At 45.0% G+C, this 72,089-nt stretch overlaps 3 pseudogenes; 2 read left to right on the top strand and 1 right to left on the bottom strand.

Annotated features, from left to right (window-relative positions):
* Positions 1–1,883: 1,883 nt before the first annotated feature.
* Positions 1,884–2,592, bottom strand: LOC117030893 (40S ribosomal protein S3a-like; annotated as a pseudogene).
* A 13,624-nt stretch (positions 2,593–16,216) lies between these two features.
* On the top strand, positions 16,217–40,167 carry LOC117029787 (glyceraldehyde-3-phosphate dehydrogenase-like; annotated as a pseudogene).
* Positions 40,168–51,567: 11,400 nt separating this feature from the next.
* On the top strand, positions 51,568–51,917 carry LOC117031226 (V-type proton ATPase subunit G 1-like; annotated as a pseudogene).
* Positions 51,918–72,089: the final 20,172 nt, after the last annotated feature.

Here is a 72,089-nt window from a genome sequence, read left to right as displayed (position 1 = left end):
CACCTTTCCCCGCCTTTTAAAATTTTTCAACTACAGTTAACAGTCAATATTATTTTACAGTAATTTCAGGAGTGCAGCAGCAGTTGGACATTTGTATAATTTAAGAAATGGTCTCCCTGTCTAGTTTAGTACTCACGCGGCACTACACATAGTTATTACCATATTATTGACTATATTCCCTATGCTTTACTTTATGTCCCCATAAGTATTTTGTAATTATCAATTTGTACTTCATCTGCCCCCAACCCCTTCCATCTATCACCGCAACAAATCTGGTACTGATATGGCACCATACATACTTATTACAATATTATTGACTATATTCCTTATGCTATACCCTCCACCCCCATCATTACTGTTCACAACCAATTTGTACTTATTAATCCCTTTCCCTTTTTTACTCATCCCCAACCCACTTCCCATCTGGTAACCATCAAAATGTTCTCTGTATCTATGAGTTTGTTTCTGTTTTGTTTGTTTATTTGTTTTTAAGATTCCACATATAAGTGAAATCTCATTGCATCTGTCTTTCTCTGTCTGACACTTCACTCAACACAATTAATTCCAGGTCTACCCATTGTCACAGCAGATGGCAAGAACCCATTCCCTTTCCTGGCTGAGCAATATTCCTTGTATATATGTACCACCTCCTCTTAATCCATTCATCCATTGATGGGTACCCAGACTGTCTCTACATCTTGGCCATTGTAAACAATGCTGCAATGAACATATGAATGCACCAGTCTCCTTGACATAGCATTTCGGGTTTCCTCGGACGAATAACCAGAAATGGGATTACTGGTTGTCTCTTGTTATAGCCTTTGTTTTAAAGCCTATTTTGTCTGGTATAAGTATTGTTACCCCAGCTGTTTTTTTGTTTCTTTTCATTTCCATTTTCATGAAATATATTTTCCCATCCCTTTGCTTTACATATGTGTGTCTTTCAATCTGAAGTGAGTCTCTTGTAGGCAGCATATGTAAGGGTCTTGTTTTCTTATCCATTGAGCTCTCCTATATCTTGTGAATGGAGCATTTAATCCATTTATATTGAAAATAATTGTTGATAGATATGTAGCTATTGCTATTTTATTCATAATTTTGATTCCCCCCCCCCCCATCTTAAAGAAGTCCCTCTAACATTCCTTGTAATACTGGTTTGGTAATGATGAATTCCTTTAACCTTTTCTTCTCTGGGAAGCTCTTTATCTGTCCTTTGATTCTAAACGATCACTTTGCTGGGTAGAGTAATCTTGGTTGTAAGTCCTTGCTTTTCATCATGTTGAATATATTGTGCCAATCCCTTCTGGCCTCCAAAGTTTCTGTTGACAAACAGAAGACAATCTTATGGGAGATCCCTTTAAGTAACTAGTTGCCTTTCTCTTGCTGCTTTTCGGAGTTCCCTCTTTGTCTTTAACCTTTGCCATTTTAATTATAATGTGTCTTGGTGTGAGCCTGTTTGGGTTCATCTTGTTTGGGACTCTGCGCTTCTTGGACTTGTATGTCTATTTTCCTTTGTCAGGTTAGGAAAGTTTTCAGTCATTATTTCTTCAAATAAGTTCTCAATCCCTTGCTTTCTCTCTTCTCCGTCTGGTACCCCTATGATTCTAATGTAGTTACTCTTGATGTTGTCCCAGGGGTTCCTTAAACTATCCTCATTTTGTAATTTCTTTTTAATTTGTGCTGTTATGATTGTGTGTTTTCTGCTATCCTGTCTTCCAAATAGCTGATTTGATCCTCTTCAGCATCTAGTCTGCTGGTGATTCCTTCTGGCATATTCTTCATTTCAGTTATTATATTCTTTATTTCTGACTGGTGGCTTTTTTTTTTTTTTTTTTTTTAGCATCACCAATGGGTTTTATTTGTCACCAAGAAAAGTCTGTATTTTAAACAGATTCTTGGACTGGGAGCTCATATCCATCAGCTTGTTCAACTTTAGCACCTGTCTTACCCCAGTAGCTTTTCCAGAACTGCTACTTTCATCATGAAATTCTATGAGGTTCTCCAGTTTAAACTTGGGCTTCTTCAGCATTTTGACTTTTCTAACAAAGACATCGTGGAGCAGATAAACAGATTGGCAAGCCTTTTCTATGTCTTCTCCAATGCTATCTGAAATCAATTTATTGACCACTTCTTTCAAGTCATTTGTCTGCACCTCTTGGGTCATGATTTCTATCATCTTCTTCCAGATTTTGCGGACCTGTTGATGCTGATCTTAAGTGGTCTACTGAATCTGATTGTTGCATTTTTTAGTGAAACCAACACAGATAGATGAAGCAAATAACCATGGGTAGTCTTGACATCAAGTTGAGCTTCAATCATGGTCTGCCATTTTTTTACTATGGGGCACATTTTGTCATGCGTAAGATCCATGCCATGGAAATTAGTAAGATAGTTTTTGCCCTAAATATCCCCAGTAATTAACTTGAATTTTCTAAATGCAACTTCATCATTCTGTAGATCAGCTAGGCTCACTTCAAAAACATGACCCTCGAGACCATTAATTGCGATTCTGGTTCCTTGAGTTCTCGTGACTATTGTTTTCCCAATATTTCTTATATTGAACATAGCTGGTGCTTTCATATCATACCAATTTTACTTGGCTCCCTTCTTGCCACGTTTTGTAAGGGGCTTAGTATTTTTGCCAACCCTTATGGTGCTGCTCAGAGAGACAAAAGGCTGACTCATTCTTTTTTCATGGTTTCTATGTCCCCCCCCTTTTTAAACGTTTTTTATTAGTTTCAGGTGTAGAAAGCAACAATAATAGTTAGACATTTACACCCTTCACAAAGTGATAATCCCCCTCCCCTAAGCTACTACCCCTCTGACATCTTATATACCTGTTACAATACCATTAGCTGTCTTTCTTATGCTATACTCTACCTCACTTCCCATGACTACACACACACACACACACACACACACACACACACACACACATATTTGACACACAATATTATTCTACTTCAGCTTCAGTTGTACAGCACATTAGTCATACATCTACACAGTCTATGAAGTGATCCCCTGGATAAGTCCAGTTTCTATATCCTTTTTTGTGCTTGCTATCTCTTTGTTGAAGTTCTCACTAAGTTCTTTGAGCATCCTTATAACCATTGTTTTGAACTCTATCTGGTAGGTTGCTTTCTGGAGTTTCTCCTGTTCTTTCATTTTGAATGTATTTCTTTGTTTTCTCATTTTGGCTGCCTTTCTGTTGTTTTTTCCCCCATATATGAGGTAGATCTGCTATGTCAACCAGTCTTGGCCAGGTGGCCTTATGTAGTAAGAGCTCGGTGTGGCCCAGTAGCACAGTCTCCCTGGTCACTTGCACCGAGTGCTCCAGGAGTGTCCTTTGTGTGGGCTGTGTGTGCCCTCTTATCATAGTTGAGCCTTAGTTGCTATTGCCATGTCAGTTGGTGGGATTGACCCTCAGGCTGATTGTTTCTGGGGTTTGGCCACATTCACAGCTTATAGGCTGCGGCCTGGAGGGCTCAACCCACTGAGTGGTATTCACCCCAGCGAGCTCTGGTGTCTGTTGAGACTGCCCTTTGGGTGTGCTGCTTGTGGGGCTAATTGGGTGATGCTCTGCTGTGGTGTGAAACCAACCTCCAAGTATGTTGTTTGAGAGCCCCTGAGTTACTGTCTCTCTGCTGGAGCCCAAGGTGAGTGGCTGGGAGTGAGAGAGTCTGTACACAAGCCCTTTAAGAGGACACCAGGGTTTCCCACTGCATTCCATCCCACTTGGATCGTTGGACTCCTCACTGTTTTTCAGAGCCAAATGTTGTGGAGGCTACTCTTCCCAGCACCAGTACTCTGGGCTGGGGAGGCCAGTGTGGGTTGGGGTCCCTGGCTTCTCTGGGGGGAACCTCTGTGGCTGAGATATACTTCCTGGTTCTCAACTGCCACATGGAGGTTTGAGGTTAGCCAGTTTCGTGACTTCACCCCTCTTACCAATTTCAACGTGGCTTCTTCTTTATGTCCTTAGTTATAAAACTTCTATTCAGCCAGACTTCAGATGGTTCTCCAGGTTGACTGTTCTATAATTTTTTTTTTTTAATTTATCGGGGTGACAATTGTTAGTAAAATTACATAGATTTCAGGTGTACAATTCTGTATTACATCATCTATGTATCCCATTGTGTGTTCACCACCCAGAGACAGTTCTTCCATCACCATATATTTGATCTCCCTTACCCTCATCTCCCAACTTCAAACCCCCTTACCCTCTGGTAACCACTAAACTATTGTCTGTGTCTATGAGTTCTTGTTTCTCATTTATTTGTCTTGTTCTTTTGTTGTTTTTGGTTAATATGCCACATATCAGTGAAATCATATGGTTCTCTGCTTTTTCTGTCTGACTTATTTCGCTTAGCATCATACTTTCAAGATACATCCATGTTGTCACAAATGTTCCTATATCATCTTTTCTTATTGCCGAATAGTATTCCATTGTGTATATATACCACAACTTCTTTATCCATTCATCTATTGAAGGACATTTTGGTTGTTTCCATGTCTTGGCCACCGTAAACAAAGCTGCAATGAACATTGGAGCACATGTGTCTTTATGTATAAACTTTTTCAGATTTTTTGGGTAGATACCCAGGAGAGGGATTGCTGGGTCATCTGGTAATTCTATTCGTAATTTTTTTGAGGAACGTCCACACTGTCTTCCATAACGACTGCACCAGACTGCTTTCTCACCAATAGTGTATGAGGATTCCTTTTTCTCCACAGCCTCTGCAACACTTGTTACTATTTGTCTTGTTGATGATAGCCATTCTGACTGGGGTGAGGTGATATCTCATTGTGGTTTTTATTTGCATTTCTCTGATGATTAGTGATGTTGAGCATTGTTTCATATGTCTATTTGCCATTTGTATGTCCTCTTTGGAGAAATGTCTCTTCAGGTCCTCTGCCCATTTTTCAATTGGGTTGTTTGTTTTTTTGTTGTTGAGTTTCATGAGTTCCTTGTATATTTTGGATATTAGCCCCTTATCGGAGGCACTGTTTGCAAAAATCTTCTCCCATTCAGTTGGTTGCCTCTTTATTTTGTCAATGGTTTCTTTTGCTGTGAAGAAGCTTTTAAGTTTCACATAGTCCCATTCGTTTATTTTAGCTTTTACTTCCATTGCCTTTGGAGTCAAATTCATAAAATGCTCTTTGAACCCAAGCTCCATAAGTTTAGTACCTATGTTTTCTTCTATGCAGTTTATTGTGTCAGGTCTTATGCTTAAGTCTTTGATCCATTTTGAATTAATTTTGGTACATGGTGACAGATAGCAGTCCAGTTTCATTCTTTTGCATGTGGCTACCCAATTCTCCCAGCACCATTTATTGAAGAGGCTGTCTTTTCTCCATTGTATGTTTTTTGCTTCTTTGTCAAAAATTATCTGTCCAAATTTATGTGGTTTTATTTCTGGGTTCTCAGTTCTATTCCATTGGTCTATGTGTCTGTTTTTCTGCCAATACCATGCTGTTTTGATTATTGTAGCCCTGTAGAACAAGCTAAAGTCAGGGAGTGTGATACCTCCAGTATTGTTCTTTTTTCTTGAGATTGCTTTGGGTATTCGGGGTCTTTTGTGGTTCCAAACAAATCTGATGATTTTTTGTTCTATTTCTTTAAAAAATGCCATTGGGATTTCGATGGGGATAGCATTAAATCTGTATATTGCTTTGGGTAATACGACCATTTTAACTATGTTGATTCTTCCAATCCATGAGCACGGAATGTCTTTCCATTTCTTTGTGTCTTCTTCAATTTCTTTCAAAAATATCTTATAGTTTTCAGCTTATAGGTCCTACACATCCTTGGTTAAGTTTATTCCTAGGTATTTTATTCTTTTTGCTGCAATTGCAAAAGGAATTATTTTTGTATTTCTTTTTCTGAGATTTCATTGTTAGTATATAGGAATGCAATGGGCTTTTGTACATTGATTTTGTAGCCGGCAACTTTACTGTATTCGTTGATTGTTTCTAATAGCTTTTTGTTGGAGTCTTTAGGGTTTTCTATATATAGCATCATGTCATCTGCAAAGAGTGATAATTTAACTTCTTCATTCCCAATTTGGATGCCTTTTATTTCTTTCTCTTGCCTCATTGCTCTGGTAAGGACTTCTAACACTATGTTGAAAAGCAGAGGTAATAGGGGACAGCCCTGTCGTGTTCCTGAAGGTAGAGCAAAAGGCTTCAGTTTTTCACCATTAATTATGAGATTAGCTGAGGGCTTGTCATATATGGCCTTTATTATGTTAAGGTATTTTCCTTTTATACCTATTTTATTAAGTGTTTTAATCATAAATGGATGTTGTATCTTGTCAAATGCTTTTTCTGCATCAATTGATATAATCATATGATTTTTGTCCTTTATTTTGTTTATGTGATATAACACATTGATGGATTTGTGGATGTTGAACCATCCTTGTGCCCCGGGGATGAATAATCTTTTTAATGCATTGTTGTAAGTATTTTTATCTACTATTTATTTTTCCCTCTCTTTCTCTCATTTTAAAATTGTAGTATCTTCATTGTATAGATTCTATGATAGTTTCTTTTTGATTGTTACATAATTCATATTTGAATGAAGTGAATTCTTCATGTACTAGTTATTTGTATGAGCTTCTGGAATGGAGGAGGTAGAGCATGGCCATGTTATAGGCTAACAAGGACATGAGTGTGAGTGAGATCTTTTATGATTTACTTCTCTCTAGCCAACTGGCAATGACAGAAGATGTGCTCATAATATACAGCCTCTGTCTTCTAGCCCATCTCACTGACAGACCACTTCCTGCAAATATAACTTCTCCATACGATTCATCATTGGCTTCATCTTTGCTGTTTCTATTTCATGTTAAAATAAGTTCAGGAAAGCTCCTATTGCCAACCCACATACCTGTCCTTATTATTTCTAACAAGACAGTGTTATTTATTGACACTGGGGTATGGTACTTCCCTTGGAGAGCTGGGTTTGGCCAACTTTTCCTGAGGTCTGTGCCACAGCTGCTCTCTTAGCATCTTTCTGCACCCCAGTTATGTGTCATGTCTGAGTTTATAGATCTTTGTTAGCTTTGTCAAGAAGAAGTTTGTTTCTTATTCTCCCTGTTGCTTTTAGGTGATTTTCAAGAGAAGTATTTTTCTTTTAGAGGGAGAAATACCAACCCGAATTTTTGTAGATTATTTTTTTTATTTTATGTGGTCTACTTAGCTTATAGTTTCTATTTACTTCTAATATCTTACTCAAAGAACACTAATAACCCTACTACTTCGACACCTATTTTATGTGTCCTTTTAGTTTTTACTTTTGCTATCAATGACTGATGCTCTCTCCATATTTTCCTATTCAAACTTCTGAGACTATTTGATTGGTCAAGCTAACAACCATCATCCTTACTCGGATAGAATTTTTTGCCTTCCAAGATCCCAGGAAAACCTTTGGATTGAGCTCTCTCCACTGACCAAGTAGATTTGGATGAGGGGTCTTTACTGATATAGCAGAGAATATGCAGTCTCGGGCTGTCTCCTTAGCAAGAAAATATGGGCAGAAGGGTTTGTGTGGGCAAGCATAATCCAGGAGATAACTTGTAGGACTGAGTGTGGAATGGAGCTCCTAAACCAAGTCTGGATGAAATGGAATATGCTGAGGAATAGTGGGGATTAAACAGGTAGAGAGGGTGGCCAGCTATAGAAGACTTAGAATTCAATGCTGAGGAGTTTGGCCTTAAACTCATAGGCTGTTGGGGGTCACTGGTAACTGGAGAGAAGTGATGTGACAAAAGGAGGAAGAGAAATAACTAAGATAGAAGAGGTTATCTCCTGCAGGGTTCAGGCAGCAGTCTAGATCACTAAGTCCAGGTGGTCACAAGAAACTTATGCCTGCTCTGGGCAATGTTGATATTCAGGAGGTTCAATGTGAGCAGTGGGGCTACAGTAAAGGCTCCAGGGAGCTGTGCTTCCTCATGTCTGCTGAGCCTCATTACAGGTCTGGGGTGACACATACAAATTGAGGCAAATGACTGCAGAAGGTTATCTAACGATGGGGAAAGGTGCTGAGAGTAATTAAGTAGGTCCAGGACAGCTAGCTGACTGTACCAGCGTTCAAATCTAAGTCTTTGCCCAGCTGAGACTTGGAGGAGAATCTAGAGATCTAGGCTGAAGGCCTGGCTCTGCATTCCTCATGTGGATTAGATGGGAAGGCTGATTCCCGAATTCATGCAATTGTATGTGGGCCTCAGTGTTTCTCCATCTCTTCTCCTCCTTATTCTGGGAAATACCCCAGACAGCAACAACTCTCTTTGGCTCAGGATTTGGGTGACACTCAGTTGAGTTGGCAGCTGGGCAGAGCCTAAGAGGGATGGGGCTTGGGAGTGCGAATATGCAAGGAAGCACCACAGGAAGTGAAGTTGGAGGAAGAATCCAGTTAAGAAGCTGTTGCCTTTCCATATGAGGGTGCAAGTCTTTGGAACTGAGAAGAACAAACTGCAACAGTCAAGAGGCTGGAAAATTCCAAGACTGAAGTAGTATTGGAAGGGAAGACAGAGGAGGGACGGAGGCAAGATCCTCTGTTAAACTAGAGCCACAGAACTCAGGTGCTAATTGGTAATGTGGGCAAGACAGAGGGAAGTCAAAGATGGTACCACTGACTGAACCAGGAAGTGGGAGGGATGAACTGGAGCAGGAGGGAGATATGGAGCTGGGAACAGGGGGGAGAACTTTAGGATTGTCAGCATTGAAGAAGTTGAGGTTATAAGAAAATTTGTTTGTTGTACCAGTATTTCCTTATTGCAATAAATACTTGTTCTTAAGTGACTGGTAGGAACACTCATGATAGGCTAGGGGTCACAGATCCGGGTTGGCCTTAGGATCTAAGCATATTAAGACTATCTCAGGAGTGTGGTTAGTACGAGGAATGGGAGACTTGCTCCTTCTCTCCCACTTCACCCAAGTCTCCTCTGGCCTCCCTATACTCCCACTACTCTTGTTCCCACTCTACTCTTTATGCAGTAGTAGGATTACAGGATATCAAAGATGAAAGATACCTTTAAGACAGTCTAGTTCAACCCTCTCCTATTACCTAGAGGAGAAAACTGAGGCCTGAAGAAGAGGTGACTTTCTTAAATTCACAGAGAACATGCCCCAGAACTCAGACTATGTGACCTTTGTTCTGGTGTCCTTTCCACTATGTTAGACCACTTCTCTAATCAGTATGTAAGATTTTCTCAGGATTAGTGGTTTGCACTGCAATATATTTGACTTGTAAATTTGCATCCCATAAGGTCCTAAGGAGTCCTGAAAAGCAACCTTTTTGAGAGGCTTCTCTAGATTGGGTGGCCCATAAATATATGCAACTTTGAGGAAGTCCTTCCATCTGGCCACTCTCATGTCCTGTTTATTCTTTCTCTACACCACAGTGCTCCAAGCAGCCCCTTCCTTTGAGGGGGAGACTAAAATCACTGTACTGATTCAGACCTCATCCTGTTTTGTCCAGATTGCAGCAACAGCCTCCTGTTGATCTCTTTTTCTCCAGTCCTGTTACCTGCTGTCCCTCTGTTGTGAGCCAAATCGTGCTCCCCCAAATTCATATGTTGAAGTCCTAACCCCCAGTACCCCAGAATGTCACTGTATTTGGAGAGAGCGCCTTTAAGAGACAATTAAGTTAAAATGAAGTCATACAGGTAGGCCCTAGTCCAATATGACTGGTGTTCTTGTAAGAAAAGGAAATCAGAACACAGATAGGCACAGAAGGAAGACCATGGGAAGACACGGAGAAGGCAGCCAGCTACAAGCCAACAGGAGAGACATCAGAAGAAACCAACCCTGTTAATGCTTTGATTGCCAACTTCTCACCTCCAGAAGTGTACGAAAATAAATTTTTGTTGTTTAAGCCCCACCCCCCTTACCCCCCGGTGTGTGGCACTTAGTATAGGAGACCTAGAAGAAGGATACACTCTCTTCTCCTCCAGTCAGAATGAGCTTCCTGCAATGCAGAGCTGATCCCTTGCTCTTCAGTACCTACAAGACTAAGTCTAGTGTGGCCTGCAACCAACCCTTTCATCATCTGGCTCCTGCTCACCTCTTAGCCTCATTTCAACCAGATACCCCAAGCCCAGCCACAGGCATTAAGCTCCAGAGATATCAAACAGATTCTAGTTCTCTGAATAGACCATGCCCTTTCACACCACTATATTTTTTCCTGGAGGACCTTTTGGCTCTCTCCTATGCCTGACTAACTGCTGGCCAGCTGCAAAGCCTGCTCAGTAATCACCTTCTCTGGGTAGCCTTTTCTGACTGCTCCCTCTCCTGTGCCCTCAGCACTTTATTCACCTCTTCTGCACGGCTCATAACCATATGATCCCGTGTTACATCCATTAGAGAGTGCATGTTTGGAAGGTCTTACTCTTCTCTCTATGTCTGTGCTTAGGCTGGGCAAGAAGGTCCTCAATCAACTTTTGTTGAATTGAGTTGAATTTTGGATCTACCGGGGCCACGGGCCTCTATTCTAAGGAGAAAATCAAAGAGAGGGGCCTAGTTACAGTCTGGCTCTAGCTGAGCCCAACAGTAGCAAGTCTGATTTGCTGCCCAGGACACGCAGCGAGGTGTCTGTTGACTGTGTGCACGGCACAGCTAGTTGGAAGAGTGTCTGTCTCCATTTCTACAGATTGTGTGACTTGGGACAAGGACATTTCTAGTTCCCAGTCATATCTGTCCTGGGGCCCAGCACTGCCTAATGAAAGGCACCAAATAGGCTTAAACAGATACTTCAGGTGCAGAGAGTAGAGATTAAGACTATTGTCTCTTACTTCAAAGAGGTATGAGTTTGAATCCCAGCTCCATTGCTTAGTAGATGTGTGACTTTGGGGTAAGTTACTTAATCTTGCCAAGTCCTGTTTTTCCCATCCATTGAATGGGCATAATAATCCCTACCTCTTAGTGCTGTTGAGAGGATGAAATGTGATAATTTCCCCCCTCCCTCGCTCATCTATATCTATCTATCATCTATCTATCTATCTATCTATCTATCTATCTATCTATCTATCTATCTATCTATCTATCATCTGTCTATCTATCTATCTATCATCATCATCTATCCATTTATTTATCTGGTGCTTTGCCTAGTTCCTGGCACACAGCAATGCACAGTAGATGTTAGTTTTATAAGCTGAAAAGGGAATGTTTTCTTTGTTTCCCTCAGCTTAAATGACAGTGCTCAGAGACAGGGGGGCCTTTTCCAAAGTTGTTCATATTTCTCAGCTGTGCCCCTACATAACCACAGACTAATAATAATAATAATAATAATAATAGCAAATAATAGCAATTGCACGCTCTGTGGAGTACCTGGTAGCTCATAAAATGCTCCTCAGCTACCTTTCTGTGATATGCACCCAGATATCCACTCAACCCCACAGCAGGAAGACCCTGGCATCCAAATGAGAAACAGTGAGAGCAGCTCTCACATTCCGGTGCTCAGCTCCTGCTTCTCTTGTTCATCACATTAAACTCTTTTCCTTGCCAGGAGATGTGAATAGAGAAAGTTCTTTCAGGGGCTAACTGATCTTTTAAAGGGGTTTGACCTTGAGGGTCCTTTTCCTAGGGCTTGGAGAGAAAGTGGAGGTGTGTAAGACTCCAAGGTCCTCTGCCCACGTGCCTGCGACAGTACCTGCCTGCTTTGCAGAGGTTGGCTTTCCCTGGGAGCCATGGCAGGCAGCCAGCCCCTCCTGCCTGCCCTCGCAGAGGGCCACGTCCTCGTTCACGGCCCACTAGGTGCAGGCTGCTGCTCTCTGTGCTGTTGACATCCTCCCTCTGCCTTTGTGCTTCAGGCCCACTCACCGCTCCCGGCTCCCCCCTCAATGCCTTCTACTTGATGAACAAGATGTAAGTATACCAGTTATTAATCTTCCTACCGAGGCAATTACAGCCCCACAAAGTTCCTCCTTGGCCACTTTGGCTCTTCTATGACAACCTTATCAGGTTTGCAATTTCAGATCTGCATTAAGTGTTCAGAAATCAATTTTCAGCTTATTTTGTGTTACAAAGTTTGCCATGCCTGAAACCGCACTGCTAATTGAACAAGAGCAATTGATGTTTTAGCAGTAATTAAAGACGGTAATTATGACCAAATCTCCCCCATGGCCCTGCCGTGTTTGCTTTTGGACCTGTCAGAATGGCGGGCAGGCCAAATCAATCTTAATAAAGTTGGTGCTTCAGAAGTCTCGCCAGAAATGGTGTTAGCCTCAGGGTGGGGATGATAGAACCATGGGGAGCAAGGGGACGGCGTATTTGGGACTGTGGGGTGACGAGTTAGCGGGACAGTCAGGCAGACATCATGTATGGCCCCTTTGGCCCTCTGAGTGCCAGCCCCAAGCTAGGGGTAGGGGTTTGGTGGGGGAAGCATTCCAGAGACATGGACGAGCATCCTATACTCTTGCCTTTGAGATGCTCACAACATATTTGGGAAGATCTGATGTACGTGCAAGCACAAAGCTTTAGAACACTTACTTTCATTCATAAACATTACAGAGTACCTACTATGTGCTAAGTGCTAGGTGAATGAAAATAAAAGATAGCATCCCAAATGAATCTACATAAGCAGAAATGACTATGATTTTCTATTGTTTATTCAGGACTTGGGGTTAATGTACGCTGTTAGATGGTGCTGGTCTGGTGGCTGGGGAGTGGCTCCATCCCCCTTTCCTTCCCTCATCTCTCCTGAGGTTCCTCATCCTCAGGGAGGCAGCTGGAAATATAGACAGAGTTACAGACTGAGGTCAGAAGGCTTGAGCCCTGGTATGGCTGCTCCACACTGTGGCTCTCCCAGAACTGGCGTCCAGGACCCAGTTAGCATTGTACAGAGCATCCCACAGTGAGAGGAGGAAGCTGTGGTCAGCGGTAGGGGATCTCTTCCATCCCATCCAGAATATCAGCATCGGATTTATGCTGACCACTCACACTGCTGCTCCACGAGGATGCTCCTGGGCTGCCATTCGCTGTAACTTCCAGGCACTGCGCTTTGTGCCTGGGGACACAAAGGTGACTTTTGGGTGAAAGGTTTGGGCAAATCCCAGCAACTGTTATACTTATGGGCAGAGCATTAGTGTATAAAGAACCCATGTGATTCCCTGTCCCTCAGTATCCTGTGGAGAAGTGAGCTTTGTCTTAAAATGTAGGTTTTATTATTATTTAGGTATGATGAGACCAACAGATCAGGAGATGATTGCCATTGAAAAGACAGTTTGTTACAGCTCCCAAGAAGAGAGGGGCATGCCATGTCACACAGAGCCACAGGGGGAAGCACCAGGGGGAAGCAGGTTGCAGAGGGAGTGAGGAGAAACACGTTTACTGTGGTTTCTGTGGGAAGGAACAGGTGAGGCAGGCTAAGCAGGTTTAGGATTGGCTAGTTGGGACAATTTCAGTGGGCTCTGGAGCACAGGGGCTCTTTCTGTGTGGTAGCTGGCCTTGGGATGATTAGGGCCGGGGAACTGTGACCTGGAGTGTAAGAGCATAACAGAGCCTAATGAAGGAGGTGGTTGTGCGATGGGCTCTTGATTGGTTGGTTTACATGTGAAAGCCCCACTCTAACTATCTCTAGGAATTAGTTAGCCCTGGGAGGGGCGGTCCCTCCAGTGTTAGCAAGGTGATTATAAATAATCAGATGACCAAGCGTCAAAATAAAAAGACATGCTTAATATAAGCTTGGGAAGGGCATGCTGGATGCTTCAGGGGTGGAACCCCAGAAGAGGAATGACATGCACTGCTATTGTTCTACTGTTTTATAGGAAGAACCTGAAAGCAAGTTTGCAAAACAATCTAAGTGTGGGTGCCAGCTGCTTGAGGGACTGCATACCAGAGCTGGGCATGCCAGCTGCCCAGCATTATAGCTCCTGGAAACTGTGGAGAGCCACTAACCTCATGCAGCTCAAGCAAGCCAGTCTAGAGAGAGCCCTCAGGTCGTCCAGGGGGCATTCCTGTCTGCATCTCCACACTGACCAGGACGTGGTGCTGAATAGCAGGATGGGAGAAAGACCGGGAAGTACATAGAGAGAAAGTATAGCGTAACATGCTGCCAGAGCTATGCCAGGTGCATAGGAGCATGGAAAAAGGACCTGGATGGCTGGGGAGGGATTCCTGGAAGCTGGTCTTTGGGGCTGAGTAGAAGTTGAGTCAGTGGAGGCTGAGGGGTCCCTCTCTGGCAGGGGGGCACAGCGTGAGCAAGGGTGTGGAGGTGTGAAGCATGGTGGCATATTTTGGGGGCCAAACTAGAGTGTAGAGGATGAGGCAGGAGGTGGGAGAGAAGAGTTGGGAGAGAGAGACAGGACACATGTCACATCAAAGCATTTGGGTCATGCAAGCCTTCGGAGATGGGGAGTGGGAAGCCACCGAAGGGGTAACACACAAGGTATCAGTTTCGCTTTTGAGGGAGTTCATCCTAACAGCTGTGTGTGGGTGGCAGGGGAGGGACAGATTTAGCAATGAGGGACACAATCCCTGGCAGCTGTCTTAGGATGAGTCTTAGATCTTTCTAGAAAGGCTACAGGGATTCTTTGGACAAATTCTCCCCCCTCCCACTCTTGCGCCTGGTCCCATGTAGAGGATCGGTGCAATTGAGCAGAGAGCCTGGTTCATGGCTGAATGATCCCCACAGCCAATACTCAGAACTGCCTTATTTAAGTCTGTGTTTCAGTGCACTTAGAAAGAGGCAGCCACAGGTTGACAGCAGCCTTCAAGACAGCGGTGTTGGGCAAGGCTGCAAAAAGGGCTCTCCCAGAGAAGAGAACAACATCTCTGGCCACAGAAATGTCCACCGGCCCCTGCCTGGCATGCAGCCTGTGTTGGCCACAGATGTGTTTCAAAGTGTGGCTATTTAGGCACCATTCATACACCCAGACCTGCTGAAACATACATGCATACATGTATGTAACAAACATGCATACCTGCCTGAATTTGAACAGGTTGAACTGAACAACAGAGGCTCACACATTCTGAGGCACAACAATACACACAGATGTGCCTAAAGTCATGCATTTCTGTGTGCTCACTGAAATCCTACCCATGTGTATGCCATTTGCGTCCACTCCCCGGCACCCAACATGGACCTGTGTGCATGCTCTCAGCCCTAATGGGAATGTTTGTCCTCTGGTCCAGGTGGCATCAGTTTTAAAAGCGAGGTAATTTGGGAGCTAGACAGGTCTTCAATCAGAGGGCTTAAGTCTTCCAGGGAGGCAGTGGGGTTGGGTGGAGAGTGAGTGCAAAGGAAGGGATGGGGAGAAGTCCTTTGGTTTTTTCTGTGCCTATACATCACTTTCCCATATCCTGGTCTCCTGTGCGGGGTTCCCCCAAGTCTTCTGACTTCAAATGGCCAGTCCCTTCCCTGTCAGGGTTAGACCAACCCTTGGTGCTGTAATGGGAAGATACTGGTTTCCTGTCCACAATGTGGGTGTGGGGACAGAGCTAGGAGTGCAGTTTCCAGGCGCTGGGCCTCACGTGGAAAGGTGCTGGCTCGGGTAGTAGATGGCCATCAGCTGTGACTAGTTGGCCATCAGCTGTTACCAGTTAGCCATTAGCCACTGATATAACTGCTGTGGCTACGCTAGGGGGTTGTTGGTTGGTTGGTTGGCAGAGAAGCAGATAGCAGATTGCGGATCGTGTGGCTCCTGCTTCCTGTGAGAAATAGTGGTATGAACTCCCCTATCCATGGCTCCTTTGGTGTTCCTTTTTGGCCTCACCACATCCTGAGTTCTTGTGTGGGGAACGGGACCAGAGACCCTGCATGACATGTGGCGCAGCAAGTAGGGTATGGTGCCGGCCAGAATTTTCAAAAGGGTAATGGAGCAGTTTATGCGTGTGAAAGCTCAGCTTCTGGAGGCCCATGAGGAGTGGCGCTGGGAACAGAAAACACAATCTTCCTGGGAAAAATGTGACCACTTGGTGAATTGGTGGGCCTCTCTAGCCTTTGGATGGCATGCCACCCTGCTGGCTCTGATGGGCATTGCCTACCTTTAGGTGATCTGCTGCTGCCGTAGGACCCAAGGGTTGCAAACATCTTACACCGAGGCCTCCACCCAGTCGGACACCTGGCACAGCGAGCAGGATTCCAGCCAGGTAGGAATGGTGTCTGACTCTCAGCAGGAGGACATGTGGCCCCCACACAGTGTGGTACCCGGTAGCCACTGTTCTCAGGAGTTGGACCCCCGAGGAGGGGAGGGAGAACATGGATGGCTCTCCAGCCAGCATGGAGAGGGCCCTGCGGGTTCTGGCTGAGCAGTTGCTGGAAGATGCGAAGCGTATAGCTGGCCCTGTGGGCTGGATGTTCCTCGCCACGTTGTGTTGTAGCACAGAAGATGCGCTTAATGAAATAGTCCAGGTGCCGGACCAGCGGCCCCGGGGGGAGGCGCTGGAAGCTCGGGACCGCCAGTTAGAGGAGGTTCTCACCGCGGTGCATCATAACTCAGAGGAAGCACTTGCTGGAATTGCCCAGATGCGGGACCAGAAGTCCCGGTGGGAGGCGCTGGTAGCTTGGTCTGCCTGTTAGAGGATGAGCCCTACAGTGGAAACTCTGAGGCAGAAGTGGACGAGTGGAGACAATGTAGCTCCCAACCCCCACGCCCACGCCCTTCTTGATGCAAAAGGTAAAACATGAGCAACCTTTGGGCCCCGGGGGCATTGCTGCCGGCAACCCAGCTGTGACTGAGTTCACAGCCTACACCCCTTACACTCCCACTGAGTTGCCGACAGTGCCCTGGAGAGACAATCTCGATTTGGCTACTACGTTTATGGGATGAGAGGGCAGACAGCATTCTCTGCTCCCCAGGTGAAATGGAAAAGCTAGCCTTTGTGACGGGGCATCCTTCCCTGTGACAAAGGTTACAGAATTGCCATAGGTTGGCCCAAAACCAGGGCTACCACATTCTAATGGAGTGGCTCACTGCTGCGGTACGCACAGTATGGGGACAGGCTGGCGAGCTGCCAGACACTGAGTAAATGGCAGTCAGATACGGAACTTACTCAAATCATCCATGAAATGGGTATGAGACATGCTATTTTCAACCCTAATATGCGGGGGCTGGATGACGAGAGTTTTACAACCAGCATGAGAGATCTGGTTTTGCATACTGCCCCTGAAAATGCTTTTGGATCCTTGGTTGCCATTCTTACGCCCTATGTGGGACAGCGGATCCATGAAGTTATAACTGCCATGGCCACCCTGGGGGATGTTGAAAGCCGGCATTGAGGGATGTTAAGACAGGAGGTCCGAGAAGTCGAGGCCTGGAAGTCCAAGTCAAACGTAAGGGGGCAAGGTCGTGGGCCTCAGAGAGGAAAAAAATAGACCGACAACCCAATGCACTCTTGTTGGAAATTTGGAAATGGTTGCGTCCAGAACAGCAATTCTAGCGAAGCCCAAAGGGGAAGTCTGGGAAAGTGCAACCCAAGTCCCTCCAGGACTTCATGCGGCCACTTGAGGCTGACTTCTTTCAGCTTGATTGCGGGGAGAGGGGAGCAAGGTACCTGGTCAGAAGGGACGAGCGGGGACCAGAGGCCCCACGTGGAACTGTCCATCCATAGGTCCCCTTCTAATGTGCAGAGGGTTTTGGCCCTAGTTGACATTGGTGCAGACTGCAGTCTTGTTTATGGGAACCCAGAACTATTCCCCAGACCAGCAATCTGCACTGATGGCTACGGGGGAAAGACTGTGACTGTGAAAGCCGTTTCCTTACCACTGGATATAGGAAGGCTTCCCCCTCGTACCTACAAGGTTTATGTCTCCCCCGTTCCGGAGTATATTCATTCTAGGGGTGGACATGTTACATGGCCTCAGCTTACAGACATCAGTAGGAGAGTTCTGTCTCTGGATCCAGGTGGTAAAAGTGGTGACATGCGGGCATGCTCACCACCCTCCTCAAGTGTTGCCACAGCCCTGGCGCGTGGTTACAGTGTGGCAGTACCACCTGCCAGGAGGGCAGGAGGAGATTGGTCGTACAATATTGGAATTGGAGAAGGCACATATTGTGAGGCCAACGCACAGTCCCTTTAACTCCCCAGTATGGCCTGTCAAGAAGCCAGATGGGACCTGGCAAATGACTGTGGACTATAGGGAGTTAAGTAAGGTGACACCACCTTTGCACGCTGTGGTACCTTCAATTCACGATTTGATGGATCCTCTCACTGTCCGCCTGGGAACATATCACTATGTAGTGGACTTGGCCAATGCTTTTTTCTCCATTGACATTGCACCCGAGTGTCAAGAGCAGTTTGCTTTTACTTGGGATGGTCGGCAATGGACTTTTCAAGTCCTGCCACAAGGATACTTCCACAGCCCCACTATCTGCCACGGGCTCGTGGCCCAGGATTTGGCACAGTAGGATCACCCATCCTCTGTGATCTTGTTTCACTATGTTGATGGTAATTTTTTTTAAAGATTTTATTGGGGAAGGGGAACAGGACTTTTATTGGGGAACAGTGTGTACTTCCAGGACTTTTTTCCAAGTCAAGTTGTTGTCCTTTCAATCTTAGTTGTGGAGGGTGCCGTTCAGCTTTAAGTTGTTGTCCTTTCAGTCTTAGTTGTGGAGGGCACAGCTCAGGTCCAGTTGCCGTTGCTAGTTGCAGGGGGCGCAGCCCACCAACCCTTGTGGGAATCGAACTGGCAACCTTGTGGTTGAGAGCTCCCGCTCCAACCAACTGAGCCATCTGGGAGGCAGCTCAGCTCAAGGTGCCGTGTTTAATCTTAGTTGAAGGGGGCAGAGCCCACCATCCCTTATGGGACTCGAGGAGTTGAACTGGCAACCTTGTGGTTGAGAGCCCACTGGCCCATTTGGGAATCGAACTGGCAGACTTCGGAGTTAGGAGCACGGAGCTCCAACCACCTGACCCACTGGGCAGGACCCTGTTGATGGTATTTTACTAACATCTGATTCTTTCAGATTTAGAGCAAGCAGCTCCCTCTCTTCTCTGCCACCTGAAGTCACGTGGCTGGGCGGTGAACGAGGAAAAGGTCTAAGGCCCTGGCTTATCCGTCAAGTTTTTGGGTGTTGTGTGGTTGGGTAAGACAAAGGTCATACTTGAGGCAATTATTGATAAAATACAAGCATTTTCCTGTATTGGTAGGCATTTGTACCCCATTTAGCACAAATGGCAAGGTCCTTGTATAACATGATAAAAAGGGGGCCTCATGGGATTGGACAGAGGCTATAGAGCAAGACTTTGTTGCCACAAAATGGGCAGTGCAGCAGGCACAGGCTCTACAAGTAGTAGACCATGGTCGCCCGTTTGAACTTGATGTTCACGTAACCCAAGAGGGGTACGGTTGGGGCCTCTGGCAACAGCAGGAGAGTCTCTGGTCACCAGTGGGAATTTGGTCCCAATTGTGGAAAGGAGCGGAAGTCTCCTACTCTCTAATAGAGAAACAGCTGGCTGCTGTGTATGCAGCCCTAGTGGCCATGGAAGCCATTGTAGGAATGGCAGGGGTGTTGGTTTGAACAACCCATCCCGTCCAGGGGTGGTTCTGTACATGGAGACAGGGACCAAAAATGGGGGTGGCAGAGACCACCACCCTTGCCAAGTGGGGTGCCCACTTGGAGCAATGTAGCACTCTTAGTTCAAGCCCTTTGAGCACAGAGCTACAACAGGTCCTGGGTGGGGCCTGTGGAGCTTATAGCCCAGGCTGAGCCAAGCGCTCTGCCTAGTAGGAGGACTTGGAGCCCTCGCCCTATAGAGAAGGACAGCCCCCAGTACCTGAGGATGCCTGGTTTACCGATGGTTCTAGCCGAGGAGCTGCAGCCGTTTGGACGGCTATTGGTGTGTAGCCCAGAACAGACACCATTTGGTTTGATACTGGGACGGGCCAGAGTAGCCAGTGGGCTGAGCTACAGGCTGTGTGGATGATAATCAGCCACGAGCCCGGGCCCCTAGTTATTTGTACTGACAGCTGGGCGGTGTTCCGGGGCCTAACGCTGTGGCTCCCTACGTGGAAACACCAAAACTGGTTGGTAGGACATCGTCCACTGTGGGGTCAAGCCATGTGGCAGGACCTCTGGGACCTAGGGCAGAGAAAGGAGGTGACCCTAATGCATGTCACAGTTCACTCCCCCTTAGTGTCCCCAGGTAACGATGAAGCAGATGCCCTAGCACAGGTCCAATGGTTAGAACGGGTCCCTGCCACTGATGTGCCCCATTGGCTGCATAGGAAATTGCAGCACGCCGGAAGCCGAACCATGTGGCAGGTGAGCAGACGCTGGGGTCTGCCTTTGAAATGGCAGGAGATAGCAGATGCCTGCTATGACTGTGCCGTCTGTGCCCAGGACAGCCCCCAAAGGCGGAGGCTCCCCTGGGAGACACAGCAGATTACATGAGGGAGGGTGCCCCTCACTTGCTGGCAAGTGGATTACGTTGGACCCCTGCCTAAGGCCCGCAATGTGATATACGCATTTACAGCAGTGGACATTGCTTCAGGGTTGATGTTTGCTTGGCCGTGTCCGGCTGTGGATCAGCGGCATACAGTGGTCGCTCTTACACGGCTGTGCGCCCTCTATGGGAGCCCCCAAGTCATTGAAAGTGACAGGGGTACCCATTTTATGAGGCAAGAAGTACAGCGCTGGGTTGCCAGGCTGGACGTACAATGGTTGTTTCATACCCCATACAATCCACAAGCAGCTGGCATGATTGAATGCTATAACGGCCTTTTGAAGCAAGGTCTCCGGGTGTCAAAACACCCTCCCACAATGCGTGACTGGGCCTCGCGTCTATAGGATGTCTTGAGAATCCTGAATGAGAGACCACTGAAGGGAGGGCCTGCACCAGTCGAAGCTCTGCTACATCGAACGGCCGCTCCCATTCAGTTACAAGTTACCACCAGTGAGACTCTGTTAAAGCCAGGCTATGGCAAAAATGGAAACATTTTGCTGCCAGCACCCACATGCTTGAAAGCAGAGGAACGACAGCAATGGACTTGGCCCTGGCAGGTCAAAAGCCCCCCTGTCGGTGGTTGGGCCTGATAGCCCCATGGGGTGCTGGTTTGACCCATGATTTGAAAGTGACACCATGTTTGGGGGCTGAGTGGCCACCACAAGTGACTGTAGTATACGGAGCTCCGATACCGTGATGATTTTGCGGGGAACCTATGTGCTCTCGCTATGGGCTATTATGGGGTCCCCTGTTCTGTTACATGTTGAAACCACGCAAGGGACTCCAAGCACTGCCATAAAGGTCTGGTACCACAAACTAGGAAAGGTGCCACTGGCAGCGACCCTCCTTTCCCAGGACAAAAAGTTAGCATGTATCCTTCCAGATGGAAGGGATTTGCCATTGTTGGTTCCTAAGACTACTATTTCTTTTTGCCCGTAGGTGCCTATAGGCTAATATGGCACAGGGCCCCTGTCGGAAGACGCTTGTCATGTAGATTGTGAGGCGAGACCCTGTACGGGTGGAGTGTGGGGACAGAGCCAGGAGAGCAGTTTCCAGGCTCTCGGCCTCACGTGGAAAGGTGCTGGCTCAGATAGTAGATGGCCATAAGCTGTGATTATTGGCAATCAGCTGTTACCAGTTAGCCATTAGCCACTGACACAACAACGCTAGGGGGTTGTTGATTGGTTGCTTGGCAGAGAAACGGATGGCGGATTGCAGATCGTGTGGCTCCTGCTTCCTGTGTCTCCAACCCAGCCACCAGTGAGAAATAGTGGTATGACTCCCCTATCCATGGCTCCGTGGGTGTTCCTTTTTGGCCTCACCATATACTGCGTTCTTGTGTGGGGAGCGGGACAAGAAACCCCGCATTACAGTGGGGAAAGTGAGTCAGAGAGTTTTCAAGTTTAATGTTCATCTTGCTCAAATCCTGCATTTTCTAGATGAGTACACAGAGGCCCAGAGGGGACAAGTGACTCGCCCAAGGTCACACTGAAGCTGTGTGAGGATACACCTTACTATAGCTCTGAGGAACACTTTTCAGCAAACTATACACCAGGAACTGAAAGGGGCTCTGTTTTTAGGGTCTGTCCAACCAAGGCTTGGAGATGTGTGCCAGCTCAAGCTCAGGTTTTATTGGCCAGAATGATGCCACTTATAACACACCTTGGTACAAACTGAGGTTCTGTGACTGGGTGGCCAGAACTTTGCCACCAGACATCCCTACCTTGCTCATCAGCTACAGTGTGTATTTGGTCTCTTGTTTTAAAAGCCCTTCACCGGTTGAATTGTTCTCTCTCCCCTCAGTGCTGTCCCTGAGTTGTATTTACTTTCCCTGTTCAGAACCCCCTCTTAGAGGACAGCAACCCTCTCTCTCTGACTACTCAAGTTGCCTGACAGCTTAAGCTCCTTTCTTTTGGTGATCTCTCAGGAAAGAGGAAACTGCTAGTCACTTCTTCTGATGTTACTGATGCTGATTCTCCAGGCTGGTCCAACTTATAGACATACATCTTGAAAGCACTTCCTAAGATCTATCTTCTCTAGGAAACAGCATCAATGGAGAAGTGGTGGGGTTTTTCACTCTCAGCCCTGGAGCTGATTTTGTCTTTGATTTGTACCTTGCTGGGGGTCTCCCCTATCCTGGCTGGGACTGCTGTGGCAAGACCTATTGGGGGCCCATTTAGGCAGCACTGGGAGAATGGGAGGCCAGGCCAGGGCCCCAGGACCAGATGTGCCCATAACCCCCATTTTGATGCCCACTGAGCTTCCTCCATCACCTTGGACCACACGCTCTCCAACTCCTCTCACAGCCAGCCTGAGTTCCCAAAGCTCCTTCCTTGGAAGGGTGATTGATTAATTGATTTACATATTTATTAAAATGTATTTTAGTAGCGTCTTTGCCTTTGATGCCAAATCTCATTTCCTATTGTGGGGCTGCTGACAGCCAGCATTGTAAATGCAAAGACACTTTACAAAACAATTTAAATAGCAATTGCCACCAGCTTAAAAATGAGCAAAACAGACAAATAAAATACTGATGAGGAAATTGGCAGCTTCAGGACATGGAGGGCCAGGGGTTTCTCAGCAGCCATCAGTTCCTGGTGCTGGACGGTAAAGGCTGTGTAATTGTGTCTTTAGAATGACCCAGATTTTAGGTGTGGATGAAGGGAGATTAACAGTGGTTGTTTAGGGAGCAAAAGTACCTTGCCCGTAAAAGCAACCCATCTTCAGGGAACTATTCTGAGCAGAGGGGGATACAGATGAAGATAGTACTCAGGGTTTGAGCCCTAGATTTTTGCCCTGCAGTCTCAAGTTGCGAGGTTGTGTCTGCTTGCTTTGGGGAGCACCATGGACACTGAGGATGGCCCGAAGATCTGGGAGATCAGCAGGCAGCTTGTTCTTGTCCAGGCAGCCAGGTGGTAAAAACGTGGACAGGAAATTCGGTCTCTGGATTCTGGTCCCAGCCTGGCCAAGCTGTGAATCTTGGGCAGTCTATGTTCTCCCTCTGGGTCTCTGCTTCTTGTGTAGGACACACTGTGGGAGCAATCTAAGCACTAGCATGGGACACCAGAGATTTGGCATCTAGTCCTGCTCTTCACTCCCTAGCTGTGTGATTTCCAGCAGGTCGCATTCCCTCTCTGGGCCTCATCTGTAGCATAAGAAAGAGCAACAGATGTGGTGCATTGTAAATCCTCCCCCCCCCTTTTTAAAATATATGATATGTTAAAAACCCATGATGCTACGTGGTTCCACTGATGGCCTTAATGGAGGGAGGGAGGGAGAGAAAGAGGGAGGGGAAGGTGAGTGGATGTGTGTTGGATAGAGCAACCTGCATAACAGGAGGCTAGACGTGCTTGCACTCTTCCTGAGAAAAATCAGAGATAAAAAGTCTCCAAAAGTGAGTAAGATTTTGCTCATCCTCCTCATCCTTTTATCCATTCTGTCTTCTGGTTGCTTCCTACCTGCCTGGTTGTGCCTTCTCTGTCTCTACCCTTTCACTTCCTGTGCCCCAGGGCCCCTCCTCATGCTGCCTTTTCCTGCTGCTAGATTTACTTCCTGCATGAGCTCATTTTGCAGCTATTCTCTTTTTTCCAATATGCTCAAACGTTCATTTCCAGTCTTGACCTCTTACCAGAACTCTAGTCTCATAAATCCAGCAGGCTGTAGGACATCTCTCCTTAAATGTCTTGCTGTCACCATAAAATGTCTAAAACCACATTCAGCATCGTCTCTCACAAACCATTGCTTTCCCCTGTGACCCCCATCATTCTTTTTTTTAAAAAATGCATTCTTCTCTTTTTAGTTTCCTATATCCAAGCAGTTATCAAAAGAAACTTTTATATGGTATTTTCAAGGTACTTTTCTGTACATGATCATATTTCTTTCCACAAGTGTGTATTGAGCAGCTATTATCTGCTGGTTTCAGTTAATGAAAAGATAAAGAGGGTAGTCCCTGCCCTTGAGGAGACAATACTCTGGTGAGGAGAAAGATACATGAGCAGGGACCAGTGCAGTTAGAGCGGGGCAATGGAGGCAGGAAACATGGGGTGCTATGGGGACAGTGATGAGTGGCTAGGCAGATGGAAGGCTTCCTGGAGAAGAAAATGGCCTGGCTGGCCCTGAGGATGAGCAGGTATTAGTCAGCAAGCAGAAGCTGGGTTGTTGGTCGAGGAGGGAGGACACTTCAGAGGGAACAGCACTCATACAATGCACGGGGAGTGAGTGAGCTTGCCTCATTGGTGACTGAGCAGTTCTGCAAGGCTGATACCTGGAAGGGTTTAACTGTCCAGTGAGTAGTAGTGACTAAGGTCAAAGGAATTCAGCAGTGGAGGGAATATTTCTGGAGAGATCAGCAAAGGTTTCCTGAAGGAAGTGGGCTTTTAACTGCACACTGAAGGGCAAGGAGGATTTAGATTAATGGGGATGCAGGAAAAAGGCAATTAGCTCTCAGGCCTTTCCTTGCACCATTGTAGCCAAGCCCTCTGCTCTGGCCCTAACCACCTTCGGCTTTCTTTCCTCTTGACTTCCCTTCCAATAGTCTGCCCCAGGAAACCAGAGGGTGGCAGCTCCTGTGCTTTGAGTATCCATACATCACTCGGGCAGCCCCTTTGCTCGGAAGGGCCTTCTCTATGTTTTTAAAAGTCAATACCTGTATCATAACCATTCTTCAAGATCAAGAGTGCACGGGCTTCTTCCTCCATGAAGCCTTTCCCTGGCTCCCACCAGGCAGTCTCTCTTCCCCAGCTGAATGTCCACAGAACTTTTCTCTAATGCTTCTCTGCAGCTTCCATGTGCTGTATATGTGATAGGTATCCAGAGCATCTCTCACCTCTTCTGCTGGATTGCAGAGCAGGGCCTTGGCTGTCATCCTAATGGCTCCCGGGGCCTGGCATGAGGTCAGTGTACAACCACTGAGCTCCAGAGTGAGTCAAGGTGTGGAGATGGGAGCTGAGCCTGGCGTGAGGGGAATTGGTGGGGCTGGAGCTCTTGGCTCAGATCCAGAGAGGGAAGTAACCACAGATAAATTGTTACAAACATGTGTGAGCTCCTTATATGCATGGTATGGTTGATGCATGGGTAAGATATTATACTGGGCAACTCTAATGAGGAAAGCTACCTCTGAGTGTGGGGAACTAAGGTCTCATATGATAGGTGAGGGCTCTTCTTGTATGCACATCAATACCTGTCAGTCTATCTGTCCAAGTGGGCCAGGTGGCCTCTTAGACCGAAATCCAGCACTGAACGGGGAGAGCCTCATCTGTGTAGGAAACTTCACTTATGCCTCTTCTGATTTTGTCTAGTAAGCAAACTCTTCATTCATTCATTCATTCATTCATTCATCCATTCATCCAACAATAAATTAATGATGATGCATTCACAGAGGCTGAGCTACAGAGGGAAATCTGTTGATACCTGCCATTTATATTAGCTGTCATAATTTTCTTTTTGTTTTCTCTGAATATTTAGAAAAGACTTTTCTCAAATGCCAGTCTGACTCTGCTATGCCATAGGGAGGACTGGCATTTTCAAGGTGTGGAGGCATGGACACCCTAGTGAATCAGGCAACTGTGGGGGGAGGGGAGGTGGCCTTAGAAGGGTGGAGGTGAACTAATTTATCAGCCCATCCTCTAGTCCAAGACTCTGCTTCCTGAGCTCTTCTCTGCCAAACCTCTGGGCACTCTGGGTTTGTTTTTAACCAGGGTCCTCTCTTCTCATGAGGCAGTGTGTAGAGTGCTTCACACACAGGCTGTGGGGTGGCACACCTGGGGTTGCCTCTTCCCCTAGGCCCATTACTGAGATGGCATCTCCCTCAGGACGTGGGTGTAACAATGACAAAGATCGTATGTGCTGTGCTCTGACCCAGTACAACCACAGCGAGTCTTTAATGAGGGGTAGCTGTCATGGTCATACAGACATGGCGTTTTTTATTGTAAAGGAGGGGAAATAAGTAAACATGGAAGAGGAAAAGTACTGCTTTTATTCATGTAGGGCAGGGGGGTTTGCATGCCCTTCTCTGTACTCTTCTTGGCCCATCCTCCAGGGACCTTAGTCATACGCAGCTTTGCGAAGGTGACAGGTTCACACCAGGGCCCCGAACACAATGAAGGAGCTAAGTGGCCAATGGGAAGATTGAACCTATAGCCTCGGCTTTGTTAGCCCTGGATACCATCCAGTCACATCGGCCTCCCTGAGTATAAGGCCCCTCATAAGGGGTACTTGGGAGGTGGCTGGAGTTTCACAGATGACCTCTCCCTGCCAACAAGGCCTCCCCAGGCTCCTCTCTTCAGTGTCTCAGGGTGGGAGTTCCCTCTTGCTCCCTTCCCAGGGAGCACCATCCATGGCAATCCCCATGGCAACTGTGATTGGGACCCCGTGCGGGGGTGGGGCATAAGAGAGAGATGAGGAGGGAGAAGAGTTAAGAATAAGTTATTTGGGGAAAGAGAAAAGGAGTGGAGAGGGAAAGTGGGAAGAGGCAAAGAGGAAAGCAAGGAGAGACTGAGGCAGGTCGGGGGAATTGTGTGCGCGAGAGGGAGGGAGAGAGAGAGAGAGAGAGAGAGAGAGAGAGAGAGAGAGAGAGAGAGAGAGAGAGAGAGACTGAGACTTCTCTTTGGGGAAAAATGGAAATTTAATCAGATCAGTTTTTATAGTGCAAATAGAAAATCAGTTTTAATAAAGCCAAAAGGAAATGCAGAACAGCCGCTTGAGATGGAGATTGTGTTAAACAGACAGCTCTTTAGGAGTAGCCGAAACTGGGATGTTTATTGTGCACAGACAAAGCAAGAAGGGGGAGTTCTAGCTGAATTTCAAATAGGCCTTTGATTTGGCTTTGGCGGTGGGTGATGATTCCCTCCTCGGCCATCGTCCCACACCCAGGCCCATCTGTCCAAGGAAGGAACTCTCCCAAAATGAGAAGGAAAGAGAAGAGGAGAGTGAGGACAACAGGGACACCTCCCTGATGGGAGCAAGCGCAGTCACCCTCCCCTTCCGATGGGGTGTTGTCCCTCAGGATCTCAGCAGTCCGTTTCACTCCTTCTGTCCAAAGACTGGGCTCTTCCCTCTGTTGACACACCCACTGTTTTAACCTCCTGATTCTTAATTATAGTTCTGGCCCAGCTCTTGGTTTTATTGCTTTCATTTATTATAAAGAGACCAGTGTCTGTTTTTTGAAACGGCTATCTGGTCAAATCACGGTTGATAAGCTACACTGAGCTGTCTTTTTAAGACAGGCCAAATTTATCACACTTAAAAAAAAAAAGAAAGCAAGCCTTCAATAGCCTATTAGAAAATTTCCCCCCTTTGCCCAGAGTGACATTTTAGTAAAAGGCTTTATTTTTCCCCCTCAGCTTTCACAAAGCCATTGCCTTGAAAAAAGAGAGAGGGCAGACGCAGAGCACTTTTGAGGCCGTTCCATAAAATGTATGGAGAGGGCATAGAAGATAACAGGATCTTTCCTAATGGGGCTGTTAGCTCAGGAAGGAAAAAGGGGGCCTCTGGCACATGTTTGTCAGCTGTTATTTTTGTAATTAGAAGAGAAACTGCACTCTACATTTTAGAAACGCCACTATCTGAGGCTTCAACAAAGACATGAGGTCTGGGTCAGAAAAATAGGTTAAGAGGAGTGGGGATGGGCAAGAAGGGGTGGGGCTGGCCTCGTGGTTCCTGGGGTTAATGAGCTCATCTGTCACCTTTGAAGCTGGCTCACAACTAGAGAGGAGCCCTGCAGGGCCCCGTCAGTGGGCTCCTCTGTCCTTGCTGAGCAGCTGCCACCATACTGTATTCACTGAAACTTCGCAGAAGCCAAGCGGTGGACCCGCCAGGCTGCTGGGATGGGGGCAGGGTAGAGGCAGCAATCTTCCATTGGCTGTGGAAGCCTCTGACCATCTGCCAGAACCAGGACCAGAGCTGGGGTGGGGCCATTCAATGGGCTCAGAAGCAAATGTTCATCCTTTGCTGTTTGAAGGGCTGGCTTTAGAAAAAAATAGAGGTCTGAGAGATGGGGGCAGGTTCCTGATCCTCCTGAGTGGGTGGAGCATCCTCCAGAGCAGACCTGTGTCCTGCAGGCATACAGCACAAGGGTAGCTGCTGAAGGGGTGTTGGATGGAAGAAATCAGTACGCAGTAGGAGGTTCACCTCCTAGACACTTGTGAACTTATGCCCTTCCACCACTGCATGCAACCCTCCATGAAGACTGCTCCATTTCTTCTTTGCCTCTTTCTTCTGTGCTTTCCTCCGCCAGCAATATTTCTCTATATGCCATTCTGAACAAGACAGCTTTAATTGTTAAACAGTTATCTCCTTTTGTTCTGGCCCTGAGATCCCGGTTTCAGAGATGCTGCTGACAGCGACCTCCTCCCCACTTTGCTTACGCCTGTTTCTTTCCTCAGACTGCACAACTCAGGAACTCCTTCCTCTCCCTGATACTGAGCACCTGACTCAGCAACAAGGGTGCACCTGACATCTGCTACCTTGAGATCCAAAGAAAGCTGGATGTGGAGGCACCTGGACCACAGCAACCAGGGGCCTATTGGTGGATGGAAATATCTCGGTCTTTGGATTCAGAGAAAGCTGGTTTGAAACCCAGCACTACCACTAGCTGGGTGATAGTAGAAAAATTCTTTGACTTCTCCAGTCTTCAGTTTTCTCATTTATAAAATGATAGACACTTGTTGGGAGGATTAAATAAGATGATGAATGTAAGGCTTGTGCCCCAGAGCTCAGGACTCAGTAAATGCTAGTCTTGCTCTCCCTGCCTGGGTAGGAGGCAGGTGGGAAATGTCTGCCTGGCATGTTATGTGTGTCAGGAGCAGAGGTATGGCTCAGCAGGGCAACCTGTGTATGGTACAGCCAAGATGAAAAGGTCTAGGAGTCCTCATCCGGTGTTTCTTCTGTCATTTCACAAAGTCTCTCAGTCTTCCAGGACCATTCTGGGTAGGGCATTCTATTTCCCCAGGCCTCCGTTTCCTCATCCTAGATGATCTCCAAGGAGATCAAGTTCTAAAAAGTCCAAATACTATGAATCCATTGTGGAACTCTCCAGATTCTAGAACTGTGTGATCGAAACCATGCTTGCAGACCGGATAGCCAAGCTGAGTTTCACCCTTCCCTGCAGATGTGGATGTGGATAACCCTGCAGTCAGGGATGTGGATAACCAGCCTTGAAAGCAAGTCTCACATTATTTGAGGATTGCAACCCTCAGCTTCCAGTGTGGAGGCACAGAGTAGGGCCACAACCCACCTGGTTTACCAGGCACCGCGGGGTTTCCCAGGATGGAGGACTTGCAGTGCTAAAACTTCGGATCTAGTCAAGGTATCCAGTCAAGATGGCAGAGTAGGTAAACACTGTGCTTGCATCCTCTCATGACCACATCAACATTACAACTAAATTACAGAAAAACCATCATTGAGAATCTCCTGAAGACTAGCTGAACAGAACTCTTATAACTAAGGATATACAGAAAAAGCCACCTTGTGACTTATATAAGGGGTGGAGATGTGAAATGGGCTGGTTCCACACCCACGTGTGGCAGTTAAAAATTGGGAAGGATATCTAGGCTATAAGGTCCCCTCTGGAAGAGTGAGGGGTCCCAGCCCCACACCGGGCTCCCCAGCCTATGGTTCCAGTACTGGGAAGAGAAGTTCCCACAACTTCTGGCTATGAAATCCAGTGAAGATTGTGGCTGAGTAGGACAGAAGACTACTAGAGTTCTAGGCATTTTTATTAAAAGGACTGCATATGGACTTACTTGCTGATGGATTCACTTGCTATGAGCTCCAGTGCTGGAACAGCAGCTGGTAATGTGCCAGGGACATACAGGGAGGAACTGAATTGTCTGGCTTTAGGGAGAGGGTTGGAGGGGCAGCTTTCTTCCAGACAGAAGTGCTGGTAGAATCCATTATTTCTTTGCTGAGACCTCCCCACTCCTGGTGTACAGCTGGAGGTGGTCACGATGCCTAAGTCTCCATCAACCTGGCTAACACTGTTTGCCCTGCCCTGATGATTCCCTGAGACCCCACCTTACCCAAGTGTGGGCACACCTAAGCCATGTCCAGTGGCTTTTCCATACAAATGGCCTGCCTTGGCTTATGCTGTGGAGCTTCCAAAAATCTCTCAAAGGTTCACAAAACCCAAACAAGCAAAATCTGGTCTCAGCATGCCCCTTGTCTCCTGCTGAGCAGCCCTGGAACTAGCAGCAGCTGGCCTCCGTTTGTGGGTTGACCTCTCCCAGACACCTCTAAGCCCAGTGTGAGTGGCTGCCATTTGTGGATTGCTTTGTAGCTCATGCCAAGTGGCTCTGGGCAAGGCCAAGCTCCTGCAGAACTTGGCCTGCAAAAGCCCCTCCTAGGAGGCCCTGGGGCTGGTACATCTTGTGGCCGGCTTCCAACCCAGTCAGAGCGCCATCCAGTTGCCTCTGTGGATGACACATTCAAAGGGCAGACTGGGTCCCAGAGCCCTGCTAAAGTGAATCCTGCTCCATAAAGTCAGCCTCTGTACAACAGCTCCTCCACTATAGTCACAGCCAGTCCTCACAGCCAATCAGCCTGAAGGTCAATTCCTCCCACTGATGTGCAAACAGCAACCAAGGCTCATCTACAACAGGAGGGCATACAGAACCCACACAAGGGACACACCTGCAGCACCTGGCTCAAGTTACCAGAGAGACTGCACTACTGAGTCCCACAGGACACCTACTACTTAAGGCCACTCTACTAAGACTGGGAGACATAGCAGCTCTACACAGAAACAAACACAGGGAGACAGCCAAAATAGGGAGACAGAGAAACATGTCTCAAATGAATGAACAGAATAAAGCTCCAGAAAAAGAACTAAACAAAATGGAGACAAGCAATCTACCAGATGCAGAGTTCAAAAACACTAGTTATAAGGCTGCTCAATGATCTCAGTGAGGACTTCAACAAAAAGATAGGAAACATAAGAATGGAGATAGAAAATATTAAAAAGAACCAGTCAGAAATAAAGAATACAATAACTGAAATAAATAATACATTAGAAGGAATCAACAGTAGATTAAATGAAGCTGAGGATCAAATTAGCAATTTAGAACTTAAGGTAGCAGGAAACACCCAATCAGAACAGCAAAAAGAAGAAAGAATCCAAAAAAATGAGGAGAATTTAAGGGGCCTCTGGGAAAACTAAGTATCAACATTCGCATCACAGGGGTACTGAAATGAGAAGAAAGAAAGAGCAAGGAATTGAAAATCTATTTGAAAAAATAATGACAGAAAACTTTCCTGACCTGGTGAAAGAAATAGACATACAAGCCCAGGAAGCACAGAGTCCCAAACAATATGAACTCAAACAGCCCCACACTAAGACACATCATAATTAAAATGCCAAAGGTTAAAGACGAAGAGAGAATCTTAAAAGCAGCAAGCAAAAACCAGTTAGTTACCTACAAGGGACTCCCATAAGACTGTCAGCTGATTTCTAAACAGAAACTTTGCAAGCCCGTAGGGATTGGCATGAAATATTGAAAGCAATGAAAAGCAAGGACTTACAACCAAAATCACTACATAACAAAGCTACCATTTAGAATTGAAGGAAACATAAAGAGCTTTCCAAACAAGAAAAAGTGAAAGCAGTTCATCAACACCAAACCAGTATTAAAAGAAATGTTAGAGGGACTTCTTTAAGAATAATAAGAAAAAAAGATAAAAAATGTGAATAATAAAATGGCAGTAACTACATATCTACCAACAATTTCTTTACATGTAAATGGATTAAGTGCTTCAATCAAAAGATAGGGTGGCTGAACGGATAAGAAAACAATACCCATATGCTGCTTACAAGTGACTCACTTCAGATCCAAAGACACATACAGACTGAAAGTACAGGGATGGAAACATATCTCATGACAATGGAACAGAAAAGAGCAACAACAAAAAACTAAGGTAACGATACTTATACCAGACAAAATTGGCTTTAACACAAAACTTATCATGAGAGACAAAGAAGGACTCAGTAATCCTACTTCTGGGTATTTATCCAAAGAAACACAAGACACTAATTCAAAAAGACATGCATCTATATGTTCACTGCAGCATTATTTACAGTAGCCAAGATATGAAGGCAACCTGGGTGTCCATCAATGGATGAATGGATAAAGAAGAGGTGGTGCATATATACAATGGAATATTACTCAGCCATTAAAAAAGAATGAAATCTTGTCATCTGCAACAACATGGATGGACCTAGAGGGTATCGTGCTGAATGGAGCAAGTCAGACAGAGAAAGACAAATGCCATATGATTTCACTTACATGTGGAATCTAAAGAACAAAACAAACAAACTAAACAGAAACAAAATAAAGAAACAGAGAACATTTTGATGGTTGCTAGCTGGGAGGGAGGTTTGGAGGTGGGTGGAAAAGGGGAAGGGATTAAGAAGTACAAATTGGTAGTTACAAAATAGTTATGGGGATATAAAATATAGCATAAGGAATATAGTCAATAATATTGTAGTATGTATGGTGTCAGATGGGTACTAGATTTATCAGGGTGACCACTTTGTAAGTTATATAAGTGTCTAATCACTATGTTATATGCAGGAAACTAATATGATATTGTATGTCACCTGTAATTGAAAAATAAAACAATTATTCAAAACAAAACTGAAGCTCTCTGCTCCTCCTGTTCAACAGACAGCTACATCTTCTAGCACAGTACCAGCATGACAGTGAGACACGATATTGAAGGTTGGAGTGAATGCATTTGGCCCCATTGGGCACCTGGTCACCACGGCTGCTTTTAACTGACAAAGTGGATGTAGTCACCATCAATGACCTCTTTGTTGATCTCAAGTACATAGTCTCCATGCTCCAGTATGAGTCCACCCATGGCAAGTTCAAAAGCACAGTCAAGGCTGAGAATGGGAAGCTTGTCACCAATGGAAACTGCATTACCATCTTCCGGGAGCAAGATCCCGCCAACATCAAATGGGGTGATGATGGTGCTGAGTATGTTGTAGAGTCCACTGGTGTCTTCACTACCTTGGAGAAGGCTGGGGGTCACTTGAAGGGTGGAGCCATGAGGGTCATCATCTCTGCCCCTTTTGTGGATGTCCCTATGTTTGTGATGGGTGTGAACCATGAGAAGTATGACAAATCCCTCAAGATTGCCAGAAATGCTTCCTGCACAACCAACTGCTTGTCCCCGCCCCGGGCCAAAGTCATCCACGACAACTTTGGCATTGTGGAGGGACTCATGACCACAGTCCATGCCATCACTGCCACCCAGAAGACCGTGGATGGTCCCTCTGGGAAGCTGTGACATGATGGCTGAGGAGCTGCCCAGAACATCATTCCTGCTTCTACTGGCTCTGCTAAGGCTGTGGGCGATGTCATCCCTGAGCTGAATGGGAAGCTCACTGGTATGGCCTTCGGTGTCCCTACCCCCATTGTGTCGGTTATAGATCTGACCTGCCACTTGGAGAAGGCTGCCAAATATGATGACATCAAGAAAGTGGTGAAGCAGGCATCGGATGGCCCCCTCAAGGGCATCCTCAGCTATACTGAGGACCAGCTTGTTTCCTGCTACTTTAACAGTGATGCCTATTCTTCCACCTTTGATGCTGGGGCTGCATTGCCTTTAACGACCACTTAGTCAAGCTCGTTTCCTGGTATGACAATGAATTTGGCTACAACAACAGGGTGGTGGGCCTTAATCCCCATGGCCTCCAAGCAGTAAGAGCCCCATGTACAACTCTCTCCAAAGAGAGAAAGAGAGGCCCTCAGCTACTGAGGAGTCCTCCCAAATTGATCCCCCAACACACTAAGAATCTCCTGACCTCTGCAGTTTCCATCCCAGACCCCCTGAAGAAGGGGAGGGACTGAAGGAGCCCTACCTTGTCACGTACCATCAATAAAGTTCACTGTACCCAGCCAAAAACACACACACAGGAATTCCTGTGCAAACTGGACTGAGCTGAGCACCCTAGGGCAAGGCGTACATTGAGCTTCATAAAAGTTAGTTCATACCCTATGTGGCCAGGGCACCAGGATACAGTCGTGACAGAAACAAGCATTACCTTGAAGGTGTTCAGAACACAGAAGAGGAGCAGCACGGGGGACAGATTAATTAATTGTCCTGCAGTTTGTGATAAGGGGGCTGACTGAGGCCTGTGCAAGACCCAGGAGGCCAGAGGAGGGGAGGTGAACTCTGGTGTGGTGGTGGTGGGTAGTCAGGAAGGCTTCCTGGAAGACATAGTAGTTGAGGTTTTGCAGGCTGAAGAGATGTTTGCAAGGCAGAGTAGAAGGCAGGCTGGGGATGGAACTCAAGAGACAGGACTTGCAGCAGTGTAAAAAAACACAGGCTTGAGAAAAAAATGGTGTGTAGTGGGGTGGGAGGGCAGGAGGCTATGGAAGTTGAAAAGCACGATTTCCTTGTCCTTGCAACATGGGCTGTGGTGGGATGTGGTTTAGAAAGAAGGAAGTCCTCAGGACCAGGGAAAGGTTGGGATGCCCTCCCCACCTAAGGATGGAGACATATTCGGTGTGACAATTAAGTTCGTGAACTCATCATAAAAAAGGTGCTACGTACTTCATTGATGAATATCACTATGATTACCTTCGAAGTACTCCCCTTAGGAAACTATGCACCGATGCCAGCACCTAGTCCACTCTTCAAAACAATTTTGGAGCTCTTTTTCTGGAATGGCCATCAGAGCTGTCATCATATTATCCTTGATGTCATGACTCATCAAAATGTCTTCCTTTGAATATTTCCTTTATCTTAGGGTAAAGAAAGAAGTCATTGGGGGCTAGATCAGGTGAGTATGGAGGGTGTTCCAATACAGTTACCGTGTTTCCCTGAAAAAAAACACCTAGTCAGACAATCAGCTGTAATGCGCCTTTTGGAGCAAAAATTAACACAAGACCCGGTCTTATTTTACTATATTATAAGACCGGTTCTTATCTAACGTAATATAATATAATACCGGGTCTTATATTAATTTTTGCTCCAAAAGACATGTTAGAGCTGACTGTCCGGCTAGGTCTTATTTTTGGGAAAACACGGTATTTGTTTACTGGCTAAAAACTCCCTCACAGACAGTGCTATGTGAGCTGGTATATTGTCATCATGCAAGAGCCATGCATTGTTGGTGAAAAGTTTGGGTCATCTAACTTTTTCAAACAGCCTTTCAGCACTTCCAAATAGTAAACTTGGTTAAGTGTTTGTCCAGTTGGTACAAATTCATAATGAATAATTCCTCTGATATTAAAAAAGGTTAGCAATAGCGTTACAACAAGTTCGTGGACTTAATTGTCAGACCTCGTAATTTCCACAGTGTCCTGGTTCCATCTCAGCTTTCCAAGGCCTAGGAGAATGTCACAGGGCTGCTCCATGCCAGCACTGCTTGGCTCCCTAGCATGGCTGGTTGCCTGGCCCATGGCTGGAGGCCAGTGGCCTAGAGCCCAGGGAAGCCAGCTGGTGACAGGATAGAGTTGTCCTGGCTTTGGCCAGCAGACTGGTGGGCTCTGACCCAGGCTGTGATCCTTATAGGACTTTCTCTTGGAGATATTTAGCTCTGCAAAGAAGCAACGACACTGGTCTGGCTCTGCAGAGAGTGTCCCTTTGCCTTAATCACTAGCACAGGGAATCTGAGGACCCAACATCTTTGGGGTGAGGCTGAGCTAAACCACATGGCCAAGGTTAATTCTACCTCCCTCTGCCCTTGCAGTCAGAGGGCCTGGGGAGATTAAGAAGCCAGGGACCAGAGTCAGATGGTAAGCACTGGATCTCTACCTATTGACTAAACCTGGAGATGGGACTGTGAAATGAATAGAACAATTACTTGCGCACAAGACAAACTTATTCCTTTCACCTCTCTAGGAGAGAATGCATTGTCTTGGTTAAAAAGCTCAAATCCGTTTTGGAATAAAACAGGGTGTTATGAACAATCAACCAGTGAGCTAACCAATCAATCAATCATGAAAACTTGACCAGAAGCTTCATTGTAGCATCTGATAGGAAGGAACCCAGACGCCAGGTGCCCAGTGAGGACCCAAGCCTCTGGCATCCATTCATACAGCCCTTTGTGTGGTGGAAGTACACTTGGCCTTGAAAGATTGGTGTCAGAGGCTCTCACATTTTTTTATCCTAACCTACGACTGTTTACCCATGAGGATAATTTTCTGAACCTAAGGCTAGAAATAAATTCATACGGGTACTTTACAGAGCTAGATAAGATGAAGACAATGATAACAATATAAAAATATGCGTGTGTGTTTGTGTGTGGGGGTGTGGGGTGGGGTGGGGGGCACATACTCAAAGCCTAACGCAGTGGATTTGGGGCCTGATCCTGGCTCTGTCACTCAACTGCAGTCAGGTTACTTAGCCTCTGTGAGCTCCCTGTTCCTCCCTAGTGAAGTGGAACACTTGGTCCCTTAGGCTTTTTAATTTTCTGTTCACTTAGTGGGTCTCCCCAGTAGACTATGAATTCCTTGAGGAAGGAGGCCTCCTTTTTACTTGTCTTTGTATCCCCGGGCCTGGCACAAAGTAGAAACTCAATAAATGTTGGTGGAATGAATGAATAAACGTTTGAATAACAAAAATACTTGCTCTACCGACCTTTCTCAGGATTATTGGGAGGATCAAATGAGATAATGCACATGAAAGCACTTTGTAAATTGCAGAGCTCTATACAAATGCAAATCATTCACAGCTTTGGTGGAAATTATTATTCAAATTATTATTATTATTTTCACTGTGAAGGAGGACAGGAAGGAGAGGGCAATGAAATCAGGCCCTCGCCCAGGCTCTGCACAGGCAGTGGGCAGTGCTCTCAAGCCTGCCTTGCATCTCTTTAGATCCTCCCTCAGCATGCTGCCTCCTGGTAAGGAGGGCCTGACAGGAGCTGCTTGGGTTGGGGCAGAAGTTGTTCTTGGAATTCTGCCCAGTGCCGGAACAGAAGCTACAAGCACATCTTACCCTGAACAAAATGAATTAAAAGCCAAAGTCTAAATGAAAACGGTTTTCATTTCTGCTGCTTTAAAAAAAATTTCAGTGGAAAAGGCAGTGTGCTAGAAATGGGGTGATGAGAGAGAGAGAGAGAGACCAGAGGCACCCCATAAATTCGGAGTTCATCCGGACTCCCCAGGCTGAGCTCATGTTTCCGATGCTATTATCCTGCCTCTTCAACCCCTGGACTGTGAGAGGGAGAGCGAGTGGCTGGGCAGCCAAGAGACTAGGAGCAAAGGCGTGATTGATAATTGGCGGCTATAATTCTATAATTCATCTCCCTGCACCGCAGTGAAATTAAAAGAGTTTAGATTCCCAAGCATAATGATCATCAATTAAACGCCGGGGAGATTTAGTGTCCTCATTTGAATTTTGTTTTATTTATTTAAATCTGTCTCTTTGAGTGGGCAGGGGAGCGTCTGGAGTGGGGTGCCAATAAGCGAGTGGATGGGGAGGGCAGGAGGCAGAGAAAGGGCATGGGGGTCTCCGAGGAGGAGCCAGGTCACACCAGACTGCCGCGGGTGGTGGAGGACGCAGCGGGCCCGCAGGGCGACGGGCTTAGCAAGACAGGGGATCCATCATCCCTGGCCTAATCAGTTAATACTGATAAACTGCCAGCAATAACTGCCAATTGTACCGCCGTTTTGGAACTGCCAGTTCATTCATTTAGGGAGTGCAGCGGCACGTCGCGGGAAATGCTCCTGGCCCCCGCGTCTTTTCTGTCTGTTCTCCAGGGAAGACGCTGCATCTGGTGGAGGTGAAGGGCCACCTCAGACGTCTACTGGCGTCTGAGGAATGGGAACACTGATTAGCTTGAGGGTGGCCAGGCAGGCTGTAGGCCGAACCTGGGCTGGCCTGGCTGGTCGAGGCTGGGCTGGGGAAGATGCCTTTCGATTCTTCTGCCCTGGCTGGCAGGGGAATGACACCACTTTGAGGAGGTCTCAGAGGGAGACTGTTAGGGCCAAGCCCTGGGATCTCATTGTGCATGGCCCGAGAAGGAAGACTCAGGAATCAGGGCTACCACTCGAGGCTCTGCCATACCCAGCTGTGTGACTCAGTTTCCAGCTCTGGAAAGGAGGGGCTGGGCTAGGTGGCCTGTTGGGGTCCTTCTAGCTCTGTGGCTTTACTGAAGCTACTTTTCTGTGCTGCCGTGAAGGTGGGGTGGATAACTCACCTGTGGCCCTCCTTTCCACTCCCATGGGATTCTGTGTTCTCCAGATGCCACCTCTCCACTTCCACTCTGAGACTCTCCTCCGTCCCCAAGTTGCTGTCCATTTTTCTGGGCTGGTTACTGCTGCCGTTTCCCGGCATACTCTGATTCCGACTTCTCACTTGCAATCAAGAAACTAAAAATAGAGCATAAAAGAGCTCTCCAAGGGTTTGGGTGGGGGTGGGCAGAGGACGAGGAAAATGTTTGGTTTCTCCTGGGAATGAGACCTCATCAGCTCTACATAGCGAGTTAGAAATCCAATCTAGACCATTGGCAAAGGGCGGATGTGGGGTGGGGAGCCTTCCTGATCAGCAAGTGGGGAGCTTGAGAGAAAATTGTGTATGTGTTGCGGGGGTAGAGGGTCGGGGCGCGCCTGAGAAGTGGAGATGGGGGAGAAGGAGGGTGAGCTATTAGGTCCTTGGGGCTGAGCCCCAGGGCATGTCCTGCACAGTGATTCCCCTCCCCACCCCTGTGTGGAGTGAGAGCTGAACTTCAAAGACCGTAGGTACCAGAGGGCCTTGTGTTCTAATTCATCTGCCAAGAGGGGGAGCCCTGTTCTAATTTTAACAAAGGAGTCTTAGGCAACCTGAGGCTGTGAGAATGCTTTGCAGGGCCTGGTTGTGTAGTTAGTGGTCTTGTTGGACTCGTACACTTGAGCTTGGAGACAAACAGGAACTTTGTCAGAGATTTCTTATTCAGGGCCTCAGAAATGGTGTCTTTTGGATTGTAAGGAATGGCTATGTCCAAGCTTGATGTGATAAGATTGGAAACTTGAAGGCACTGGGCTGTACTAGGAGTTGACTCACAGGTGTGAGAGCTGCGGGGGACTCAAAACAGCTGGTTCCAGAACACAGATGACCCCTCCTCCAGCAGAGCTACCTGAAGCTCAAGAAAGTAAATGAGCTTGTGTAAATTACTCAGCAGGTACTGGGGGAGAGAAGCCTGATTCTAGAGGCTGGAGTCCTAGGCTGCAGTCCTAGCTGCATCACTCCATGCCCTTAGCCATGCCACTTTCCCCCGTGAGCCTCAGTTTCCCCTCCTGTTTAATAGGATACATTGAATAAAAGCTCTGGGGATGGGGAAGTGCTTCCAATATACAAAGGATCTTATAATTTTCATGTCTCATGTATAAAAATGGGCAGCAGACCAGCCTTATCTTCTAAGTGGCAGTGCAAAGGGAGGACTTTATCTTCACCCTTCTCTGGTGCTGCCTCACAGGCCCTTCTCACAGGGGGCTATCTTTGGGACCCCTGACACTTCCCCTCCCTGGGGGAGGAAGGGAAATGGCAGATATTAGAATCCAGAGACTTGGCATTTTTTTGTACCACTGATTCAAATCAAGATACTGTCTTTCAGTCTCTTTTCAGTCTTGCTGAACTCATTTCAGTTCCCTTACCAAGCCCATTTCTATTGAGAGAGACAGTTGGTTCTTGAAAATGTGGTGATTTCTCCAGTGAGGGAGAGCTGAGCTGTGGGGAGCCAAGCCCTTTTTCAAGGGCCACCGGTACAGCCTTGTGAGCCCATCCCTGACTCCTCTCAAGTTCATCTGCAAGGCTGTCTTCGGGAAGGTCGGCGGTGTTCTCAGTTCATCCGAGAAGTGAAGGTGACCCCAGTTCCCTGGGAATGCCCACCTCCCTTTAAGGACTCATCAGGCTTCGTCCTGCAGCTGGGGCATCCACCCCACGGTGTCTTCTCTTTCCTGACTAGTCTGGTGTCAAGGGCTGTTCTGTGGCTCCCCAGGAAATGTCTTTGCCCCCTTTGGGCGTATCAGCAGGGATGTTTGGGATGAGGAGCTCTGAAGGGCAAGGACTATATAATTTTCTATGTAAAATCTATAACAGCACCAAGCCCAAGTGGGCATGAAGCCCAACAAAGGCTTTTTAAAATTACCATGTGCTGTCCTTTCTTTGATTACAAAAGTAATACATATTCATGGTCAAAAATTTGGAAAATACAGAAAAGCACAGAGAAAAAAATTCATCCATATTCCTCTACTAGGATGCACCATATTGAGTTGTATCACCTCACTGTCCTTCCCTTTCTCTCTGTCTCTCTATCTCTGCCTTTTAATGAAAATCTCATGCATAATACTTTTTTGTCACCTACTTCATAACAGCATTTCCCCACACTACAAATGCCACACACACACACACAAAATGTAGCCAGGGGTTTGGTCTGGGAAATGTGGAAGAATGGGCTCTCAGAGGAGATTTTAGTGCTGAAAGATCCCGGCTCTCTCTTGCTTCCAGTGAAGACAGAGGACCATGAAACCCACTGGCAGTGCAGTATGCAACCCACAGTATCCCAAGGATGTTTCTGGTGTGTTCCAGGCTGATCCTGCTGCCTCACTCAAGGTCCCTTTCATTGCATCAGCTTTCTTCCTACATGGGTTCTTGCCCCATCCACAGCAGGCCAGATGGAGGTAGTCAGAGGGTTGAGGTGCCAATCATTTGGAGCTCAAAATAGCAATAGAAAAGAAAAGGGCTGCCCCATCAGTCACTTGGAGTAGGGTGCAGTTGAGCATCCTCTCCCTCAAGGGGACATGCTTGACAAACTACAGTAACAAGGAAGACAGACCATTTAACTACAGAGCTTTAGTTTAGCTAAGTAGGGTAAGGCCCTCAGCCTTTCCAAACCTGAATAAATTGTCACAGGATCTTGGTTTGGAGACCCTGCTCGTACCCATTGCCCACCTGGTCTGCACAGCACACCAGATTCACCTTTCTTAAAGCATTCTGACTGCGTCATCCAACTGCTGACTTGACAAAAGCCTATCTCCTCTCTACCTGCTTAGACATGTTTGTCTCTTCAAACTTAGCTGGAGATGCTCTTCCTTCAATAACCCCCCAAAACCCCATTAAAAAATGGGCAAAGGGACTGAATAGACATTTCTCCAAAGACATATACAGATGGCCAACAAATACATGAAAAATGTTCAACATCACTAATCATTAAAGAAATGCAAATCAAAACCACAATGAGATACTACCTCACACCCATTCGGATGGCCAATATCAAAAAAGCAAAACGAAACAAAACAAAAAACCCAGAAATGACAAGTGTTGATAAGAATATGGAGAAATTGTAATCCTTGGTGGGATTGTAAAATGGTACAACTGCTATGGGAAACAGTATGGTGGTTCCTCAAAAATAAAAATAAAAAATTGAACTACCATATGATCCAGCAATTCCACTTCTGGGTATATATCTAAAAGACTTGAAAGCAGGGTTGCAGGAGATATTTGCACAACCATGTTCATAGGTACATTATTGACAGTAGCCAAGAGGTGGAAGAAAGTGAAATGTCCATCGATGGATGAATAAATAAAATGTGATGTATACATACAATGGAATATTATTCAGTCTTAAAAAGGAAGGAAATTCTGATTCATGCTACAACATGGATGAACCTTGAAGACATTATTCTAAGTGAAATAAGCCAGTCACAAAACACAAATACTGTATGATTCCACCTATATGAGGTTCCTTGAGTAGTCAAATTCATAGAAATAGAAAGTAGAATGCTGGTTACTAGGGAGTGGAGGGAGAGAGGGGGTTGTCAGTGCATAGCTTCCCAAGGGGAGTATTTCAAAAGTGACCATAGTGATATTCAGCATTGAGGTATGTAGCACATTTTCTACGATGAGTTCTCGAACTTAATTGTCAGATATTGTATATTTTCCACATATTGCCTATGAATTGTTTAGGCCACTCATTCTACTCTGGTTAAACTTGCTATACTCACAGACTGTTTTGCATACAAACACAGATGAGATGGGAGCATGGGTTCCTAATCTTGAGTTAGAGTTAGACCTAAGGAAATGGTATTTTGGATAATTTCAGAGGTTTTAGACTAAAAAATGTTGGAAGACATTCACCTGAACCACTTGGGACATGTATCTGATTTTACTTTTCTTTAGAATTCCTGGAGCAACAGATTCACAACTCTCCTCAGGAACACAGATCAGTGTTTTACAACTCTTCTGTTGGGAAAGTTTTTCCTGACCTCTCACCTCCATCCCTCCAACACAATGTGCACTTCTCTGTTGAAAGAGAGAACAGAACACTCCCTTGCACCATATTCCTTGTAGGTGCTCTTAGAGACCAGATTTTAACAGAATAAAGATCCTTCACATTAGCTAGCTGTAATTTTCTCTTTGTAGGGTGGTTCTTCTGCTAAATTAATTGTCTGGTTCTCTTGAAATGCAATCTTTCCCCCCAGTTCATGTTCCGTTTTTGACCTAACATGGCCATTCTTGGCCTTTTGAATGGGATTTGCTTCTAGTCTGGAATTAAATTTCCATAGCAACACTGGCAGCCATCCTGAAAGTACTCTCCCCCAGCTGGATTTTAGTCCTGTGCTACCTCTAACCCAGGGCGGTGGTTTGCTTGGTTATAAGTCATGTGTATATTTATTCTCATTTCAGTCAGGCGGACAACAGCAGTGGCAAGTCAAACTACTAATGTGATGAACAAAAAATTCACAGAGGAGTCTGCCTGATTTCAGTTCCTGGGGGCCCTGGGCTCCTAAGGAAACATTGGTATTTACTTTTTAGTTTCACAGCATTAAAAAGTAAATAAATAAATAAAAAAATAAAATGGGATTAGAAGTTTTCATCTTATTTCTGAATCACCTGGGCCTTTATCTCTAAGCAGGGCACCCTGCTAAGCTCCAAGCAGGAAAAAGGCCTGAATCTGTTTGTTTAAAGTTTATTATTTATGGCTATTTTTAAGTGAATCATAAGAAGTTTGAGGGTTTTTTGTTTTGTTTTTTTCAAACACAGCAGTCAGTTTCCTATCAGTAACTCTGGAAGGATCTCTGTTGACTGTGGAATCAATTTCAAACTCTACAACATGGCACTCACAGCCCCCAAGTCACTGGCCTCAACTTGCCTCATGGTCTTTTTTTTTTTTTTTTAAGATTTTTATTGGGGAAGGGGAACAGGACTTTATTGGGGAACAGTGTGTACTTCCAGGACTTTTTCCAAGTCAAGTTGTTTTCTTTCAATCTTGGTTGTGGAGGACACAGCTCCAGGTCCAGTTGCTATTGATAGTTGTAGGGGTCACAGCCCACCATCCCTTGTGGGAGTCGAGGAGTTGAACCGGCAACCTTGTGGTTGAGAGCCCGCGCTCCAACCAACTGAGCCATCTGGCCACCCTGGAGCTAAGCGCAGCCCACCGACCTCATTCCAGTTGCAGAGGGCGCAGCTCGCTGGCCCATGTGGGAATCAAACCAGCAGCCTCGTTGAGCAAGAGCTCGTGCTCTAACCAACTGAGCCATCCGTCTGCCCCTACATGGTCTTAGCTGTCACACGTCCCCTTGGGTTGCTACCCTCCTGCCAAACACAATATTAGCATGTTGTCAGAGTACACCCAACACTTACACTCTTCTGCCCTGTGCCCTTGAACTTGCAACACCCTTTCTCCCAACCCACCTGTTGAAGTTAGGCTCCTTCTTAAACTGGTATGTGGTAAAGTATTCATGCCCCTTAGTCCTGAGGGCAGCAAGATGGGGCTGGAGCCACTGGAAGCTCTCCTGGCCGGCACTCTCATGCATGGGCAGCATTATCCCTTTGTCCCAGTGAGCCAACCAGCTGTTACCATTTTCTGTGTGTGCCATGTCATGAAAAGGTCGGGAAGCATTACTTTAAGGCCCAGCTCAATGCTGCCTCCTCCACAAAGTCTCTTTCAGACCCTCCAGTCAGAAGTCTCCATCGCTCCCTCGGACACCTCCCCCGATCCTCCTGGAGTGTCTTATGATCTGCTTTGTATCATGGGTATTTTTTGCTTTGTTATAGGCATCTCTCCTGCTTCCCTCCCCCCAAGGATTGGAAGCCCTTTGAGAATTTTGTTTTTGTTTAGTTACACACGATGTCTAGAGTTTGCCAGGCATGTACCTGGGACGCTTTCATTGTCTGTTGATTTGAATCTAGAGCTTACGTAACCTTAGAGGTCCTCCAAGCCTAACTCCCCTTGCTATGCTGTTTTTATTTCAGTGATCCCACCATTGTTCAAAATATTTTGGGAATTTCTTTTCTGGAATTACTTTCAGAGGACGTTTGTGAGCCAAAGAATAAAACTAGTCTCTTTTGTTTTGAATCAAACAACATGTACTTAATTTTCATTTTGTTGTCATTGTTAGTCAAGAAATATTTATTGAGCTCCAAGTACATAGTTGTTTTTTAAAACTTAATATAAACTACTTGTCTACCTTATTGGCAAGATTTGGCTCCAAATAAGTTGGTCTTTTTCCAGAAAGCAAATCTACCCTCAAAACATTAAAGGTTTGCTCTCTTGGAGCAGATTCACAATAAAGAAAGCAAGGAATACAAAATTGCAAACAAACAAAAAATAAACTTAAACCAAACCCAAACAAAACAAAACAGTGGCAACATCACTGCAATAAATGCAGTCTTCCAAAGTACCACCTTGTGAAGGACAACATTAACTTAGGTCCACAAACTCTAGAGTGCTTGTTAAGAGGATTCAGTCTCCCTAGCTTATATCACAGCTTGTACAGGTACGCGTCATTCAGAGAACAAAAAGTCAATATAGTGTGGTTTGATTATGTCATTTGAGGCCAACTGATGCCGTTTATGTTCTTGCTCTGTTGTCTACCAGTTGGGCTACCTCGGGCAGTCATCTAATGTGTCTGGTAGTTTCTAGTCTGTATTATGGGAGGGTGATATCTACTTTATAGGACTGTTGTAAAGATGAATGTTGACTTTGGGACCCAGATATTCTGATTTTAAAGAAAACATTTATAAACACTTTGGATTATTATTTTTTTCCACAGAGGAAAATGAGGGCTAAGGACTAAATTGCTGTCTTCAAATTTGTGGAGACTTAGGTTACAGCCTGAGTTTTAAGATATTCTCTGATTCCTCTGAAGAGAATAGTGAAAAATCTGGCATTTGGTTGCTGTAGGAATAATATGGGCTGGATCTCATGAAGAACTTCCCTGAAGATGGATAGGCAGAGGGGTGGGTGCGTAAAGATGATGGAGGAATCATTTATTGAGAAGCAGGATCCTAGCGTGGCTGAGTGCATTAAAGTAGTTCCTGACTTTTTCTATTAGAGTAGCTATTTGGACAACAGTTGGGACCTTCTTTTGAACTGTGTGCTCTGCTTTAGAATGCAGCCTAAATAAACCCAGCTAAACTCTTTCTCCAGGCATTGGGCACTGGAGTCTGCTGGTCAAAGCTCAACTTCTCTAGAAGGCTTTCCCAGAGCAACATGATTTTGTCAATAGATATGGTCACTCCTATGTGCCGGTACTTGACTCAAACCCACTCACTTGACCCTAGAAGGAGCTACCATAATGGTGCCTGCTTTACGGATGAGGGAACAATGGCTCAGAGAGGCAAGCAGACTGACCGAGTTCCCAGAGCTGGTTAGGGGTGCGGCCAGGATTTGAGCTACCCTCACATCCCAGCAGCCTCATCACTCTTTGACTCCTCCCACTTTAAGAACTTGTGGATTAGTACAAATGAATTAATTACTTACGCATCACACTGATTATTGTCCTCCTTCTCCAGTGTCTAGGCTCCATGAAGTTAAGAATCTTTCTTAACTGCTGAATCCCTTGTTGGAAGTGCACACAAGAGTGCTTAACAAATGCTTATCGAATAGATGAACTTGTTAATACATTGTAATACATGAATACATCGCTTTTTCTCTTTTTCCACACTCCCCCACCCCTTTTGTTTAGCACATTGTTTTTTTTGGAGTTCTGATCTGTGGTCCTTGGGCCTTCTGACAGCCCTGCATTGTACAGGGCTGGTTTTTAAATCAGTGTTACTAATCAACATACCAACACTGTTCCAGGGAAAGCATGTCCCCCGGCCTAAAGCCTGTCTTCTGTGGGTGCTTTTCTGAGAGGTGATCATAAGCCTCTGAAGCCAACTAGTCTCAGGGTTATCATGATAAGCAATTTTCTGCAGACATGATTTTCTGGTATTTGTTTAATTTTTTGTTTTTAGGTCCAATGCCTTTGGATGGGAACGTACTTATCTCTTTGCCACGTTCCACGACCCCTATTGTTTAACACAGAGCTGTTTAGTCACCCACTTTCCTGCTCAGTCTTTAAATGGGGTTACATGATTCTAATCCAACCCCATCGTTTTACAGTGGAGGAAACTGAGGCCCAGAGAGGAGGGTGACTTGCTCAAGGTCATGTAACGGGCAGAGCCTGGAATCAAGCACTGCTTTGCCTCCCAGACCATGTGCTTTCTCCTTTACTGTGTGCCCTGGGCAAGAGTGCCTTGTCTGGACATGCATGAGAACAGATGTCATTGGTTCAGGGGATGGTAAGTTTGGAGCAAAGGGACGACAAAGAGGAGTTGAATGGTGACAAGCAAGTCTCCTAATTCTCTACCACCACATAGCCACTGTGCTCATTCGAATGATGGTATTTTCAACAAATGGGAGGGAAGTACGTCTTTCTCTTTTCCAACCCCCATCGTAATTAGTTGTCAAAAAATTTTAGATGGAAGGGGGAATGCTCAGATCCTGATGAGATGATACAGCAAAGATTTCATTTCATCTTGAATTTGACATTAAACTTTAATAGTCTCAAGGACAAGAAGCCAAGAGATATCAGATGTAATGAGATAAAGCAAAGTTTCTCTGACAGCAAATTTGATCACAAATGGGCTCTGAGATTGCTTCTTTGATATAAATGAAACATAATTCATCTTCCAGTGCCCTGAATGGGCTTTCAGGCTAGGGATGAGGCTGGCATCTCTCTTCCCTGGTGCTGACAAGTGGCAGCATAGGGAGGAGGTGGAGGCTTGGCCGGACCCTGCCCGGGCAGTTCAGCCACTTTGTCTGGGAAGAGATGGACAAGCAGCCACAGGAGTTGGTGAGCATCGGGTGGTTCCAGCCAGTGGCTGTAGACACTTGCTTTGAGCTGGGTTTTGTATGGGAGGTTCTCCTCAAGCTCAGAATGGCAAAGAGGGTGTCAAGTAGGGCAGGATCCCCCTCACAGGTCTGGACTCCATGAGAAACTGCCCTTTTGATAATTTTCTGGTTTGGGCATGAGGGAGACACAGCAGTTTATTTCTGAGCAGCCCATTCATCCTCCTCTGAAATGTCTTCTTGACACAGTTCCTTCCTTTCCACACCTCCTGTGGCTGCCCAAATTCAGAGAGTGTGGTGTTAAGGTGGGGGTGGCGTAGAGGGGCTGGGTGGAGAGGTCTAGCCTCCCAGTCTCCATCAGCTCCCCACTGGTTTTCTTAATCTTGCACAAATTACTATGTTAATGCCATCAGGGCCTGCTCACCACCTTGCAACAAGATTGCTGCCCTCAGCCTGTTTTATGCAGGTACTGCAGGTGCTGTGGGTCAGCTCCTCAGGTCTGGTCAGGGCCACTGTCACAGCCTCCTGCTGGGCCTCCCAGCCTCTAGCCTCTGCCTCTGCTACTCCCTCTTCCTCAGGTCACAGACCTTTAGATACTGTAAGATAGATGCCTTAACCTGCTGCCCCAGTTGTATTTCTAGCCCATCCTTTGCACCTGTCCTGAGTATCCCCCTCATGGCTACAGAGGCCAGAGCTCTTCCAGAACAAACCACACCCTGCTCATGCTTTTGCTCCTACAATCCCGTCTGGAATCACTTCCCTTCCTCCTCCAACACTATTCACCCTCCTTCAATCTCTGAGGTTACATCTTCTGAGAAGATTTCCTCCCCAGCTCTGCCAGAAGATTTCCTCTGGGTTCCCAGACTCTTATATGATTCAGGGTCTGTCTTTCCATCTTGCTGCTATTCCTGCACATTTCTGTCTCCTTTTCCAGACCACTAGCTACTCAGGTCATGTCTTACTGATTTTTATATACCCCCAGGTATATTGTGGTGTCTGGCATTGGAGCCGTACTCAGTGAGGATGTATTAGATGAAACTGAATCCTGGCCCATGGCATGACCTTCTGTGATGTACCTGGCTCAGTTTGGCCAGTGGTTGTCCTCTGCCATTGACAGGATCAGAATGCACACACACTTATCTATCTTCCCTGATGGAACAAGTATACCAAATACAACAGTTCAAACTAAATAACTTTGTCCAAATTCTCATTGATTGACAGTTTGGGATTGCAAAATTGAGACTAGATTGGAGACAGAAGATCCACTGACATCATCTCCTTCCCTTTCTTAGAGACCCAGAGTGAGGGCTCATGTTAAGGCATCTTTATCTTCCTCAGCTAAAGACAGCCTGAACACCTGATGGGGAAGGAGTACTCCCCCTTGGAGAGGAAGTGTTGAGTGTGGTATTACTTGCGCTGTACAAGTATGTAGCCAGGTGAGCTGTGCCTGACTAGAGTCTGCATGAGAGACAGGCTAGTCCAACCTGGGAGGCAGAATCAGAGCTGAAAAGCAAGGACTGGTGTACTGACTCAAGGGAAAGGTGGCTGTGAGAGCTCTGGGTCCAATCAGAAATGTAGAGTTAACCCAAATGCCCATCAACAGATAAATGGATAAACAAATTTTGCTTTTTTCGTACACTGAAATATTAGCCGTAAAAACGAATGGAGTCCTGATACATGCTACAATGTGGTGAACCTCAAAATATGCTAAGTGAAAGAAGCCAGTCATAGAGGTCATATATTGTATGATCCCATTTCTATGAAATGTCCAGAATAGGTAAATCTATAGACACAGCAAGCAGATTGGAGGTTGCCAGGGGCTGTGACGAGGGAGTATGAATATGGGGTGATGAAAATATTTTGGAATTAGATAGAGACAGTGATTGCACAACACTGTGAATGTACTGAATTGTTCACTTTAAAATGATTAATTTATGATATATGAATTTTATCTCAATAAAAAATTATAGACAAACAGAAAAGGGGATAGTCTTGGTAAATTGTGTCAATCCTTTCTTATCATCCTGAGCTGTCTTATGAAGCTGCCCACATATCTGTGTGGGTATCTACCAGGGCTATCACTCTGCACAACTCCAGGGGACACAATTGATATGATGGTCCATACAGATAGAGCATGTGGCACACTGGGGTGCCACGGGAACTCTGGCCAAGAGAGGGGCATCTCAGAAGCTCCAGGCCAGCCTCCATCTATGTCTCCCACTCCCATGGTCATGATGGGATTGATTTCCCTCCCTGCAGCTGCCAACCACGGGGAATGACCATTGATAATCAAGACCTATTGGGTAGAAAGAGGTTCCCCCCTCCCCAATGCTATCAGAATCTACCCCTGCCATCCTTCCTGTCTCCTAACACAGTGGTCATTGCCAGCATTCTTGAGATATAGTGGGCAAGGGAGGGGGAGACAACCCGAGGTGATGACAGAGGAAACCCAGAGTCATTATTTTAATGGAGTCATTGGCTGTGCTTCCAAATCTTCTTACCGATGTTATTAGAATTAATGTGATCGTATACTCTCCCTCTTCTCCCTCTCTCTCCTTTCTCATCACAAATGACTTTCCTCATGGATGTTACCCTAGAGCATGACTAGTTTCCAGTTATTGGGACCTTTGAGGCGATGGTGGCAACATGCAGGAGCTCCTACTTACTCGGAGTTGGCTGCAAAGACCTCCTCCTTAGACATCGGCTTCTCTTGCTCTTAGCGTACTGGGGATGGAGAGGATCATAAAGAGTTTCTAGCCTTCTGTCTTGGGGTGTCTCCCTAAACAACTAAGAAATCTGATGTCCTGCTTCCATCAACCACAACAAAATTTAGGGACCATAACTGAAAAATTTTGCTTTGCTCCTCAATGCAGAATTCTTAAGCCACATGGAAGTCTCTACCATGCTAGTAGACTCTCTTCCTACCCAATTCAGGCCTCACAGACCAGAAGCTTGCAAGACCATTTCATAGAGCTATGCGTAACCTGCGTACCATGGAGGGTAGAGGTAGGATTCATCAGGTGCCGGGGGCCTTGGACACTCTGCCAGTGGCCTGGCCTCAGAGGGAAGGATCTGCAAGTAAGGGTGAAGATGCCTTTGCCCTAATCGGTACTGTCTAGTGGGTGAGCCCCACCGCCCAGTGTTCTTGTCATTGTCCCCTCAGAGCTGGCTTCATTGAGGCTGCAAGGTAGAAGAGGAGCTTCCTGAGTTCTGGGCAAACTTCTACGTCCCCCATACACAGACTTCCTTGGGCAGCCTGAGAAGCCTGCCGTGTGTTGTCCTTCTGGAAAGACTGTATGGAAAGGTCCCTGGTGTTTGCTAACTGCCAGTTCAGGTTTCAACAGAGTTGGAAATAAGGAATCCATGGCAGCTACAAATGGCACCCGGAGTTAGCCCTTCGCCTGCTGTGCTGTGGCCACTTGCCTGGCTTGATGGTCTTTGCAAGATCAGATTGATTTGGGATCTGTGAGTTGGACACTATGTGACTGTACCCCTCTAGCAGACACCTTCTGGTTTCTGCATCTGGAAGAATGCCTTAGGGAAGTCACCTGACTTGCATTTCTAGATGGCTCAGGATCACGCCTTGTAGTGGTGGAAGGGGAGACAATGTGGCAGTGTGCTGGCGTGAATGGAGCCCAAGCGAGATTCCAAAACCTGTTGGAGTCCTGTCCTGGTCACTATCTAGCTGCATGACTTTGGGCAAGTAATTTCCCCTCAATGGGCTGTATTGTTTGGCTTGTCTACTATAACAAAGTACCACAAACCACAAACTGGGTAGCTTAAAACAACAAAAGTGTATTGTTTCACGATGCTGGAGATTAGAAGTCTGACATCAAGCTGCTGGCAGAGCCACGCTCCCTCTGAAACCTGTAAGGGAGCATCATTCCTTGCTTCTTCCAGCTTCTGAGAGCTCTGGAGTCTAGACGTTCCTTGGCTCGTGACAGCATAACTCTAAACTTCACACGGCATTCTCCCTATGTCTCTTCACATAGTCTTCCCTCTGTGCATGCTTGTCTATGTGTCCAAATGTTCCCTTTCCATAAGGACATCTGTCATATTGGATGATGGCCCACCTTAATGAGTTCATTTTAACTTGATTACCTCTGTAAAAACTTGATTTCCGGGCTCGAGTCATTGCCACCATGGCCAGTCAGTCACCGGGTATCCCGCAGCTGCTGCAGGCCAAGAAGTGGGCCTCCGAGAAGGTGTCTGAGGTCCCAAGTGAAAGAACCAGAGGCTGAAGAGGCCAAAGAGGCTCAGACTGAAAGAGAACTGTACCGCCTGCAGAGGGAGAAGGAGTCCAAGGCTGAGGAAGCTGAGGCTCTGGGATCACCGGGCAGTTGCAGCACTGGAGTAGAGAAAAGTCACCTGAGAGAAGACCATCCTCCAGACCTACTTCCAGTAGAACAGGGATGAAGTCCTGGATAACCTGTTGGCTTTTGTCTGCGACATCCGGCCAGAAATCTATGAAAACTACCACATAAATGGATAGGGGAAGAGGAAAGAAGCGCCTGTTCCATGGATTGGCATTTTAGATGACTCCAAGGAATATGAAGCTTTCGCGAAGCTTGAGTTATATTCTTGTGAAAGACATTAAATTATTTCTGTTTATTATATAGTGGGTTCTTTTGCTTTTTGGAGAACAGCAAATCTAGCTTCTTTGTACAAACTTAGAACTTATCCAAAGATGTCATCTTTTTACCTCCTATTTCTTAGAAATTTAAGGGTATATGTTGTCTGTTTTCCTATGCCTTTTAGTTCAAACTATATTTATATATATGCTGGCTTTTTTTTCGTAGCTGTAGTAAACAAACAAACAAACTTTTTAAGAAAGAAAGGGATTAAATAATGCCTTTTTTTCCCCTAACGCTTTCTCGAAGGTCAGGGGTTTTATCTGTGAAGAAAGTAGTAAATAGTAATTTGTAACCTGTGTAAAGCAGCAGCTAGCCTTAAAATAGTCTTTTTTTTTTTTTTTTTTTTTTTTTGGCTAAGTATTAGAACAATGAGTACTAGCATAAGTAGTTGTTTGGGCTACTTTTAGTATCTCTTAATCAAAATTACTATATGATAGAATTCAGGAACTTGTTACATGTTATATTACTTGGTATACTGATAATCATTTAAAAGTAAATGATTTTTTCATGCAAAAAATAAAAATAAAATAAAAACTTGATTTCCAAATAAGGAACAGGGGGTTATAACTTCAACATATCCTTTTTGGGGGACATAATTCAGCCCTGAAATATGAGCCTTGGTCTCCTTACGTGTGTAATGAAGGTTGTACTAGGGTCCCCTTCATTATGAACCTTCTATGATTCCGTACTAATTGCCAGAAACTCCCCCACCCAGTCGCCCCATATCTCTTGCCATTGTAATTAAAAGAAAATCTAAATTCTCAAGAAGAGGAAAAGAAGAATTTTGCATAAGTGGTTGTCAAACTAAGAATTTCCTGGGGAGCAGGTTAAAAATGTCAATGTTCTGGTTCCTTCCCAGAGACTCTGATCTAACGGGATTGTCTGGAGCCCTAGAATCTGCATTTTTACAAGCTCTGTGTGATTCTGATGCCACTGGTCCTCAGACTAGTCTAAGAAATTCCTCTTTTCACAATGTACATGTAAACCAAAACATCAAATGAAACACCTTAAATATTCACAGTTTTTCTTTTTTTTTTTTTTAATAGAGTAAGGAAGTTTATTAGGATATGGTCTAAGGGAAGACTGAGCCAAGAGAGACAAATAGCACCAAAAGGTTTGGGTTTGAGTTTTATATATTGTTGGCTCCGGGCCAGCCCTGCGTGTGATGTACAGACTTGGGTTATTTGCTTGACATGTGTAGGTTATATGACCCCTTCCTTTCTGCACATGCCCTTACCCATAATACACACAGAAAAACCCACGGGGAGGGGCGGGCGGTGGTTAAAACTGCAATGCTAATTTATTGTAACTATATTACAATGTGGTGCTAAGGTTAAACCAAAGGTAAGCTTTAACATTCTGCACAGGTGTCAAAAACCAGATAATTCTAGCCAGATTTTACTTCCCTCTTTCAGGATGGTTCTAACCACAAAAATTGTCCCTGAGTGGGGGACCTGGGTGGTCCCTGGGGAGTGGACTTTGGCGGTACAAAGTGCCAGTTAAATTATCACCCACCCCTCCTGTCTCTCATGCCTACCTTCTGCCTAATATTCCCTCTTCAAGTAATAAGAACGCAATTCATTGTGGTCTCAGGACGATGATCATTCTGGCTGCTTCCTGCTGATTTTGAGTGTTGTAAGGGCCTTGGGTTCCTACACTTGCTGCCTGTCGACAGGAGGTAATGGCTCACGATGTCCATCTAGGGGTCCTTGATAGATAACGAGGTCCCATGGAGAGAGTGGTTTGTAGTCCTGGCGGAGAACCAAGTTACAGCTCGATTCGTGTGGACGAGTCCGACTCCAGCCATCTGTTTCCCCAAACATGAGATCGGTCTTATATTAATTTTGCTTCAAAAGATGCATTAGGGCTTATGTTCAGGGGATGTCATCCTGAAAAATCATGCTAGGGCTTATTTTCCAGTTAGGTCTTATTTTCAGGGAAACACGGTATGTTACTGGAATAATGGCTTGGTCCTTTTGCTGATGCAGTAAAGAATTACAGATCAGCAAACATGAAGGCAGAGAGTAAGGAAAGTTTATTAAGATACATTCTGAGGGAAGAATGGGCCAAGTCAAGAAAGACAAATGGCCTGTATACAGTTTTAATTTGTTGATTATGCATCAATAAAGATGGGGGAAAAAAGAAGTACTGCTTTGCCTTTTGGTGCAGACTTGGGTTCTGACCTCACATAACAGGTGGAATATATGAGGTGTAGTCACAAATATGGTGAATGTTTAAATTTTAAAAATGTATTACAGTAAAACACACATTGCCATTAATCGCTCTCAAAATACTTCCCCTCGCTTTGAACACATACTATCATTCTTGCCATTTTCTGAAGCAGTTCTGGAAGTCCTCTTTCATGTCTTTACTTCATCCTTCATCATGACAATGCTCAGTGTCACACATCACTTCTGGTATGGCAGTTTCTGTCAAATAAAAACTACAGTGTGTCCTCATCTACCTTATTCACTTGATCTGGCACCGTGCGACTTCTGGCTCTTCCCAAAGTAAAATGACCATGAAAGGAAAACCTTTTGAATCTATTCAGCACATCGAGGCAGCCACAACAGCACAACTAAAGACACTCACGAAAGAGGACTTCCAGAACTGCTTCAGAAAGTGGCACAAAAGATGGGATAAGTGGGTTTGAAGCAAGGGGGAGTATTTGACGGGGATTAATGGCAATGTGTCTTTTACTGTGATAATTATTTTTTTAATTTAAACATTCACTGTAGTTTTTGCTAACACCTTGTATATGCTGGGATACAGGGCTGAAGGAAGAGCAATCTAAACTTAGCCCTCAGCACTCTGGCTCCACTGCCCTTGCCTTAGTTACTGTCCCACACAGAGACCTGAAGCACGCTCCCCAATATGTGTGCTCCTGGGGTCTTCTCTCAGGTCCCAGGGAGAGAATTATGGCTGTGTGAAGGAGTCAGGGGCTGGGGGGAGGGCTGGACAGCTCCCATCACCTCAAGGCCTGTGACAAATACCCTTCATTATCACTGAGGAATAAGGCACTTTTGCAGTCCCAGATATCATTTCTTAATTGGTAAGATGAGGCTGATTTATTTGTTAATTAACAGATGGAGACACATGCAATAATGTGGTTTGCTTTATTTATACTTGACAGAGGTGGGTTTCCGGAGAAGTGCCTGGGGATGCAGGAACTGCCTGATGGAGGGGTTGGGATAATGGATGTGATGGGAAGATGAATCATCCTGTATGGGGACCCTCATGGCTACACCTGTCCTCCTACATCCCTTTCCTGACCAGGAAATCAGTGTTACTTCCCCACAGGTTTAGCAAATTTGTTTGGTCAGGTGATAAAGGTATTATTTATTAAAAAGCTCAAATTTTCATCCTTTCTCCCATTATTTCTTTATTCTCTCTTCCACGGATATTGAATGTCTACTATTACATGTATTAGGCACTGTGCTAGGTGCTAGGGAGCCAGCAGTGAACACCACAGGCACACCCCTTGCTTTTAGAGCTCAGTTGCCTTCTTCTACACAGTGGAGTAATCCTAAGAGAACTCTTTGTAAAAAATTGAACTATAATTGACATATAACATGGTGTAAGCTTAAGGTGCACAAGGTGTTGGCTTGACACATTTACATATAGCCATGTGATTACTATAGTCGCATTAGCTAATACCTCCATCATGTCACATAAGTATCGTTTCTTTTTGTGTTGAGAACAGTTAAGATTTAGTTTCAGCATCTTAGCAGTTTATACTACAGTATTGTTGACTCTAATAACTACGTTGTGCATTAGATCTTTAGAACTTATTTATCTACTAGTTGTAAGTTTGTACCTTAAACAACATCTCCCTGATTCCCTCTCCCCACTCCATCCAGGTAACCATCATCTTACTATTTGTTCTTACAAGTTCAGTGTTTTAGATTCCACACATAAGTGACATCGTACAGTATTTGTCTTTCTCTGTGACTTATCTTACTTAGCATAAAGCCTTTAGGGTCCATCCATGTTGTCGCAAATAGCAGGATTTCCTTTTTTCCTTGTGGTTGAATAATATCCGTTTGTGTGTGTGTGTGTGTGTGTGTGTGTGTGTGTGTATGTGTGTATGTGTGTGTCATATCTGTACCCGTTCATCCCTGGATGGACACAGGTTGTTTTCATATCATGACTATTGTGAATGCTGTTGAATGAACATGGGGGTGCTGAGATTTATTTGAAATTTCAATTGTTTGAATAAATACCCAGGAGAGGGATTGCTGGATCATATGGTAGCTCTAGTCTTAATTTTTTGAGGAACTGGCATATTGTTTTCCATAGTGGCTGTACAGATTTACATTCCCACCGAGAGTGCACAAGGGTTCCCTTTTCTCTACATCCTCACCACCACTTACCTCTTGTCTTTTTCTTTCTTTCTTTTTTTTTTTTTAAATTGGCGAATGTTGGGGAACAGTGTGTTTTTCCAGGGCTCATCAGTTCCAAGTCGAGTCGTTGTCCTTCAATCTAGTTGTGGAGGGTGCAGCTCAGCTCTAAGTCCAGTCTCCATTTTGAATCTCTAATTGCAGGGGGCGCAGCCCACCATCCCCTGAGGGAATTGAACCAGCAACCTTGTTGTTGAGAGCTCCTGCTCTAACCCACTGAGCCATCAGCCGCCCTTCCTCCTCTTGTCTTTTTGATAAAAGCTATTCTAACAGATATAAGGTGATATTTCACTGTGGTTTTGATTTGTATTTCCCTGATGGTTAGTGACATTGAGCACTTTTCATATATGTGTTGGCCATCTATTCAAGTTCTTTGCAAAAAGGGCTGCTTTGTTTACCCTATTCCTCCACGCTCAGTGTGAAGAAAACAAGAATCCATGACTGCAGGATGCTTTGTGGCAGCTCAGCTCTGGGCAGACTCAGCCACATTGAACACTTGGTAGATGCCTCCTTTAGGCTAGACAGACCTTGCTGGGAGTGAGTCATCCTCAGTACGATGCCAGTACAAGTGGAAGACTTTTCCTCACTTGGGAGCAGAAGCCTCGGCCTGCCTGTGCTGTAGGGTGTTTGTAGGCCCCTAACCTGGGATGTGGGCTTTCCTGGGACATGCCTCACCCCACGTCCACGCCTTTTAATTACAAAGGTCAGGATCAGACTTTCAAGGTATTCTTTCCCTTTGATCCACTGCTTGAATTCTCTTTAAAGGCTCTATCCAGTACATGGTCATGTCTGGGCTAAGTATCAGAAGTTAGCCAATGTCTACAAAGTTTGTAATTTGAGGTGTTTAGTGATTTTCTTATTACATTGCGCCTTAGCACCTTCAATCCCAATCACAAGCCTATGAGATAGGCATTATAATCACCTTCATTTTACAGATAAGTAAATGGAGGTGTGAAGAGATGAAGGTCTCCTGAGGTCTCCCAGCTGGTGAAGGGCAGAGCAAGGGTCTGGTTCTGGAGCTGGTGTTCTTAGCCACCTCCACTCCCTACCTCCCAGGATAGTGAAAGCCTTGTCCAATGACAGATCGGTATCCACACCCGTATCTACCTTCTCTCTCTTCCTCTCCCTGTCAGCATGTGCTCATACCTAGATGATTATCAGGACACAGTCTGGACTTGTCGTCAAGTACACTGCAGTGAGAGGCTAGATTTGCTTGTTAGTGGGCTGTTTGTCCTTTTCACTCTACCTTGTTTTTCCCTTTTCTCTGTGTACTGAGGGGCACGTTAACAACATTTCAAATAGGTTGAAAGAAAACAATAGCCTCCAGAAAAAAGCAGCTGTCGGCAGGTAGCATAATGGCTGTGGGCTCAGGCTCTGGAGCTAGACTATGTGCGTCAGTGCTCCTCTGTCATGTACCAGCTATGGGACCTCTGCAAGTTATTTCACCTCCTCAGGCCTCAATTTCCTCATGGGTTAAATTGAAATAGTAGTAGTACCTGTCTCATATAGTTATTGTGGAGATTAAGCTAAGGTAATGCATGTAAAGTGCTGTTGCAGTTGCAGGCAGAATAAATGATGCATAATGATAATAGACATGATGTTGGTGGGAGAGGAGGAGGAAGAAGGAAAGGGGTCAGGCATGTTTTGAAGTCGCCACCACCAGCTTTGGGGAGAACATGCTCACCTCTCTGGCCCAGAAGTAGCTGCCTGATGGCTATGGAGGAAGCATCCCTTAGCAGATGTGCAAGGCTAGGAATGATTTCAAAGTATTCTCCTCAGAGGGGTCAGCCATGTGTCCACACATGTGTTCAATCCCCCCACACTCTGGGAGCACTTTGACAGTGAGTCATACAGCATTGCAGTGCCAGCTTCCAACTCCTTCTACGTAACTCTGCAGAGCTCTTTGCTTCAGTCTATGAAAACAGATGGTATAAGTAATTAGAAAGCCAAACAGCTTTGCTAAGACCCCCAAGAAGGTAATTGTTTCTGCCAAGCATTCATAATTGCTACCATTGTGCCCCAATTAAGTGTCAGGTCCTTCATACAACAAAGTGATCCTGTTAAATGGTAGATCAGACCATATCCCTCTGCTGCTCCATTTCACTAAAAAAAAAAAAAAATAAAAATAAAAAAAATTAGAATAAAAAACCCCCCAAAGCCTTATTGGCCTATAAGGTCCTATGGAATCTAACATTCCATTCTATCTTGGGAGATAGAATCTCTTGCTACTCCTCTCTCCTTGCTGCCCCAGCCACACTGGCCTTCTCTATACTGCAAACATGTCAGACACACTCTTGCTCCAGGGCATTGGCTGTTCCCTATTCCTGGAATGCTTCCCCCAGGTATCCCCATGGCTCATTCTTTCTGTCATGCGGGATCTCTGATCCCACTCCCCGCACAAGAACGCAGGATATGGTGAGGCCAAAAAGGAACACCAACGGAACCATATATTCTTGCTGGTGGTTGGCTGGGAGACACAGGAAGCAGGAGCCACAGGATCCTCAATCCGCCATCTGCTTCTCTGCCAACCAACCAACCCCCAACCCCCCAGCATAGACACGGAAATTATATTAGTGGCTAATGGCTAACCAGTAACAGCTGATGGCCAACCAGCCACAGTGGATGGCCATCTGATTACAGCTGATGGCCATCTAGTAACTGAGCCAGCTCCTTTCCATGTGAGGCTGAGAGCCTGGAAACTGCTCTCTGGGACTCTGTCCCTACACTTTCACTCCTTTGAGTCTTTGCTCAAATGTTCCCATCTTTGTGAGGACCAAGCTGACCACTTTAATTTAAATTGCAAAGCCTTCTCCATCCCCATACTCTGTTCTTCTTTTCCCTAAAAAATACTTACCTTTTAATATACTAGATAAGTGTCTAATTTATTATCGTTACTTGCTTTCCCAATTAGAATATGAACTCTGTAAAGGCAGGGATTTTTATGTTTTGTTTCATGAGGCAGTCCCAGTGCTTGGACCAATGTCTGGCACAGTAGGATCTCAATGTGTTGATGGTTATGTAAGTGTGTATATTCTCTTACTTAATACTTACAACAAACTTATAAGTAGGTGTTATTATTATCTTCAGATTACAGATAAGGAAACCCAGGCCCAGAAAGAGTAAGCAACATTTTTAAGGCCACACAACTAAGTAATGGTGGAGCTAAATTTGGAGCCTAATGTCACTTTAGAGATGATGCTAAGGTTAATTACACTATGGTGCTTCAATCATTTATTTTCCCACCTTCCTCTTCGTGCTCCCTTTCTCCTATGCATGTGCATAGAATCTACTTTCTACCAGGTACCATGATGGGCTTGTGAATCCAAAGAACTGACACATAACTGAACGATCATGGCCTTCAAGAGGTGTACAGTACAACAGGGCAGAGCTCCAAGGGGCTACATTCAAATTTGTAGGAAAGGAAGTTTTTTCTAAGTATGATTAAGCTGGAAAATTTGGGATGATTTTCTTTGCAATTTGGCTTCTAGTAACATTAATCTATTTTCATCTTATCTGCGTACCACAATATCCACAAACTCTGCACAAAAATCTCTACATAGGAAAGCAGAAGTCTCATCTAAATATTATATTTGGTGCCTGACACAGTGTTGGTGCCCTGAAAGCTCTTGGTAACAAGAGCTTATAGGAGGTGGCTTGAAACAGGAATTATCATTATGTTGTTGCTTTAGTTAAAGATAGTCCTGGCTGAAAATCACAAGGGAGAAAAATAATGAAATTCTTTTATTTATGTGTAGTCCCAAAGGCTAATGGTTAGTTTTCTTTAAAGTCTTGATCAGTGAAGTGTCCATATAAGAGGATAAGTGAAACTGGTTTCTTGGTATGAGATGCAAGTTTTGTGAATTTCTTACCTACTAGTGAAATGTCAACACAATTTCATCTGTTATTATTATTTATAGGGATAATATAGTTAACATTAATTAACTATTAATAAAATTAATATTAATAATAGTACTACTAAGGACTAACACTATGCCAGGTCTGTTCTAACTGCTTTTCATATATTATTTTATTTAATGTTCACAGCTTTCCCCACAGGTAGATAATATTAATTCTGTTTTACATAGAAGGAAATGAACTTGGAGAGATTAGTAAAATAATATGTTCAATCTAGCCCAGTGCCTGGAATATGATGGGTACTCAAACAACATTAGCCCCCTTCTTGGCTACTCTTAGTAGTATACTATGGTTGTAGATGCCTGAACTTTCCAAGACACACCTGGAGTCCATTAGTATTTGCTGCCTATACCACCCCTTGGGTTAATGAGTTTTATAAGCTGACAACCAGCTGTGTTAAGCAGTAATACTTTCTTTGATTTGTTTTAAACTACCTGTTTCAGGCTTCTAGTGGTGCCTCTGTAGATTCAGTGATTCAGGAGTTCATGAGCACATTCAAGTTCATCTTTGATGGTCTTTAATCTTGTAGTCATTTATTGTGCATCTGCTATGTGCCAGGTATTGTGCTACTCCCTGTGAATCCAAAGAAGAAATCTCCTCTGACTTTAAGAAACTCTCAGTTAAAAGACTTTGATTACTGGACTCTAATGTAATTGTGAAGAATGGACTTTGGAACCAAGTGAACAGGGTTGAATACACATTGTACATTGAACAACTTCAGGTGGTGCCATCCACATCAAATATAAGCATACAGTGTGGAGTTGTGCAGTGTACAACCTCCACATCAGCATGCAGTGATCTTGTAGCTGGAGGAAGGGGGTATGTATCAGAAAAACCTTATATTTTTAAAAATTCTGTTTCCTTATTTGTAATATGGTAATCTCACTGTGTTCCTCACAGAGTTGCCTTGAAGATTAAATGAGATCATGCATGCTGAGTGAAGATTACAGTGTCTGGCACACAGGGGCTGCTGAGTAAGTAGTAGCCTGTACCACCTTGTCCTTCCAGAGTCAAGAGTATGCTTTGCTGTGAAGTGAGCTCTAAATGGGTCTAATCTTATTTGGGAAGGTTCAGGCCTAAAGTTTTACTTATTTATACCATGGCACGAATCAATAGAAATTTTGTTCTCAGCTGCTGCTGAAAAGTTAAAAACCTCATCTGAGCCAGTCAAGATGGTGGAGTAGGTAAATGATGTACTTACATCCTCTCACAATCACATCAAAATTACAGCTAAACTACAGAACAACCATCATTGAGAATTGCCTAAAGATTAGCTGAGCAGAGTCACACAACTAAGGATATATACATTATAGAAGAAGCCACCTTGAGACTGGCAGGAGGAGTAGAGACATGGAATGGGCTGGTCCCACACCCATGTATGGCAGTTAGAAATCAGGAGGGATATCTCAGCTGTGGAGGCCCCTACCTCCCCGAGGAGCAAGGGGTCCCAGCCCCACACCAAGCTCCCCTGCCCAGAGTTCTGGTGCCAGGAAGAGAAATCCCCACAACCTCTGGCTGTGAAAACCAGTGGAGATTGTGGCTGAGTGAGACAGAGGGCTGGGGAGTCCCAGGCCTTTGTCTTAAAGTGTCCATGTATGGACTTCCTTCCTGACGGGTTCACTTATTCTGAACTCCAGTGCTGGGCAGCAGCTCGAAAGGTGCCAGGAACATACAAGGAGGAACTGAATTGTGTGGCTTCAGGACAAGGGCTGGAGGGTCAGCTTTCTCCTGGTAGAAGTACTGGCGGAAACCATTGTTCTTTTGTTGAGCCCTCCCAGTGTGCAGACACAGACAGACACTATATGTGACTCTCCATCAACTTGGCTAACACCTTTGACCTACCTTGGTGATTCCTTGAGATCTTACCCCACCCAACTTGTGGACCCACCCTAGCCACTTCCAGTGGCTTTTCCATACAAATGGTCTGTCTTAGCTCATGCTTTGGACTTTCCTAAATCTCTCAAAGGTTCATAAACCCCAAACAAGCAGCAGCATCTGGCCTTGGCATGCCCCATATCTCTTGCTGAGCAGCCTCAAGCCAGGCATTAGCAGCAGCCAGCCTCATCTTGCAGCTTAGCTTCTCCCAGGCACCTCCAAACCCAGCATGGGTGACGGCCATCTGCAGATGGCTTCGTGGCTCATGCCAGGTGACCCTGAGCAGACACAGGCTGTGGCTGAACTTGGCTTGTAGTTGGGCAAGCATGCCCAGTCACCAGCTTCAGACACAGCTGGAGCACCTGGCTACCTCTGTGGATGACACACCCAAAGGGCAAACTGGGCAGGCACCAGAGCCCTGCTCCATAGTGTTAGCCTCTGCATAATAGCTCCTCCATTGTGGTCAGTCCTCACAACCAATCAGCCTGTGAGTCAATCTCTCCCACTGACATAAAAACAACAACCAAGTCTCAACTACAGTGGGTAGGCACACACAACCCACACAAGGGACACACCTGCAACACTTGGCTCTGGTAACCAGGGAGACTGTGCCACTGGGCCACACAGGACACCTACTACAGAAGGCCACAGTACTGAAACTGGGAGACATAGCAGTTCTACCTAATACACAGAAACAAACACGGGAAGACAGCCAAAGTGGGGAGAAAAAGAAACATGTCCCAAATGAAAGAACAGAACAAAGCTCCAGAAAAACAGCTGAACAAATGGAGTCAAGCAATCTATAAGACACAGAGTTTAAAACACTGTTTATAAGGATGCTTAATGATCTGAGTGAGAACTTCAACAAAGATAGCAAACATAAAATGGAGATAGAAAACAAAAAAGAACCAGTCAGAAATTAAAATTACAATAACTGAAGTGAAGGATACATTAGAGGGAATCAACAACAGATTAGATGGAGCAGATGATCAAATTAATGATTTAGAAGATAAGGTAGCAGAAAACACGCAATCAGAACAGCAAAAAGAAAAAAAACCCAATCAAAACAGCAAAAAGAAAAAAAAAAAGATGGTTTTAGGGACTCTGAGACAATATCAAGCATACCAAAATTGGCATCCTAGGCGTACCAGAAGGAGAAGAGAGAGAGCAAGGAAATGAAAACCTACTTGAAGAAATAATGACAGAAAACTTCCCTAACCTGGCAAAGAAAATAGACATACAAGCCCAGGCAGCACAGAGAGTCCCAAACAAGATGAACCCAAACAGACCCACACCAAGGCACATTATAAATAAAATGCCAAAAGTTAATGATAAAAATAGAATCTTAAAAGCAGCAAGAGAAAAGCAGTTAATTACCCACAGGGAGCTCCCATAAGACTGTCAGCTAATTTCTCAACAGAAACTTCATAGGCCAGAAGGGATTGGCATGAAATACTCGAAATGATGAAAAGTACAACCAAGATCACTATACTCAACAAAGCTACCATTTAAAATTGAAGGAGAGATAAAGAGCTTCCCAGACAAGAAAAATCTAAAGAAGTTCATCACCACCAGACCAGTATTACAAGAAATGTTAAAAGGACTTCTTTAAGAAAAAGAAGATAAAAAAGATTTAAAATCTGAATAATGAAAGGGTAACATCTACATATCTACCAACAATTGCTTTCAATGTAAATGGATAAAATGCTCCAATCAAAAGACATAGGATGGCTGCATGGATAAGAAAAGAAGCCCCTTACGTATGCTGCCTACAAGAGACTCACTTCAGACCCAAAGACACACAAAGACTGAAAGTAAAGGGATGGAAAAAACATATTTCATGGGGAAAAAAGAAAAATAAAAACAACTGGGATAGCAATATTTATACCAGACAAAATAAACTTTAAAACAAAGACTATAAAAAGAGACAAAGAAGGACTAGTCATCCCACTTCTGGGTATTTGTCCAAAGAAACTATAAAAAGAGACAAAGAAGGACCTAGTCATCCCACTTCTGGGTATTTGTCCAAAGAAACCCAAAACATTACTTCGAAGGGACATGTGGGACATGTTCATACATAGGTTCATTGCAGCATTATTTACAATAGCCAAGATGTGGAGGCAACGTGGGTGTCCGTCAATGGATGAATGGATAAAGAAGAGGTAGAATATTACTCAGCCATGGAAAAAGAATGAAATCTTGCCATCTGCAACAACATGGAAAGATCTAGAGGGTATTATGCTTAGTGCAGTAAGTCAGATAGAGGAAGACAAATACCATATGATTTCACTTATATGTGGAATCTAAAGAACAAAATATGAGGTGTGATCAAAAACTATAATGTATACTTAAATTAAAAAATAAAAGATTACGGTAAAAGACACATTGCCATTAATCCCCTTCAAAATACTCCCCCTCACTTTGAACAAACTTATCCCATTGTTCTTGCCACTTTCTGAAGCTGTTCTGGAAGTCCTCTTTCATGAATGGCTTTACCAGCATTTAAGAAATGAGGTATGTAGAAAATGGCCTGAGAAATGAGCAAACGGTTTCATCCTCCATTATGAAAATGCTCCCTTCATGTCCCACATAGCTTCTGGTATGGCAATTTCTGTCAAATAAAAACATTACAGTGTATCCTCATCCACCTTATTCACCAGATCTGGCACCATGCGACTCCTGGCTCAAAGCCAAAATGACCATGAAAAGTAAACGTTTTGAATCAATTCAGGATATTGAGGCAGCCACGACAGTGCAACTAAAGACACTCACGAAAGAGGACTTCCAGAACTGCTTCAGAAAGTGGCAAGAATGATGGGATAAGTGTGTTTGAAGCAAGGGGGAGTATTTTGAGGGGGATTAATCACAATGTGTCTTTCACTGTAATAGATTTTTCTTGTTTAAATATTCACCATATGTTTTGATCACACCTCGTAAATGAACAAACAAAACAGAAACAAACTTATAAATACAGAGAATATTTTGAGGGTTGTTAGATCGGAGGAGTTTGGGGGAATGGTTGAAAAATGAGAAGGGATTAAGAAGTACAGATTGGTAGTTACAAAATAGTTGTGGAGATGTAAAGTATAGCATAAGGAATAGAGTCTATAATAATTGTAATAACTATGTATGCTTTCAGATGGGTACTAGGTTTAGCAGGGTGATCACTTTGTAAGTCATATAAATGTCTAATCACTATGTTGTACTCCTGAAACTAATATAATATTGTGTGTCAACTGTAATTGAAAAATTAGAATAATATTTAACAAAAAGAAACCTCACCTGAGGTCCTAATGGTGAAGCGGCTGTACAGCATCCTCCCCATTTCTTTCTTGCAAAGCTTAGATAAAATAATCATACAAATTATTATTATTTAATAAGTGGTTTGCCAAAATCTTTATGGCTTGCCAAAATCTTTGAATACCCTCCTTAGATCTGGGTGATTCACACAAATTTTAGTAATTCTTCCTAAGGTAGAGGCCAGAAGACTTGCATCATCAGCCTCCCCTGTAGCCAAGCCCTGGTTTGTGCCTGAGGTTGGGCCAATCAGACTCATCCATAGATACTTGCTTGGAGAGGAAACAGCAAATAGAGGTGACTGGGCAGAGGGCAATCAGTTTTTGGGCAGTGCAATGGTGTTTAGTTCTCAGAGGGTAGCAACGGCAGCGATTCAGGAGGCAAGTGGAGGGGGTGTTTTCACAGATTATCTAGTGAGGTTAGGCATTGCTCCTGACTGCCTGGCTTTGGACACTGGCTCTGAGTTTCTGGGAGCTACACATATCCTTTAATAAATATCTTTTTTTCCCCCAAGAACTAGCCAGAGTGTATTGGTGTTTTTATATTTAAAAAAGCTGACTGATACCGTAGTAATGATAATCTTTCTATGATTATAACTATAAGCCGCTCCTTTGGCAAAGGTGATTAGGGATTCCAGAAATCCTGGTGCTCCTGGGAAGAACTTGCACCAACACACCTCTATCTCCTTTCCTCCCGACACCGGGCCCCATCCCCGCTGTCTTGCTTAGTCATCCCAGAAGGATTCTTTCATCCTCCTTTAAGTCAATCACATGAGAAGTCCCCTCACCCTGGAAGGCTCTGCCCTTCATTATGCTCTTACATCTCCTTTTCTGATTTAATGTGTATCCCTCCTCAACCCTTGCTCTCCCTCTCTGGAACCCATGGTCAGCCATCAGTAAACACTCACTTCCTCATTGTCTTCTCTGAACATTCCCTGGTTCTACCCTAAGGACACAATTTTCTGGGGAGCTCTTTTCTTTTTCTTTTTTTTAAATTTATTGGGGTGACAATTGTTAGTAAAATTACATAGATTTCAGGTGTACAATTCTGTATTACATCATCTATAAATCCCATTGTGTGTTCACCACCCAGAGTCAGTTCTCCTTCCATCACCATATATTTGATCCCCCTTATCCTCATCTTCCACCCCCACCCCTCTTACCATCTGGTAACCACTAAACTATTGTCTGTGTCTATGAGTTCTTGTTTGTCATTTGTTTGTTTTGTTCTTTTGTTGTTTTTGGTTTATATACCACATATCAGTGAAATATGGTTCTCTGCTTTTTCTGCCTGACTTATTTCGCTTAGCGTTATACTCTCAAGATCCATCCATGTTGTCACAAATGGTCCTATTTCATCTTTTCTTACTGCCGAATAATATTCCATTGTGTATATATACCACAACTTCTTTATCCAGTCATCTATCGAAGGACATTTTGGTTGTTTCCATGTCTTGGCCACCGTAAACAAAGCTGCAATGAACACTGGAGCACACGTGTCTTTATGTGTAGATGTTCTCAGATGTTTTGGGTAGATACCCAGGAGCGGGACTGCTGGGTCGTATGGTAACTCTATTCGTGATGTTTGGAGGACCCCCCCCCCACACCGCCTCCACAGCGGCTGCCCCAGTCGGGGAGCTTTTTTAATTGGTAGCTATTTTCTCATTCGCTGCCATCAAACCACTGGGCCTGTAGGTGGCCTGGGAACCTTCCTTGCTTAGCTTTGCTGCTTTCATGCTATTCTCTGTCTCCTCTCTACGAACCCCCAGCTTTGGAACTCATATCATCAGGAGTTGTTGTGGTTACCTAACGGATATTGGGGTCTTGCTTTCTTTCCTGTGAGATTTCAGCTCTTGGCTCACTATCACTCCCCCATACTGTCTTTTTCAAAATTCCTGGCTTCAATATCCATGATCTTCCCAGTGCTGTGGACTCTTAGTTCTTTGACTTCCTCCTCCAATGATCTTGTTCTCCATCCTACCCCAGCCACCAACTCCCATGGCCATACCCTAGACTTTGTCATTGCCAGTCACTGCCACCCCTCCAATATATACATGTTAAGGAGCTTCACTTTTATTCTCAAGCCCCCACTTTTATTCTTCCAGCTCACAACTTCTAGTACCCTGACCCTAACAATCCTTGCCCCTATCGGAACATACAATCCCTTGATCCAAATACCCTTTGGGGAATCCTGACCTTCTCAAGTCCTCCCTTTTATCCTTATCCAGCTTAAAGTCCATAGTCCATCGTTATAATCCCTCTTTTGCATATCCCCCCCTCCTTTGTACCTCCTCTCTTTGCATTTGAAGAGCAAAATCCCAACTCTGATTAAGTCCAATTCTCTGTTGACTTTGAGCTTACTCGTGGGCAGCTGAACATGGCTAGAGAAAAACACACCCTCATCTGACTGCTCTTACTTCACATGCATGAGCCAAACCTCAGGCCTCTTGAACGCTGCCCAACAATGCTACTACCCTTTTTCCATCTCTGATTCTCCTCCATAACTGCTTCATTGCTTTCCCCGCTCCTTGCTGCAATATCTCTTCCCCTTTCCTCCCTCTCAGCTGATAACTTTGTCTCCTGTGTCATTACCACATCCACCCATCTGTGCACCTGTGCCCATATACCTGCCTCCTATTACTATAGGGGAACTGCCCACGCTCCTGGTCAAGTGTGTAGTGGATCCTGCCCCCACCAGATTTCCAAGAACATCACTGTGCAATTCTCCCTGCTCTCTCATGTCTATCATTTCTCTCTCTGTGCTGCATCATTTATTTCTCTCAGCATAAAATATACTTTTATCTCTGTTGCCGTTTCAAAAAGCTCTCTTGACCCCACGTCTCCCTTTAGCAAACTCCTCCAAAGAAATGCCTGTAACTCTGCCTCCAATTCTCTCCTCCCATTCTCTCTTCAACCCATTCCAATTAAGCATCACTCCCAGCTCTGAAACTGCCATTGTCAAGATCACAAACAAGCTCTCAATTGCTAAATCCAATGGTCAATTCTTCATCTTCATTCAACTTGACTCATCACCAATATTTAACAGAGCAGATGACCCTTTCCTTCTCAAAAACAGTTTCTTCTTTTGTCTTCAGGACAACACCACTCCTGGTTTTCTTCTTTACTCACCAACTGGCTTTTAACTCTCTGTCCTCTTAGTGGTAGGGTGTCCCAGAGCTCAATCCTTAGACCTCTTCTCTATCTACCCTAAGTGATCTCAGTCCTATAGCTATAAGTTCATAGCAGATAAGACAACTGGCAAATGTATATTTCCAGTTCTGTCCTCACCCATGAACTCCAGACTCATGTCGTGCTGCTTATTCACCATTTCCACTTGGATGTCTAAAGATGAACTGCTGACTGTACCCTCCAAACCCACCATAATAAAGTGTCACAAACTGGCTTAAACAACAGAAATTTATTGTCTCATAGTTCTGAAGGTGAGAAGTCCAAATCAAAGTGTTGGCAGGGCCCAACTCCCTTCTAAGGCTCTAGGAAGGAGTCTGTTCCAGGCGTCTCACCTAGCTTCTGGTGGTTCCTTGACTTGTGGCAGCATAACTCCAATCTCACATCATGTTCTCCCTGTGTCTGAGAGTCTGTCCAAATTTCCCACTTTCATAAGGACAACAGTCATATTGGATTGAGGCTCTCCCTAATGACTTCAGTTTAACTTGACTAAATCTACAAAGATCCTATTTCCAAATAAGGTCACATTCTCAGGTATTGGGGGTTAGCACTTCAACATATCTTTTTGGAGGGACACAATTTAATTCACAATTCCTACTTTATCTCATTTTGGCAAGTGGCAACTCCATCCTTTCAACAGCTCAGGTCAAAAACCTTGGAGTCATTAGTGACTCCTTGCTTTCTTACACACTGATGTCCAACCCATAGGCATATCGGTTGGTTCTACCTTCAAAATACATTCAAAATCCAAATATATCTCATCTCCTCCACTGCCATCTCCTTGGTCTGAGCCACAGTCTTTATCATCTGGATTAGTGGCAACAACCTCCTAACTCGTCTCCTTGCTTCTGCTCTTGCCTTCATGTAGTAGCAAGATTGATCATATAAAAATGTCACGTTGTGTCACAGCTCTACTCAAAACCCTCTCATGGTCTTCTCTACTCCCATGGCACATAGAGTAAAAGCCAGTGGTCTGCAAGGCCTTACATGGCTCACCGCCCACTCTTCCTCTCTGGACTCATCTCTTGCTGCTCCCTCCTTCTTCCTCCTGCTCTACCTACTCTGGCCTCCTTGGTGGTTCTACCTCAGGGTCTTTGCACTTGTTGATCCCACTGCTTGAACACTTTCTCTGGATAATTGCCCAACTTTCTACCCTTGTTCCCTTAGACCATTGTCCAAATATCACTTTTTCTGTGAAATCTTCCCTGACCAACCTATGTCAAATTGCAGCCTTCTACCCTCAACTTCTTCTACTCCCCCCACTTTATTTACTCTCTAATATTAAGTTTCATCTGACATACAAGGTGTGATAAAAAAAATACAGTGAATATTTAAATTAAAAAAAATTATTACAGTAAAAGACACATTGCCATTAATTCTCCTCAAAATATTCTCCCTCACTTTGAATATATCCCATCGTTCTTGTCACTTTCTGAAGCAGTTCTAGAAGCCCTCTTTCATGAGTGTCTTTAGTTGCTTTGCTGTGGCTGCCTCAATATCCTGAATTGATTCAAAACGTTTACCTTTCATTGTCATTTTGACTTTGGGGAAGAGCCAGAAGTCACATGGTGCCAGATCTGGAGAATAAGGTAGATGAGGACACACCATAATGTTTTTATTTGACAGAAAGTGCCGTACCAGTGGCGATGCAGCATTGTCATGATGGAGGATGAAACTATTTGCCCATTTCTCAGATCGTTTTCTGTGCACATCCTTATTATCCTCACGGTGCAGATGAGAAAACTGAAGCTTAATGTGATTGTGTACTAGGTCCCAGGTCACGCTGCTAGTAATCAAGCAAGAACTTGCTTTGCAATCAGATCATTCAGGTTCAGATGATCATTCTGCCTCCTACTGTATGTGTGTCCTTAAGCATTATCCATAATCTCTTGGAGCCTCAGTTTCCTTTTGTATAAAATGAGGATAATGATAGTTTTCATTTCACAGAGGCATTGAGAAAATTAAGAGAGACAATCCTTGGGAAATGATACGTAAGTGGGAAGCACTTGATAAATGTTATGATAAATGTTACTTTTTTTTGGTCATTATTCTCCCTATTTATTATTTTATTGTACCCCACTGGTAAAGAAATAAAATCATGGAGAAGGGATTCTATTTCAGAACACTTCTTTTCTTTTGGCATCAGCTCAGGATCCACTACAGCATTCTTTTAAAATTTGGAAATTTAGAATTAAACTGGAAAAAAAAAACAGGTCCATTCTAGCCCATCTCAACAACTGTATGTTAGTGTTTGTATGTATGCAAATGTGGGGACAGAGTCCGAGAGAGCAGTTTCCAGGCTCTCGGCCTCACGTGGAAAAGTGCTGACTCGGGTAGTAGATGGCCATCAGCTGTGACTAGTTGGTCGTCAGCTGTAGCTGGTTAGCCAATTGGCCCCTGATATAACAGCCGCGGCTGCGTGGGTTGGTGAGTCGAGTTGGTAGAAAAGCAGACAGCAGGTCGCACATCAGGTGAATCCAGCCTCCAGTGAGACTATAGTGGTATGACTCCCCTACCTATGGCTCCATGGGTGTTCCTTTTTGGCCTCACCACATCCTGCATTTTTATGTGGGGAGTGGGAGCAGAGACCCTGCAGGCCGCCCTGCACGACACATGGCCCAGCGAGCAGGGTCTCCCGCATGACAGCGAGTGAATGTGTGTTGCTTGTGCTTGTGCGTCTTTATTTTCCATTTACCTCGAAAATTGATAGATTTCCAATTTAGAGCAAAGGGGGACCAGGAGGGAGAAGGAAAATGGAGCTGCCTATCAAAATTAGCAGGGAAGCGGGTAAAGGTCATTTGATCACAGCTTGGCTGTGTTCTGAATTAACCTGCATAACAGAGACTTGTGGAGTTTGCAGCTCTTTAAGGCGCATATTAATACCAGGAGTGAGGCAAGGAGACACCCAGAGAGAAGGTCAATTTGTGATTGCTCAGATCAGCAGGGCTCCTGGAGAAACTTGGCTGGAGAAGCCAGCTCTGGGCCAGTGAGGTGAGGAGCAAGGGAGGAAAGTTTGGGCTGCAGAGGAGGCCCAGGTGCCTCTCCTATGGCTGCTTCGAAAGTCTGGTTGTCCCTGGGAGGATCCTGGCATTGGAGCTGGAAGGGGCTTCCCCTGGAGCTTGAGCTGCAGCAGAAAGAGAATTAAAGAGAAGTGCACACAGTATCCAATGTGGCAATTGCAGACTCATTAATCGTCTGTGGGGAAAAGAATGGGAGGCATTTCTATGATAAAGATGCTAGGAAATTAAAGGGAGCAGCAGTGCTGTTTACTGTTTTTATTTTATTTTTATTATTATTAAATTGCTTCCAGTCACCTGTAATTTTCTTAGGCTGTCACAATCACAAATCTTTGAGGATT

The sequence above is a fragment of the Rhinolophus ferrumequinum genome, chromosome 11 (genome assembly GCF_004115265.2).
Source record: "Rhinolophus ferrumequinum isolate MPI-CBG mRhiFer1 chromosome 11, mRhiFer1_v1.p, whole genome shotgun sequence".
Lineage (NCBI taxonomy): Eukaryota > Metazoa > Chordata > Mammalia > Chiroptera > Rhinolophidae > Rhinolophus > Rhinolophus ferrumequinum.
This window is presented reverse-complemented; position numbering and strand designations above follow the sequence as displayed.